This window comes from Gossypium hirsutum, chromosome D10 (genome assembly GCF_007990345.1).
Source record: "Gossypium hirsutum isolate 1008001.06 chromosome D10, Gossypium_hirsutum_v2.1, whole genome shotgun sequence".
Lineage (NCBI taxonomy): Eukaryota > Viridiplantae > Streptophyta > Magnoliopsida > Malvales > Malvaceae > Gossypium > Gossypium hirsutum.
Genome location: NC_053446.1, coordinates 6996877 through 7068965, shown reverse-complemented (window position 1 = coordinate 7068965; position 72089 = coordinate 6996877). Strand labels below are relative to the sequence as shown.

At 32.2% G+C, this 72089-nt stretch overlaps 3 protein-coding genes and 1 long non-coding RNA gene across 4 annotated transcripts; 3 read left to right on the top strand and 1 right to left on the bottom strand.

The window, feature by feature from the left end:
- The first annotated feature begins 20101 nt into the window (after positions 1-20101).
- Positions 20102-26110, top strand: LOC107913882 (NADP-dependent malic enzyme). Its single transcript, XM_016842551.2, has 20 exons — positions 20102-20411; positions 20806-21089; positions 21573-21693; positions 21810-21884; positions 22271-22422; positions 22527-22632; positions 22719-22784; positions 22982-23077; positions 23174-23245; positions 23352-23435; positions 23518-23616; positions 24196-24243; positions 24348-24401; positions 24490-24588; positions 24692-24781; positions 24865-24942; positions 25092-25166; positions 25255-25345; positions 25492-25620; positions 25714-26110. Exons 1-20 carry the CDS (start codon positions 20382-20384, stop codon positions 25800-25802), a joined length of 1938 nt encoding a protein of 645 aa, XP_016698040.2. The 5' UTR covers positions 20102-20381; the 3' UTR covers positions 25803-26110.
- Positions 26111-41345: 15235 nt separating this feature from the next.
- On the top strand, positions 41346-56782 carry LOC107914973 (probable protein phosphatase 2C 6). Its single transcript, XM_016844050.2, has 5 exons — positions 41346-41905; positions 55081-55365; positions 55507-55612; positions 56180-56501; positions 56605-56782. The coding sequence occupies exons 1-4, from the start codon at positions 41423-41425 to the stop codon at positions 56497-56499; spliced, it is 1194 nt and encodes a 397-aa protein (XP_016699539.2). The 5' UTR covers positions 41346-41422; the 3' UTR covers positions 56500-56501; positions 56605-56782.
- Positions 56783-58908: 2126 nt separating this feature from the next.
- On the bottom strand, positions 58909-60031 carry LOC121222361 (uncharacterized). Its single transcript, XM_041102984.1, has one exon. The coding sequence runs from the start codon at positions 59743-59745 to the stop codon at positions 59011-59013; it is 735 nt and encodes a 244-aa protein (XP_040958918.1). The 5' UTR covers positions 59746-60031; the 3' UTR covers positions 58909-59010.
- A 1794-nt stretch (positions 60032-61825) lies between these two features.
- LOC121222360 (uncharacterized) lies at positions 61826-62943 on the top strand. Its single transcript, XR_005919595.1, has 2 exons — positions 61826-62380; positions 62667-62943. It is a non-coding gene; the product is annotated as an uncharacterized lncRNA (long non-coding RNA).
- The last annotated feature ends 9146 nt before the right edge of the window (positions 62944-72089 follow it).

Sequence of the window (72089 nt, the reverse complement as noted above, 5' to 3'; positions counted from 1 at the left end):
AAGAAAATACATCAGTATATTTTTATATTGAATAAATATAACTATTTATGTATGCAATATGAATAAAATTTTATTTTAATTATATCAATAATTATGTTACTATTTTACAAGATTATCTGGATCACACAAAAAAAAGTTAATGTATAAAATAGTTGAACAATAAAACATTGTTCGTGTCTGCTTTTGGGATTTAACCCATTTTGATATATTTTTTAAAATATTAATTTATATTTACATTATTTTCATTTATATTAATCTAGAATATCCAAGATTAAACACAAAAGCCCCAATCTGAAACCCTAAAATCATCAACCATGTTATTTATATGTAAACATCAAACCCCAAACTATAAACCACTATACTGTAAGCCTTGATTAATTAATCATAAACCCTAAACCCCAAACTATATAAACCCTTACATTAAACCCCAAACCCCAAATTGTAAAACTTAAACCCTAAACTCGTCAATTAATCATAAACCACCAAACCACAAAATCCAATCCACAATATATCGTACACATTAACCGTAAATCTTAAACCCTAAATTAACCATAAAAATTAAACCCGTAAACCATAAACAACAACCACCAAATTATAAACTCTAAACCCTAAAATTGGCCACCCCTAAAGTCTAAACTGTAAGTCATAAACCATAATCCTAAACCATATCTTTGAAAATTCGGGTGCCCAATGTGTTAGTTTAGTACAGAACATATATTTTATATTATTTAATTATTTAATATAGGTGTGCTACAACGTGGCATGGATCCCAGTAAAATTAAAATGTTATTCTTTAATTAGTTTTCAAATAGTAGTATATATATCTTTAAACCTTGAACATCAAACCTTCAATCCCTAGCCCAAAATAGAAAATAGTATATATACCAAAAACCCTAAAACTCTGTAGCAAAAATAATGGAAAAATAAATCCTAAAATAATGGAAAAATAAATTAAGTTTCTTGCGGCGTTTTTAATCTAAAGCGCCACTAAAAATTACTCTATCGCGGCGTTTCCAAATAAGCGCCACTAATTAATCTATACGTGAAGCCGTAACGATGCATTTTGGTCAAATTTTTTGCGGCGCTTAAGCAAAAGCGCCACTAAAAGCTGATATCTAGCGGCGTTTATGAGTAAGCGCCACTAAAAGCGCTATAGCTCAAGACGAAACGTTGCGTTTCGCTTTCAAACTTTCTGGCGTTTTTCGGCTACACGCCGCTAATATCAGGCTATAGTGGCGTTTATCGCAAGCGCCACAATTGGCTCTATGCCTCATTGCCAGACGCTGCGTTTTGGTTCAAATATTTTGTGGCGCTTGTTCTATAGTGCCGCTAATGATGTGCTTCAGCGGAGTTTATACAGAAGCGCCACTAATTTTACCATACCTCAATATTGTACGCTGCGTTTTGTTTAACATTTTTTGCGGCGCATACAAAAAAACGCTGCTAATTGTACTCTATAATGGCGTTTTCATAATGCGCCGCTACTGCCACTATTCCTGAATATTGAACGATGCGTTTTGTCAACTTTCTTACGGCGTTTTTGTTTAAAAACGCCACTAATGGTGCTCTTTTTGCGGCGATTTGATAGAATCGCCGCTATTGCTGGATCTTTACCGACGTTTTATGATTAACGCCGCGAATGCCTGATTTTTAGTGGCGTTTAATTTACAAGCGCCACAAAAAATGCCGCTAAATCTCGCTTTTGGTGTAGTGTAATTTTGAATTTGGTTGTCTTCATTATGTGTGGACTATGTTATGCTATGAATATTTGGTAAATTGAAATGGTTAATTTGAGTAAATTTGTAATGGCATGAGTACACTGGTGAAATGGATTGAAAATGGAAATTGATATATTATTATATATATTTGGTTGATGAAATGTAAACAAATGTATATATGTCTTTGATAAGTTATTTGATAATTCGGTATGTAAAGGACTAATGGTTTTAATGTTTGAATTAAAAAAAAGTGCTATATATATACATAGTGGTATGATCAATTATGGTAATTGACTTATTATTGTAAGTATAAAATATTTACATTGTATGTGTTCTTTTAAGTTTATGAAATGTTTATGTCATTATTATGATTTGACTATTTAGGCTTAATATAGGATGGCAAAGGTTGTATGTGATTTAAATGTTATATAGAAGTTATTTTGCATGACCAGATATATATATAATAAATTGATTTGGGTGTATATATGAAATTTTGACATGATTTATATTGTATGGAATTGGCACGTTTTGAATCGGCTAAAGCACTTGGAAAATGGCTAATGTTAGTCAAGTGAGTAAAGTATAAATTGGTTTTATATGTATTTTAGGCTTAATAATTAATATGCGAATTGGGTGTAAATTGTATGGTTAGTTTGCTAGCCGAATAGAAGATAAGATGAATGGCAAAGCATACACATGTTTTGTACTAAGATGAATGGCAAAGCATACACATGTTTTGTACTTAAATGGGAAGTTATGCATGTATGTCTTATTAGTTGAGTTTAAAAAAAAAGGTGCTTATTTGATAAGGTTAAATGCATTTATGGCTAAGATGTTTATATGCTAAACTTGACTATTTGGTGAAATTGATTATGCTGCATTTTCTAATGTACAATAAGCCGAGCAATATAGATTGTTTGGTTTTATGCACATGAATAGAAGTATGAATTAATATGTTTGATATTTAGCTTAAGAAGTAAAAAAAAATGCTTGGATGTCTTAATGTATGCGCATGGAATTTGTAATGTGATGAGTCATCTTATAATTTGATTTTTGAATTATAGGAGTAAGAAGTATATATGTTTCGAATGGTGGAATTTTAAAGCATGTGTAATATGACTATTTTGAGCCGTGTTTTATATGGTAATGCCTTGTAACCCTATTCCGGCAACAGATACGGATTATGGGTGTTACAATTATATTTGTCGATTGACAGATCCAAGAAGGGACTTATATAACTGATTAATAGATCTAAAAAAAGAAGAAAAAAGAGATGATCACACATCCAAAAACGAGATCTGCTCATGAAAAACACATACACTTCTTACTTATAGATCGAAAATGGAAAAGTCGGTAGAGATTTGAGCAACAGAAATGATTTTGCAATAAGCAAGTAGAGAATATGATGATAGAATAGAAGAAAATAAATGGATGAGGCAGTAGAAAGTAAAGAAAATGCGGTAAATAGAGAAGATGGGAACACAGAGGGGCGGCAACAATGGAGAAGCAATAGAAAAAGAAAGAAAATGAGAATGAGAGGAGAAAGGAGAAAGGAGAAGTGAGGGACAGCACAACAGAAAAGAAAATGAGAGAAAGTTGGGGTTTAAGGGCAAGGGGCGGCAACTATGGATATTGGTAGAACTGTCGTCTGCACAATTCATCAACCTAGCATCAATATTTTTGAAGCTTTTGATGAATTGTTATTGATGAAACATAGGGGACAAGTAATCTACTTTGGACCATTGGGTCGAAATTCTCAAAAGATTATGAAATAATATAAGGTAATTTATCATCCTAATATTTTTCTATGAAAAGGCACAACTAACATATAGCTGGAGAATCTTAATTCACCCAAAACTATTGCAGGCAATTCTTGGAATTCCCAAAATTTTGGAGAAACAAAATCCAATTGCCTGGATGCTAAAAGTAAGCTCAATAGTTGTTGAAGCATAGCTTGGAATTGACTTTGCCGAGCATTATAACTCATCATCTTGTTAGTACAAAACTCCGGTAAGGAAAAATCTCGAACACACGATCAGAACTCGAAAAGAAAAGAAGAAATAGGACAAGGCTCCAAGGCGTGTATCAAGGCACTATCTTTAAGGTTATATTCGCCCCAACTTATCTTCAGTGTGCAAATGAGTTCCAAGCAAATTAACCTCAAGGATACAATGAAGCCAATGATTATTTGCATTTTTCACTGATGAGAATAGTCCACTATGCACTGAGTAATGTATAACAAAAACTCAATTTCTACAAAGGATTTCTGCAGTAATACTTTATAAAATAATCTAATAATATTAGAAAATGAAGGAAGAGAAGAAATAATATTAGAATTTGTTGATATATTTCCAAATGAAAACCCATTCCTATTTATAGGAATTTTCTTGTCTCTTCATAGAGACATCTTTCAATAGGTGTCTTTATGAATAAATAGATAATAATAATTATTCATTTAATTTTGTAACTATTCAAATAATATTTTTTGAATAATTATAATTCTTTTTAAAAAAATCAAATGATATAACTTTTGACCAATGACCAAAAGATTTATCTTTTGATTAATTACACCCATTCATTTATAGTTATTGGGATACTATAAATATTTGAAAATGTTCCAACAATCTCCCCCCATTTTCAAAATATTTAGATTTTGATATTCTTGGAAATCAATTTGCATAAATAAAGGTGTCTTACGATTGAACCTTCACTTAGTGAAAAACATGTTAAAGTTAATCGAAATTGCATGGTAGACTAAGCTTTGAACCAACTATTCCATTTGATTAACTGAACACATCTCACACAATGATTTCAGCATCAGTCAATGCATAGTATCTAGGGACACTATTATGGCCATGTGTCTATGTCCTCTTTTCATGAGTGTTGTCAGAGCCAAGCCCTTAAGCTCCTAGAAGCGACCACACTTCCACTCACATAGGTAGATCCCATCAAAAGTGTTCCCGTAATTATAACACTCTAACATATTTATGTTATGGGTCCATTAAGAGTATATTACTCATCCTTCCCTTATCATTACGGGTACCTAGCACTTTAATCTTAGGATGAATTTATTTATAGTGCTAACAGTCACATACTAATGATGTACTTTATCTCATTGAACTCAAGACTTGACGTTATACCAAGCGTTGAGTCGAGTTTCCATCATGGGTGACTCTAATTAATAGGCTTGAGTCACATCTCTTTTGAGGTCCTTTTTACTGCATCTCTAACAAGACTTTTTGTCAAAGGATCTGCCAAATTTTCACTTGACCTCACATAATTAATAGTGATCACTCCATCAGAGATTAATTGTCAGACATAACTATGTCTTAATCCAATGTGTTTAGACTTTCCATTATATACTTGGCTATATGCCTTTGCTAGAGTAGCCTCACTATCACAACGAATAGAAATAGGTGAAATTGGCTTAGGCCATAAAGGTACATCATAAAGCAAATTTCTTAACCATTCTGCTTCTTTAGATGCAACGGCTAATGCAATAAATTCTGCTGCCATGGTGGAATCAGTAATACATGTTTGTTTCTTGGAACCCCAAGAAATGACTCATCCACAAAGAATAAAGATCCATCCACTAGTAGATGCATGATCTTCCAAACTTGCAATCCAACTAGCATCCGAATACCCTTATAAAACTGGAGGATATCCATTATAACACAATCCATAGTTAATAGTTTTCTTTAAGTACCTAAGTACTCTATTCAAAGCTTGCCAATGCAAACTACTTGGATTACTTGTGTACCTACTCAATTTTCCAACAGCATATGCAATATCTGGTCTTGTACAAGTCATTATATACATAAGACAACCAATTAGACTTGCATATTTCAATTGATCAATTTTCCTACCAGCATTAGATACTAATTTTAATTGCGGATCCATGGGTGTAGATGCTGGTATACAGTTGAAAAGATCAAACTTTTTAAGCACATTTTCAATGTAATATGATTGTGATAAAGCTATAGTGCTTTCATCTCGGGCTATTTTAATCCCAAGAATAACATCTGCTACACCCATATCCTTCATAGCAAAGTTGTTTGACAAGAATTTCTTTGTGTTTTCTATTTGTTCCAAATCCGTGCCAAAAATGAGCATGTCATATACATATAAGCAAATTATGACACCCTTTCCATTATCAAATTTGCTATATATGCACTTATCAGATTCATTTATTTTATAGCCATTAGCTAAAACAACCTTTTCAAACTTTTGGTGCCATTGTTTTGGTGCTTGTTTAAGCCCATATAAAGATTTAATAAGCTTACATACCTTATGCTGTTGTCCTGGAACAACAAATCCTTCCGGTTGCTCCATGTACACTTCCTCTTCCAATTCACCATTTAAAAATGCAGTTTTAACATCCATTTGGTGAACAACCAAATTATATATAGAGGTAAGTGATATTAATAATCTAATTGGAGCAATTCTTGCTACTGGTGCATAGCTATCAAAGTAATCAATACCTTGTCTTTGTGTAAAACCTTTTGCTACCAACCTTGCTTTAAATTTATCAATGGTTCCATCGACCTTCATTTTCTTTTTGAAGATCCATTTACAACCTATTGGTTTGGAACCTGGTGGAAGATCAACTAAGATCCAAGTTTGATTTCCCATTATTGAATCCATCTCATCATTTATTGCTTCTTTCCAAAAAGCAGAGTCTTGAGATTTCACTGCCTCTTCAAATGTAATAGTATCAGATTCGGTATTATAACAATAAGGTATCTTATTGCATATACTTTCACCTTTTCCTTCTACAAGAAACATGATGAAATCTGGTCCAAAATCTTTGACCTTTTTAATCCTCTTACTTCTTCTTAATTCTTGACAAGATTCATCATTATTATCAATTTGTTTCAATGGAATCTCATTCTCATTTGAAGAATGAATCAATTGTTGTGGTTGTAATTGCCTTGATATAGAATTAAATCTATTTTCATCAAAAATAGCATCTCTTGATTCAATAACAGTATTAATTGAAATTGAATCATTTGGTTCAATTACCATGAACCTATATGCCTTGCTATTATGTGCATAACCTATAAATATGCATTCAATTCCTCTTTCACCTAACTTTTTACGTTTAGGTGTTGGAACTTTTACAATAGCTCTACAACCCCAAACCTTCAAATAATTAAGGTTTGGTTTCCTTGTCTTTCATTGTTCATAGGGGGTTATTTTAGTTTCCTTATTAAGAACTCTATTCAATATATGACAAGCTGTTAGAACAACTTCTCCCCAAAAACCTTGTCCAAGACCTGAATATGATAACATTGAATTTACCATTTCAGTCAAGACTCTATTTTTTCTTTCAGCTACACCATTTTGTTGTGGTGTGTAAGGGGCTGAAACTTGATGGACAATTCCAGTGAGTTCAAAATAACTTGGATTATAGTATTCTCCACCTCTATCCGATCTTAAGCACTTGATAAATGATTCACACTGAAGTTCAACTTCAGATTTATAAACTTTAAATTTATCAAGCGCTTCATCTTTTGAATGCAATAAATATACATAACAATATCTAGAACAATCATTAATTAAAGTAACAAAATATTTCTTTCCACCTAATGTAGGAGTATTATGCAAGTCACATAAATCACTATGTATCAAATCAAGCAAGTTTGTTTTCCTTTTAACCTTAAGGAAAGGATTTCTTGTAATTTTAGTCAACATACAAGTATTGCATTTTTCAATATTATTATTAAAAACAGGAATTAAATCTAATTTATACATGTCATTCAATTTTCTATAATTCAAATAACCTAATCTATAATGCCACAAACAAAAAGATTCAACCATATAAGCAGAAATAGTATTTTTATTCTTATTAATAATATTGAGTTTAAACATGCTCCCATACATATACCCTTTCCCCACAAAAATTCCTCCATTAGACAAAATAAACTTATCTGCCTCAAAAACAAGTTTGAAACCAAACTTATTCAACAGACTTCCAGACACTAAATTCTTCCTAACTTCTGGTACATAATATACATCATTTAAGGTTAAAACCTTTCCAAAAGTGAATTGTATTTCAACAGACCCTTTGCCTTTAATTGCTGCGGTGGAAGAATTTCCCATGTACAAGACATTGTCATTTTCACATCGTGTAAACTTTGTGAACATGATTTTGTCTTTGCACACATGTTTGGTTGCTCCTGTATCAATCCACCATGTATTATCATCTTGTGCCATATTAATTTCAGATATCATTGCTACGAACTTTTCGTTATTATCAGCCTTAGAAGATGATTTCTTCTTTAAAAATCGACATTCATTCTTGAAATGTCCCGGCTTTCCACAGTGATAGCATGAGCCCTTTTGTTTCTTTTTGAACTTAGGTGCTCTATCAGTCTGTTTGAACTTTCTCTTGAATGGTTTAGTAGTTTGTACTTCCTCCGTAACATGTACTTTGGCATTTTCAGAATTTAGGTTCTGATCTTGTTTTCTATACTCTTCTTCAATACGAAGATGATTTGCCAAAGCCTCAAGAGATATTTCTTCTTTCTTATGTTTTAGACTTCTTTTAAAGTCTTTCCAAGATGGAGGAAGTTTGTCTATTATGGAGGATACCACAATCATTTCATCCATTTTCATATCATATTGCTTAAATTGATTCAGCATCTTTTCAATATCACGAAATTGTTCCATAACAGAATGACCATCAACCATTTGATAATTATTAAAATGACTGACAAGAAATTTCTTACTTGTAACATCTTCGATCATGTATCTTGCCTCTAATTTGTCCCATAATTCTTTAGCAGTGACCTCGTTTTGGTAGGTGTCGAACAAACCATCAGATAAACCATTCAATATATGGCCCATGCACATGTAGTCAGCATTGTCCCATTTTTGTCTTTCTCGGGTTGCAGCAACAGATTCGTTTTCATTCTCTTCAGGTCTTGGAGTATCCAAAACATAAGCAATCTTCAAAGTTGGTAATAGGAAGTGCATCTTTTTCTGCCATCGTCGAAAATTGCCACCTTCAAACCGATCAAGTTTAACAAAGTTGGAAGCCAACTCCCTTAGAGTTCCAATTTCATGTGTTGTGGTAGTCATCATGTAATATAACCTTAAAATTGTTAGTACAAAACTCCGGTAAGGAAAAATCTCGAACACATGATCAGAACTCGAAAAGAAAAGAAGAAATAGGACAAGGCTCCAAGGCGTGTATCAAGGCACTATCTTTAAAGTTATATTCGCCCCCACTTATCTTCAGTGTGCAAATGAGTTCCAAGCAAATTAACCTTGAGGATACAATGAAGCCAATGACTATTTGCGTTTTGCACTAACGAGAATAGTCCACTATGCACTGAGTAATGTATAACAAAAACTCAATTTCTACAAAGGATTTCTGCAGTAATACTTTATAGAATAATCTAATAATATTAGAAAATGAAGGAAGAGAAGAAATAATATTAGAATTTGTTGATATATTTCCAAATGAAAACTCATTCCTATTTATAGGAATTTTCTTGTCTCTTCATAGAGACATATTTCAATAGGTGTCTTTATGAATAAATAAATAATAATTATTCATTTAATTTTGTAACTACTCAAATAATATTTTTTGAATAATTATAATTCTTTTTTAAAAAAATCAAATGATATAACTTTTGACCAATGACCAAAAGATTTATCTTTTGATTAATTACACCCATTCATTTATAGTTATTGGGATACTATAAATATTTGAAAATGTTCACAATATATTTTTGTATGCTTTTGTTTATTCAAGCTAACATATATGAACTTCGAGCAGGCAAAACCAAACTTTAGTTAATGGGCTAAGCACACCACCACCTAGAACCAAGGGCATGTGTTTCATCATTCAATATTCTCAATCTACATGGAGGCAATTTAAATGTTGCCTTTGGGAGGAATTCAAAACTTACTGGAGAACTCTTGATTATAATATTGTCAGATTAGGTTTCACTTTGGTCGCATCTCTAATCATTGGATCCTTTTTTTAGGGAGTCAACACTAAAATGTTTGATCCAAAATTTTGAACTCTAATTGACTTACTTTGGTAAGAACAATCAGAAAATAAATTATTAAAAATAATAATAAGAGAGAAAAGAACAAAACCCCAATGTTTATTAAACTTCAAACCAAAACAATTTCAAAAGTTCAGAATCGAAGTCTAAAGAGAATATTTTGAAGATTAGGAACTCTTTCCAAAATCTCAAAAAAATCTTCGAAAAAATTGAAAATCTTGAGGAAATTTTGATGAACATCAAATTCACTAAACTCTTAAAGTAGAATCATTTATCGAAAATCAACTATCAAAGATCCTTGGATCCAAACTCATTTTTTTTCTAAATTGTTTTCAATTTTATTTTAAGATTAAGTCTTGATGACTCTTGAAGCAAACTTCATTGATTCAAGATTAAGTTGTAACGACCTTTAAATTCAAATCAAATCAATTTTTCATGCAAACATCCCTTCAAACTCATTTTCAAGTTTATCAAGATCAAGGCTTAATGACTCTTAAAGTGGATTGCATTCTTCCAAGATCAAATGTTCAACAAATCTTGGATCGAAGTTCAATCGAAAAGAAGAATCAAACTATTTCTTTGTATTTGAGAAACTTTTAGAGAGTATAACCCATAATTTCATAAATAAATTTCTTTAATTTATTTCAACTTTTCAAATCTTATTTTAACTCGAAATTTGTGTGTACAATATTTTAAAATTTGTTAGTAAACATAATTTCAATGTATATAATTCTTGTAAATCTATATTCATATTTATATAAATTTTGATATATATAAATATATCCACATACGAAAAGATCAAATTTTGTTATAACTTCTTATAGTATGTAAAAGTTACAGATTTAATCCATATACTTTAATTTGTTAATTTTTAATCCCTTTATTTTTATTTTCTGAAATTTCAGTTTTGACAAAAACAGAAACTATTAAATTCATTAAGTTCTATTTTTTTTCAAAATCTTATGCGACAAACATATTATTACATGCGTCATGTTATGCCAGCTTGTTGTTTTCACAAAATAATTATAAAAAAGCTTACATTATTTTTGTTAATGAATTTAATTGTTATTATTTGAGTCAGGGTTTGAAATTTAAAAATTCAAAAAGCATAAAACTAAAAATGATCGAATTAGAGAACATTGACTATGTCCACTATTTACTAGACCAATAGCAGAATTTGACCAAACAACTTTAACAACTACCATTTGGGTCATGACTGGAATGTTAAATTCTAAAAGTATATGAACTAAAATTGATCAAATCGTAGTACCTAAACTAAATTCAAAACTTAAACACAATATAGGTACTAATAGCATAGTTTGACATATACCAGAATGAAGCAAACATAAATGAGAATCGTCAAACTCCAACACCAACGTCCACCTTCAACTTCATTCTTCTAGGAACTATCGCAATGAATCAAGACAAAATTCATCATGAAATGAAAGGAATGATGCTGAAAACGATTCTTAACCTAATACTACAGTCCTTTGGGATTGAGAGGACGACGCTAGCTCTGGGCCTGCCGCATTGAAAATATGGTTAGAAATCTAAATAACACCACACTCCACATCAGCCACCAGTCATTAGCCCTAAAAAGGCAAAAAGGTTTGGCCACTAGCCGCTGTCTCAAGGCTGCATGGTCCACCACCCTTTCCCCTGCAATTGCCTACGCGTTTCATCTTGCACCGCTTTCTACCCATCACCCTATTTTGCTTGCTTTTATTGTTGTCAACGCCACAAACATTAAAAATAACAAAATCAGTGTTATATTACATCAATATATATTTTTAATTTATGAATATTTAAAGCGTGATATCAATAAAACTATAATTTTCAATTATATATTATAAACATTATGATATTTATTTTTTTATCTAATTTATAAGTTATATAAAATTATAAAATTTTTAATTATCACTTTTTATGTTATATATCATTTATTATTTTATGCATTATATTTTTCACTTGTATTATACATTATTTATTACTACTTTTATTTTTATTAATTGATTATAAAATGTTATTATGTAGTACTATGTTACATATAAGTTGGAAATTATGGTTTAATATATATTTTTTTAATATAGAACATTCAGTTTAATGAATTACCCTACTAAATATTATCTTACAAAACTTAAAGAGTATAATTCCACTTTGATATCATAAAATTTATGCTTCATAATTAATAATTTATTCCTATACTATCAATCATATAGTATTTTAACATTCTTTTTATAATTTTGTTAGGAGTTTTTTAATTACGAAAAATGACCTGATTTAAAATCATGTACATAAATAATTCGATTTTTACAGTATTTGTTGGGACCACCTAACACATCAGCGGCACCGACCTCTCAACATTGACCAATAATTGCATTTAAAAGAAACAATTTTTAGTGGTGCCGCTTGATAAATTGACGGTACTAGACTAAAGTGTGATTATATAAAACATTTAGGGACTTTATGAAGTAATTACCCTTTTTAGATTTATTGAAAAAGGGGCACCAAATTAAATTCTTTTCAACTTTTGATCTATTTACATGTTAGATTTGTCCCCTTTTAAAATTAAATTTAAGTAGCCCTTAAAAAATATAAGAATAACAAAAATAAACCCTTCTCATTTTTTTAAATAATAAGTTTAAATATATATAATTATTATTTAAATTACCCAAATATATTCCAAAAGAATTCCCTTGAGTTTATTTAAATTTAAACATTTTCAATTCATTCCCTAGCATATTTGAATTTAGATAAACTTGAAAAAAAATTGAGAGATATATTTGGGTAATTTAAACAATAATTTAATATAATTTTTTAAATAAAAAAATGAGAAGGGTTCATTGTTGTTATTCTTATACTTTTTAAGGACTGTTTAAATTTAATTTCAAATGGGAACAGAGTTAACATGCGAATAGACTAAAAGTTGAAAAGTATTTAATTTGGTGCAGCCATACAGTTAGACTACAAATCTTTTTTCAGTCAATCTAAAAAGCATAATTGCTTCACCAGGTCCCTGAATGTTTTTTATAATCATACTTCAATCTAATGTCGTCAATTTGTCATGCGGCACCACTAAAAGACTGTTTTTCTTTTAAATGCAATCATTGGCTGATGATGAGAGGCTGTCGACAAACACTATAGAAATAGGGTCATTTATGTATATGGTTTTTAAATTGGATCATTTTCGTATTTGTTAAAAGTTATTTGACCCAAATTCTTATTAAAATGAAATACAAGTGGCAAGATAGGGAAATTTACGATGGTGAAGGATGAGGGTCGAATAAGGTGTTGATTAGAATAAGATATTTTAATCTTAATGCATTACTTCTATTTGACTTTGATTAGAATATGGTTTTACAAACCTATAAATTGACGTAGTCTACACTCCTCTTATATCATTCAAATTTCGACATAGTGAATTTTCTTCTCTGCCTGTAATTCTTTCTCGAAAGGGTTTCCACATAAAATTATGTGATTTTTCCTCTCTTTATTCATGATTCATTGTCATTATTTTAAAAGTAATTAATCAAAAAATTTGGATTACTTAAAAAAAAAACCTCCTATTAACATTACTTCTATTTATAAATCACTAGAGTGAAAACCCAGCTTACGCTTGGCGATTTAATTAGTAAAAAAAAGTTTTACTAAATTAATGTATAAAATATAATAATGTTATTAATATATTATTAATTATATTTTATTGATTATAAAAATTAAACTTAAGATAAATTTTAAGAACGATACTAATATTGAGAATAACAATTACAATCTCTAAATATGAACCGTTAAACAAATATAAAAAAAATTAATCACAAATATTGTATCACTCACCGCATTTACTTTTACAAAAAAAAAAATCACCTCATTTCAAATGAAATGATATTGCAACAAAAACAAAATGTCAAAACTATGAAAAAATAAACCCTTATCTAATTTAATTTTAACCACAAAACCGTGAATGATATTGCAAATGCAATACGAAAAATAACATAAAGAAATAAAAATGTCAAAATATATACATTAAAATTTTATATAAATCTTAACGATTTGATATACATTTACTTTTAACAACAAAATTATCTAATTTAATTTTAAGGACCAAATCTAACATAAACATGTTAAAATATACATAAAAATGCACAATAAACACCTTTCTTTTTTCTCCCTTCTTCACTTATCCATCCCTCCCCATTAAAATTAAAGCCCACGTGTCACCTTTAAAGCAAGGTATTCTGTTTTTGTATATATGAGTATCCATTGGATTAATTATTAATTTTTTAATCATTTTATAGAGTCAATGTTTAAATATTAAAATATACTTCAAATTTTTCTACTTGAGATTTAACTTTTTTTTTTATTTTTTATTTTATAAATTTAATCTATTTATTTTTCGAACTTAAAAATTCAGATCAAACTATTAACACAACATTGATTTCTTTTGTTAAATTCGTTGGTGTGTCATTTTGAAATTAAAAAAAAACTTATTTAGTAGCCGTGTAACAAAAAAAAATTGAATTTAATAAATAATTTTAATAGTGTTAATAAGTCTTAAAAGTTATATCAACATTTTGATCAAAATAAAATATTTGAGTTAATTAATGACATTTTGAAAATTAAACTACCAAATTATATTAAAAAGTTAAAGTATTAAAATTGAATCTTAAATTCAAGTACATAAAAATCAATATTGAAATTTGGCTATTACTATATAATCTTAAATTTGATTGTAATAGAGTTACTAAAAATGAAAATGGACCATTTTTCTATATAATGCAAAAAAAAAAAAGATTAATACACATGTCAACCAAGGAAGGCTGGACCTTCTTTTTATATATAGTTATATAGATTAGTATCGTCACCCCGTTATATAGAGTATTTTAGCTTGATATGAAAGAAATATTAGATTAGTTTGAAAATTTATATGCATGGCAAGCATAATTATATTGTTAAATTCAATGATTAGATTGTTAAAATATTAATTATATAAATAATGACATGGAATTAAAATAAAAATTACAGTTTAATCACTCAACTTATCTATAAGTTTTGTTTTAATTACAAAACTTAAAAATTTCACAATTTGATTACTATAAATTTGACATTTGTGAGAACTTATTTTAATAATATTTGATCTTCATTATCCGTGGTTCATCATTCACATGGCTTTTATATCTGCTAATATTTTTTTTAATTTGATTTAATAAATTATTATTATCTATTTATATTAAAATGTGTTGAGAATATTTAAATAAGCATTAAAATTTTATAAACTTAAGAAATAACCTTTATGATATTTTATTTTATGAAATTATAATGATATGTTAGATTTATTTTAATTATACCCTTTGAATTCTAAATTTTGATGAATAAACTAAATTAGAAAAATTATTAAAATTCATTACTAAAATATTTGATATCCATTTCATTCAATAAATTCACGTACTTATTGCAGATGAAGAAATTTTAACCGGAATACAAAGATTTTGCGTTCTCAAACAAAACATTAATCATTTTAAAACGTGAATGATTAAATTATAAAATTTTCAAAATTAAAGGACCTAAATAAAAATTAAAAAAAAATTAAGTAACTAAACGTATAATTTGTTTATTAGAAAACTCTTTTTTTTTTAAAAAAAATCATTATACTATCGCTATAACAAATTTGATTATTTGTGGGGTCAATTCAAATGTCACAAAAAATATATTTGCGTCACTTAATGGTATAAATGACGAAAATTAATATATTATACCATACATTATCTTATTTGCGTCACTGAATGTCAAATGTGAGATAGTTTAAATGCGCTATTGATATGTTGGTATTCAAATCAATCAACTTAAATAATCGAGTGATCCTATTTGCAATTTTTCCATATATTATAAACAATATAATATTACTATTATTGTTTAGAATGCATTATTATTTTACAATTATTAATCTTTATATTATGAAATTTAGTATGAATAATCCATTTTTTTTCTATTAATTGCTATTCATCACAAAATTGAATTAATATATTTATTTTCAAAAAGTTTTTAATTTTAGAAACATGCAATTTAATGATCTATACTTGTGAGACAATTCGAAAAAAAAGAGGTTACGCTAAAAAGTTTTAAAAGCAACTGAATTTTTTCAAAAAAATAAAAAATAAAAACTACACTTAATTGAGCCCTAACATTGCAATCAATTAAGCTATTTGATCATTGAATTTAAAATAAGGGTAAACTGTAAAAATAGTCACTTTTGTTTACCTCAAATTACATTTTAGTCACTTATGTTTGAAATGTTACATTTTAGTCACTTACATTATCGTTTTGTTACGAGGTGATCCCTCTGTCGTTAAGCTCTGTTACTTCCTTAACGACAATCCTACATGACAATCCAAATGGGTTTTAAATGCCAACTTAGATATCCAATTGGGAAAAGAATATGTTTTTAATTAAATAAATGTAATTCATTGAAAATTTTAAATTAATTACACCTTGAACTGGAAAAGAAAAAACGTTCGTCTCTTTTTCTTTTCTATTTTGACTGAAAAACTATTTTCATCTCAGTTGGACATCCAAGTTGGCATTTAAAATCCATTTGGATTGCCACGTAGGATTGTTAGGGAGGTAATGGAGCTTAACGGCAGAGTGACTATTTCGTAACAAAACAATAACGTAAGTGACTAAAACATAACATTTCAAACATAAGTAACTAAAATGTAATATGAGGCAAACAAAAGTAGCTATTTTTATAATTTACCCTTAAAATAATTTAAAAATAAGAAAATTATAGAAATAATACTTTATATAAATTAACTACTAACAAAGTGCAAATTAGGAAGCTAAAATATACATTGCCCCTTGTATATAATATACATGCTAACATCTTCCGTCTAATATTCCACTATAACTCCACTGGGTCAAAAAAATAGTGTGTTAAAAGGTAGGACAACCAAATTTCACCTTTCCGTGGACTATTATCAAGGATTGGATAGCCTGCCTAGTCTTAACTGGATTCAAAGAAAACAGACGTGTTCCTATGAGTAACCAAAATTTATAATCGATACCATACTAAAATCTTTACCCATTAGATTTTCATTTAGGGCAAAACCTGTAGGTCGAAAAGCTATGGAATGTCCTTTGTTTTTGTTTTGTTTTTTTGTGTGTTACCTTGGAGAATATCAATTAATTAGAAAAAGCAGTTCCTACTGCCTACTGTTTTTTGTGTTACATCTTTTCAATGGATTTCATTCCCTTGACAGCAGGGTTTGCTTAAAACAATACAAATGGTTACAGGTATCGAGATTGATTTTCTGCGTAATCTGTTTCGGGGTGTGTTTTTCTATAGTAGATAATCACAGTTTGGTTGTAGCGTAAGTGCTTCTATATTCAAACCCTCTTGTGTTTTGATGGAAAATATCTACTTATACCAAATCTTTTGAAAAATATTCACTTTTTTTCTGGGTTTTCTTTTAATCTTTAGCAAAGTTGAGGAAGGTTTCTTCAGACACAGTGTAACATAGTTAAGGAGCCCATTGCTCTAAGATAGAGTGTTGTATTCTAAAGAACTAAAGCTGAGAGGGAGGGGGGAGAGGGGATTTTTATTTTATTTAGTATTAATAATGTTATTAACATTAATATAAAATTTAAATCTATTATCATATATTCCAAAAAAATATTTATGTTTTTTTATATATATTTTTTGAAATTTTTAGAATTAAATTAATATAATATGTAAATGATTATTTGAGGGGCGTAAAATGAGAATTTTTTATAACGGGGTTGAATATGGCTATGCAGGCGAATGTCATCTAACACCAAAACCTCAACTACCATTAAATGCAATTACCACATGGTATTGCTATGCCACCTACCCTCACACTTGTCTGTTAGTTTTTTCCCATCTTTTTATGTAACCAAGAAAGAAACAGGGAGTGAGGAAAACAAACTGATATATATAACTGGTTATGATCAAATTCACCACTTTATTACGTGTAATATAAATGGCCTTAGGAGTTAGGACTAATACAATCTCTGGTTTGGTTTCATTCTCAACTGCCCATGCTTCATTGGAATTTCAGATTGAATCTAAGAGATGATGATTGGTACGATAAAAAGAACGTGAGAAAAGCGATTAGGAAGCCAATCCAGCTTTATATTATATTACAGCGATAAAAAGAAAACTTAAATGTAATAAAATTTAAATTTTATAAACTATTTAGCTTTTTTTTTACAACATACTTAATTAAGTTCTAATTAGGGGTGTTCAAACGGTCGGCTCGGTTTTTAACCTAACCAATTACTTGAAATGTAAAAATCTTTAACCGCTGACCGAATCAAAATTTTTTCAAATGAATTAACCAAATTGAAATATTTCGATTAATTTGATCGTTTAACCATATAAACTAAAATTTATATGTTTTTATCTTTTGATTAAAATAAGTATAAACATATAAAAAAATACATTGCTAATGTTCATTTTCTTCTTTTTTTTAATAGTTCAAAAAATATATTATATATTATATTATATTATTTATTTTGATTAATATAAAAATAATAGTTAAAAATACATTACTAATATAAAAATATATTATATATTATTTCATTTAATTAATTACCTGATTTTAAATTAAATTAATCGATAACTGAAATTTTAAAAAATCATTAACTAACCTTTAACTGAATTAAATTCAGTCATCGACCGATTAAATTAATTTAATTTTAACCGCTCATAATTTTAATGCCTAAATTATCTTTATTGATTTTTTATACTACCTAAAATATATTTACTAATTCCTAAAATCTCTTTTTTTTATATATAATATATAGAATATTGTAAAGGTAAAATGCAGAGCACGTGGGATGATATTAAGAAATTCCCGAGTCATATTATTAATAAAAACAGCAAAGCACTTGGTTTTATTATGTGGGATCTACTTTTACATATCTCTCAATTACTTGGTTCTCATAACACCAAACTACTTGGTTTTATTGATTAAATAATTCACCATTTCGCAAAATTAGTAAATTACCAATTTATTATTATATTTAAGTTTTAAAAATATTTTATTGTTAATTTTATGAATAATTTATATTAATTACGTAAAAAAACATTTAAAATTTATATTTTATCTACCTTAAAAATATATTGTTAAAAGGAATAACCATGAATCCCAAAAATAAATTACAAAATGAGCATGAAAACTAAAAAACAACCATATTTGATAATAACATAAATTACTAAAAATTAACGAATCCCTTTTTTCATATTTTCTTTATCACACTTTTTAAAAATAATTTTCCTTAAAAAGCAAAATTGGAAAACACATTTCAAAATAATAATTAACTAGCTCTAGAAAAGCCACGTCAGACAAAAGTTATCAGCCACATGAAATAAAGAAACCGACAGACAAAAAGGCCCAGAACCAGAAACTAAAAATCAAATGGCTGTCATGTTACAGTGGTTCAGAAAGTTGGCTTCTTCTTCCTCCCAATGTCTTTATTTTTGTTTTACCAAAGGGAATGAAGGAGGAGGAGGAGCTCACTATGTCTGCTTTCCTAAATCTCCCCTACAATTTACTTTGTCCTCATGCCTGCTGCTGCTTTCCTAAATTTATATTTTATAAAATTAATATAACATTTTAAAAACATTAATGTAACAAAATATACATCATCTAGATATGTATGTTTAATCTGTTTCCTTTCAATAACATTGAAATACTGGTAAGAAGAAGGAAAAGAAATACGCATATAAACAGACGACAAGATTTCATGAAGACGACATTCCCGAAAATCTTGGAATTGACATGAAAAATTGCCGCACACAACTGCATGAAGAAGACGTTCTCAGACTCTTTCTTGGCCATAAAATTTGATGAAACGAATCCTGCGCTTTTTAAATATGTTTCAACCATCATAACATGACAAATCTCACTATAAATCTCGAAGAATTCTTAATCCAAGGGCTGCAAAACTAGATTAAAAATTGTTTTCAATGTACTAATGCAGAATATTTCGAAGCAGATCCTCATTAATTTTATCTCAAAATTTCTCCTCATAATTATATAGTTCTTTTTTTTAGTAAAATTTCCGACTCCCGAAACAAAAGAATACTTAAAAAAAAAAGAATTATTTTGTTATTATTATGATTTACAAGTTGACGACCAATCAAGCAACCAGTGTCTGGTTGTTCAGAAAACCAAACCCGAACTCATCAGCTCAACACACCTAAAACATACAGCAATTAAACAAGATTCGCAGGAAGTTGGCTTGGGTTGGGACCCACTCTTTTTGGACGTCCTACTTGAGGGGACGGTGGTGGCACTTTCGTAATAAAGGGACAAACTCAGCTACCCACTTGTCATTTGCAGTCACCAAAAGTCTGCTGAGGGTAGCAGAGAGGGATAAAAACCGGACACGTTTTTTAGGATTCCTCCTTCTCTCCCTCATAGATACAAAATCAGCGGGTAGAGAGAGAAAGCAGAGTAAGGGAAGGGAAAAGGAAGGGAAAGGGAAGCTTTATATAACCCATCTGCTTTCTCTCTAAACTCTCTTCCTTTCCATCTTTCCTTTCTTTGCTTTGCTTGTTTCTATTGAGAGATTTCCACTAACAAAAGCTCTAGACTCTTGTCTTCCCACATTTTCTCTCACCATGATTTCCTTGCACAGAAGCTGTTTTCTGGTAATTTCTTAATCAACCCATTCTTCATTTTCACTACCCATTTCCTATAATTTATTTCTAAACCTTAATCATTGTTATATCTCTTCCTCATGTTTCGTTTTTTTTTCTCTGGTATTTTTCTAGTTTGAAAATCACATGAGTTTACCTTTTTCAGGGTCTTTCCTTTGTAGCTCTTTTACAATAATAAAAATTTCCTTCTTTTTTATTCCTCCTATCTGGTTTTGCACATCTTTGAAAGATATTCAACATCTAAGGCTTTCTTTTATGACATTAAAGATCTCAGATTTACCACAAATACATATATATATATTTAAAAAGTCTGTTTTGCTTTTTATTTGATTTCGTTACTGACCTTTTCTTTTCTTTTTTTTTTATGGGATGGGGGGGGGGACAGAACAACACTGGCATTTCTGGGTCATCAAGCCCTTTCTCATACAAGCTGAAGAAGCTGCCACCAGCTTCTGTCAAAGTCACAGCTTTAGGCCCCAACAGGGATCGAAACAGCAGCGTTTTGATTGAAAACAACAACCCATTGAAAGAAATAAAAGAAGATGACACTTCTTCTGTTGCTGATGTGGACCCCAATCCTACTGTTACCGGCGAAGACCGCGACCTCTACTATGACGCCGCCGCCACCGACGATCAACTTGTCACCCCTTGGTCTCTCTCTGTTGCCAGGTAACATTCGATTACTTTCCTTTGCACTAATATCTTTCTCGTGTAATTTTTATTTATTTATTTGGCTTTTCCCACCTCTATTATGAGCTTTCTTTTTTCTGGGTATGACATGATGGTTTTTAAGATTTTTCATATATGTTTGACAGATCTCTTTTTTGTCTAACATTTAAATAAGAAGGTGATCTTCTAAGTGTTGGGTCTTATTTTATTTTCTGGTCTTCTTCTTTGTGTTTAAGTTCATGGTTTTCCTTTTGATGTACTTGTTGTGAACTCTTTGTTTTGTATTGAATGTTAGATCATGATGTTGTGGCCAACAATAATTTTACCAATTCAGATCTTTGATTTGTTGTTTTGTCTTTGTGTTGGTTGTTAGATATGATTGAAATTCCTAGGAAATAAATGTTACGTTTTTTGAACTACTCTAATTTCAAAAATCCAATTAATTATACTTTCAAAGACTAAGCTCTTCTTCATGCACTGCAGTGGGTATTCGTTGTTGCGAGATCCTCACCACAACAAAGGACTCGCCTTTAATGAGAAAGAAAGAGATTCTTATTACTTGCGTGGTCTTCTTCCCCCCACAGTTATTTCCCAAGAACTTCAGGTTATCTACCCTGCTCGTACATCTTTTTTGACTTCACTTGAATCATTCTGTTGAATTCTGTTCATTTTCCTTAACCCTTGCTATGTTTAATGAACTATTTTACCACTACTCACCAGGTGAAGAAAATGATGTATAGTATCCGCCAGTATCAAGTTCCTCTGCAGAAGTACATGGCCATGATGGATTTGCAGGTAACCGTTTGCTCTAAAGTCGTAGGTTTCTGGCTGGAATTATTGCAGCATGTTTCTTGAATGTCAAATATGTAGCTGCACCCGATGGCATGATTTTATTTCTCTTTAGTTCATCATATTATATGAACAATATGTTTGAATTTGTGTAGCTTTGTGCTATTATGTTTCCTCCTATTATTGTGAGATTATGATTTTTATTTTCTCTATTTAATTTCACAATCTTTCCTCCTTGCTGTTAGTTCCCATTCTTATTCTGTTTTAAGTGTTTCTAAAAATTTTTATTCGGACTATCGTACTCAGAAAGAAATAATACTTTATGCTTTTATCAATTGCTGTTAATGACTTTAACACTTCTGAATTGATTTCGGTTTCACTTTCATTTTCAGGAGTTAAATGAAAGGCTGTTCTACAAACTTCTGATCGACAATGTTGAGGAGTTACTGCCTGTTGTCTATACCCCAACTGTTGGTGAGGCTTGTCAGAAATATGGGAGCATCTTCAGGCGCCCTCAGGGTCTTTTTATCAGTTTGAAAGAAAAGTACGTTTCACATAGAGAATTGGTTCCTCGGATTATAGCTGGCATCGGATTCTTGAATTTGAGCTTCTTTCCCGTTGTATTACACTGACTTGTGTCCTTTGCAGGGGGAAGATTCATGAAGTTCTGAGAAATTGGCCTCAGAGGGATATTCAAGTCATCGTCGTCACTGATGGGGAAAGGATTTTGGGTCTAGGGGACCTTGGCTGTCAGGTATAAATACTCAGAGACATCTAATGATAACTGCCTCTGTCTCTCACATGTGTTATTGACTTGTTAATGGTAATTTATATTCTCAGGGAATGGGAATTCCTATAGGGAAGCTCTCTTTATATACTGCACTTGGAGGAGTTCGTCCTTCTGCTGTAAGTATATGTAATGATGAGTATTTACTACCCTTTGCTTTATTACTAAAGGACTGATGGAAGGCTTCTTTACATATTGCTTTTATTAAGAGGTTATGAATCCGGACAAGCCTCATAATGATCTGTATCTTACTGTTAACCATGTTTGGCAATATTTTCCCTTATGCTATGGCTGATACATTAGCTGCTGTTTGCAGTGCTTGCCTGTAACCATTGATGTGGGTACAAACAATGAGCAATTGTTGAATGATGAATTTTATATAGGGCTTAGGCGAAGGAGAGCTACTGGGCAGGCACGTAATCTTATTGTACACTTGTTTTGCTTTAGTTATGAAGGCAATCAGATTTTGTTTTTAATACTAAAGAGGTTCTGTTCTTCTTGACTCTAGGAATATGCCGAACTTATGCACGAATTCATGAGTGCAGTCAAGCAGAACTATGGGGAAAAAGTTCTCATTCAGGTAAGTTAACTCGAGCGAGATATGAATGGAATATTGGCTGGAATATATGATGTGTTTGTTTATATGTTAAGTTCAATGTTTTCTGAATCTTTAACGATTTTTGCAGTTTGAAGATTTTGCAAACCACAATGCCTTCGATTTGCTTGCTAAATATGGCACAACTCATCTGGTTTTCAATGATGATATTCAGGTTACCATTTAATCTTAATTTTCTTAAATCAATTAGGATTAAACATCTCATTTATGATATGGGAAAATTACCCCTTTTGCAGGGAACAGCATCTGTGGTCCTTGCAGGGCTTGTTGCTGCACTAAAAGTAGTCGGTGGAACCTTGGCTGATCATAGATTTTTATTCCTTGGTGCTGGAGAGGTGAGCTGTTATTATAACTTGTTGAAAGTCTTGGTTCATTCTAATGACAGGAGCAATCATGGTAATTTTCAATTAGTTAATAGGGAAAAAAGGAAAAGATGGACAAGTTTTCGTCCTGCAAGACATGCCCATCTGGTGACAATTAGCATAGCTAAGACAAGTGTGAACAACAGAAGTGAAATGGATAAACATTGTCCTGCTCGGAGTTGGATAATAAAGAGAAAAACATTGAGTTAAAGACATGGAGTCTTCTCTCCTATAATTTGACGTCGAAATTCTTATGTACTTAATATTAAGTTCCTTCAGTTTTGCTGTAATAGTTCGATTATATTCCCTCCCTCTTCTTTTATATTCAAAAAGTTGAAGGACAGGGGCATCTCTCAAACCCTTTCTGTTTAATACCATTACAACCTTAATTGTTGAAGGTGAAAATATTTCTGTCTCTATTTAAAGAGTATATTGCATCTAGTGGCATTGTAGTTTCCATTTAAGATTCTCTTATTGTCCTCTCTCTTTTTTTTATACTATTTGCATTGCCATTTTATTGCCGTATCTGACTTTGTATTTGGTGATCTACAGGCTGGTACTGGCATAGCAGAACTTATAGCTCTTGAAATTTCAAAACAGGTTTTACTTTTAGAATCAATCATCATAGTTTTTATGCTATGGTTTATAGTAGATGTACATCATGTCATGAAGCCATTGGAAATAATACTTGATTGTACATGCAGACAAACATGCCACTTGAAGAAGCTCGCAAGAAGATTTCGCTTGTGGACTCCAAGGTAGGAAAAATCTAATCTAGCTGTTTCATACAAAGCAGATAGTTCATTCTAGTGAATGAATGTTGTATACATTTTGTTCTTTTTCCAGGGATTGATTGTTAAATCTCGTATTGACTCACTTCAGCATTTCAAAAAGCCCTGGGCTCATGATCATGAACCAATCAAGAAACTTGTCGATGCTGTTAATGTGTGAAATCTCTCTTTTGTATTCCTTTGCTCACTCAACTCTCACCAAAAGAAAAAAAACAAGTGTTTCTTAGACTCTTTGTTCTTTTGTCTTATTTTAACAGGGAATCAAACCAACAGTGTTGATTGGAACATCAGGAGTAGGAAGGACATTTACTAAAGAAGTGGTTGAGGCTATGGCTGCTTTGAATGAAGTACTGTATCTCTATAAATTTTCTTTATAAATAAGTGAAACAATGAAACCAAACTCATCCCTTATATATTTGACTGCTTGCAGAAACCTATTATATTCTCCCTTTCTAATCCAACTTCACAATCTGAATGTACTGCTGAAGAAGCATATACATGGAGTGAGGTAATTGAGTCATGCAGCTTTTATATCTCATTTCTCAACAGTTAACCTAATTAGTTATTTCAGCGTTTCTGAAATATATTATTCAAAGCTTTGTATGACTATTAACAATGTAACACACAATGGTTCTTCTCTTTTCTGTTCACTCACAGGGCCAAGCCATTTTTGCCAGTGGAAGCCCATTTGATCCTGTAGAATACAAGGGAAGAGTTTTCGTACCTGGGCAGGTTGTACATAAAGTAGTTTGACCTCCATATTTGGTAAAATATCTTGCATTTGAGGGCTAACTTAAGTTGTTATACTTCTCTCCTACAGGCAAATAATGCATACATCTTCCCTGGCCTCGGTCTGGGTTTAATTATGTCTGGTGCAATCCGTGTTCATGATGATATGCTTCTGGCAGCCTGTAAGTTCACATTTAACTTATGCTTTGGATAACCGAGCTATAACCGTTAAAGGCATGCAGATTTTGTTTTGTATCTGGTGGTTTAAAGTAGTGCTGACTAGGTTCTTTTGCAAGTTGTTAAACCTTTTCTTCATTTGTGAGCGCAGCGGAGGCTTTGGCTGCACAGGTGACACAGGAGAACTTTGACAAGGGACTTATTTACCCACCATTTAGAAATATCAGAAAGATTTCAGCCCATATTGCAGCCAGTGTTGCAGCTAAAGCATATGAACTGGGTAAAATTCTATCTTATATCGTATCAATAACATGATACAACATGCAACTCCATCTTATCTAATCTTTGATATAATTATCCCATTGTACCCTAGGTTTGGCTACTCGGCAGCCTCAGCCCAAGGATCTTGTGAAGTATGCTGAGCACTGCATGTACAATCCTGCCTACCAAAGCTACCGGTGAAGGTAGTTAGAACACCTCTGCTTTTACCATATTATTTATTAAAAAAAAAAGGAAGCCCACTTTAACCATTCCTTGAAGTCTTGTATTTGGTCTTTTTTGTTTGATATCTTTGTCATTCTTGAAGTTTTGTTCCTCCCTGTTCATCTTTGCTGTCTTGTAAGGTACTTGGTGGGTAAGAAGGTGAATGGTGGGTGGTGTAGTTAGATCAAATGAAGTCAAAAATAGCATTTTTTTTTTCTGAAAAAAAATGTGGTTATGAACTGGAAAATGTTTCACATTACATGAAATAGAAACTTGAAAGGTGTCAATGAGTGTGACTTTGCTTGCCCTTTATTTCTCACCTACTCAAATATTTTCTTTAAGCTTTTAATGCAAAAACCAAGGGAAATATGCATACGTAAAATATTTGGCCTATTAAGTTGGTCATATTAGTTGAGCACCTTAAGAGGCCAAACATTTTTTTTTTGTATATGAAAAAGGTGTCTATTCCCATTTAAAACCAATGCACAAAGCTCACATTCTATCTCAAATGTTTTGTCAAAATTGGTAAGCACAAAATAGGTGCATTGCGAAGTGTTAAATGTTCCCATTTAAAACCAACTTATTTTATAGTCTTCATTAAAGTCGCAATGGAAGAAAAATTCTGTACTAGTACGTGGAAGAAAAGTTAATCTCAAATGTTTCCTCAATAATACTTCGATAGGCACAGAGTCAATTTGGTGCTGTATGCCTCTCAAGTTATTTGGCTGACATCACAATGATTCTCCTATTCTAAAGATTCTATCAAGTAGAAATGATTACAGATTGTCCAAGGTAAAACTAAATCCAAGACTCTCATGTAAACCAAGTTAGCCTCCATTATGATCTCGGTCATCTCCATTCATGGGGTTTGAAAGTTGCTAGTAGTGGATGGAAAAGAGGTGGTGTGGTGGCTTAAGGTGTTTGGTGAAAGATGGGCAGGATGGGTTGATTATGGTAGAAGATTAAGAGGGAAGGTTCAACGGAGATAACCCACGTGTGCAATAGGTGACACTTAATGTGCCACATAGTATTCACGTTACTTAAGTGAAAACAGAAAAAAAAAAGGTGGAATAACAACCTAAAAACGCTAGGGACGATATTGTAAGCTTTAAAAGGTTAATGACATAAATGAAAATTTAAATGAAGTTTAGGGATTTACCACTTGGCATTCCTTAGGTGGTCAAACAGTCTTGGGCTCCAATTATCCAAATACCAAATTGATTTGTAATGCCCGGTAGTCGAATTCATCATATCGTGGACTTTCGGATCAAGTTATTTAATTCTCAACAAAAATTAAAAATTAATTTATTAATATAAACATATAACATCACATGTAAAATTAATATTAGAACTAACATTTGCGTTTCCCTATTAAGCGAAAGGGACAAAAACCCTTCTTTTTTGCTAAGTACCAAACTGCCCATTTTATTTATTAGCTATGTGGTATTATGATTTTTTAGTAAAAATAATAATTTTTTTCTTACTGCCCATTTTATTTAGTAAAAATAATATTGTTTTACCTAATAAATTTAGGTATTTAATTTAATCTGGAAAAAACTTTAGGTATCAAATTAGAAAAAAAACGTATTAAATTAGGCTTAAAAAAGTTTAGATACTAAATTTTTTAAAAAAGAAGTGTCAAGTTGAGGTATTAAATTAAGCTAAGAAAATTCAACTACCGAATTAGAAAAAAATGTTAAGTTCAAGTATCAAATATTATATTAAATCTATTTTTTTTAACTTCACGAGCCCATTAATAAATTAACAAGTGTCTTTAATTAGTATTTTAAAAAATAAAAATATATAAATGAAACACATTGGCTACTTTTAAACCAGTTTTTAGAGTTAGAAAAATTTTCAAACTAAAACTCTTCTGTAGTATACCAAATAATAATTCATATATTTATTAGCTTTGTTATATTTTTTTTAGTAAAATTAAGATGATTAAGTCCATTTAATATAAAAAATAAATCACATTATTTAATTAAAAATAAATAAAAATTTTAAATTTTTATATAGAATTATTTTTTTCTCTAAAAATGCGTTTTGCATCCCTTCTTTTAAATCTAAAAATTCATTTTGCTTTGTTTTGAAATTTCTAAATTATGGTAAGAATGAACACAAAATTCATGTTATTTAATCAATTTTTCACTAATTGAAAGCTTAACAAATTCGATTGATAGGTTTTTTAGGCTTAATATGTAAATTTCGAGGATTATGAACAAAAGCACAGAAGGAGTGGAGATGGAAATACAATTTTGAAAACACACATGTATATTTTAATCCATTATATTTACAATAAATTATTTTGACATTTTTTTATATGCTTTAAAAAAATTTCTATGTTTTTACCATTTTTATTTTTTAATAAATAATTAATGTTTTTTATAGAAAATTTAAAATTTTTTTATAATTTTTATAATATTCTGAACTACATTCAGAATGAATTTGGACAAATGAATGTTTAAGTCTAAGATGAACTTAGACATCGATTTGTCCAAATTTACTCGGGATGTACTTTTTTAGTAACTTTTATTAATTTTTTAGATTTTTGACCACATCAACAATGTTAATTGTCGAAATTATTAATGTCAATTTTTGTTAACAAAATGTGCCACTTCAATTCTTTTTGAGTGATCAATAAAGGATTAATTGGTTGAAATTTTTTTTGTCCTTAAACCTAGAATAATTAATACCAAGAAAAAATAAAAATATATTATTGCATTTGGCATATACTTAATAAAATTATACGTAGTTGTTTACCTATGTGTTTTTTTTCAAATAAACAAATGAAAAAAATCATAAAATAAAATATTTTTGTATAAAAAAATAGCTTCAATAGCAACGGTATAGTGACCATTCAAGTTTTCTATTATTATTATTTATGAATATCAATAAACATGCGAAATGTTTTTTGTGACTACTCCATTTAAATTTGTGGAAAATGTTTGTCACAACTTTGACTTTTCATACTATTACTCATTAAAATGATCTTTGCCTCCCTCGACGATGCCTTTTTTTTTTCATTTCAATATTACTTAATATTTCATCTTTAATCAACCGTAATTTTAATGATTTTTAATTTTTAAAAATAATTATTTTTAATTTTTAGAATGTCATAAAATGCTTTCGTTTCATCTACGTGGCAACTTATGTATATGTTAATTTTTTTTACTTATTTTGGAGTGATTTGACAAAAACACAAGTTTAAAAGATAAAAAAAATAGAAAATTAAATGGAGTTAATTTTTTTTTTGTAAAATTGGAGGGTCAAATAAGTCGTTATGACTTATTAAAAAAATAAAACACAAAAGTATCATCATAACAATATAATTTATTTTAATATGAAATAGCATTTTTATAATTTTTCGAATTGATTTAGTATCTGATTGATTTGTGATATCAACTCAATCAGAGCTTTAAATAATAATATAGATATACAAACAATCCAAGTGAAACAAATTGCGTAATAAAATTGAAATGTATAAAAATATTAAAATGAAACTTTGGTTGAAGTGGTAATAAAAATTCATAGATCTTGATGGCATGGGTAGTTCAAGTATCAATATTTGCAACTTTTTATGGGTTTTTTCAAATAAAAAAAAAACAAAAGAGACAAAAGTATCATAATAATAATATAATTTATTTTAAATATAAAAAAGATATTTTGATAATTTTTTTAATTGAATTGAATTAATTTTTTTCATGTGGTTAAAAATCTTCACCCTGATCAAAGATACACTTTTGAAAACTTCTTGTTACAATATGCCTAGAATTAGGCATACCTCCTCTCCAACCTTTAAATAGGAAGATAATGCACTTCAACGCATTCGAACGCACATGACAACAATACCAATTCCAATTGAGTTAAGACTCAATTGACGACCTTTAAAAACTTATCCACTTGTTTTCCTTATCAAAACTCACCTATTTTTACTAAACAACTATTCCATTCATTTATTCCAAAATACATTCTTTTATTTATATTTTCTTATATTCTCGACGTGTCAGTTTGGTGATGAATGGACCGTCACTCTTTATATCGACTTGTTAAATTAATTTTTCTGTTATTGGACTAATTAATTTAATTCCTATATTATTAAAAAGAATCAAATAATATCATATTAGAATAAAGTTAATATTTATTGTTTAAAAAATATCATTTATTGTTTATTAGACTTAATATCTTTAAAGTTTTTTATGGATATAAAATCTTTTATTTGGAATTAAACAACAATTGATAAAATAATTTTCAAGACATTTTTTATATGGTAAATGTTAACTCTGTTATAATTTATATTTATGTGATTCTTTTTAATAATAGAAAGACTAAATTAATCCATTTAATAGTATAAAAACTAATTTAATCTAATCCCTGTAATACAAAAAGCTCGAGTGTTTAACCATAAGATTAATTCAAAAAATATATCGATTTGTTTAAAAAAAAACTTACTTTATCAAAGCTTAAAGCATATGCCATTTATATTATTTAACTCTTTTTCAAATTAATTTTTGCATTTTCCATCATAATATTGTTTTTTTTAATTATTATTATTATAGATATAATATACTCACTGATATAAGTACAATGATATATTTGAACAACTACAACATATAATCAAAATAATATAAAGCATTATAAATAAAAAAATAAAATGAAAATAATGAAGAATCACACAAAATTCATACATATTGAAACTGAAAATTCACGCTTCATAACTATTATTGTTGGACTTGAACTTAAATACTTAAAGATGGAAGAGCTTAGCTTTAACTAATAATACTAAGGCTATATTGACTACCATCATTATATTTTTATTTTATGTATATGTATTTTTAACTAAAAAATTTATCTCTATTATTTTTTTTGGTAAAAAGAGACTACTATCTTTTTTTATCTCTAAGTTTGATTCAAATCTTGTATAAATGCATGAATAATTAATTAAAATTGAGTGATTAATTTGATGGTTAAAGATTGTTCATTTTAGAAGCTATGCGAGAGTAGTGATAGACCTTTATTTGGATAGTTATTTTGTAACTTAGTATATGTGCCAAATATATATACATAATCTCTTAGTTATTATTTTTGATCAAATTCTATCATTGACTCTATTGTAAAAAAACATACAAGTAACATAAAAATCTAGATTTTAAATCTTCATAGTTAACTTTCTAAACAAATTTAAGTTATGGATATCTAAATTTTGGGATCTATTTGTAATTTTGAACCTATAAATACAATCTTTATATGTCTCTCACATGTTTAGACATATATATCTACTAAAAAAGAGAGTATATTATGGTTTTTTTACCCTAATAATACAAAAAATACTTAAATACTAAAATGGTATCCCCATAGCATTATTTACTAAAATGGTATGAAATGAACAGTGTCGAGGGGTGATGCCTGAAGGAGTGGCAGCACCACCCAATTTTTTGCCCAATCATTTTGCCATCATTAGCCCATAATTCGTTTTAAAAATAATAATATTTAAATGGTGGATGGGCCATATACGACAGCACCGATATCAAGCACCTATACTAGGCAAATAAAGGTTTCTACGAGTAAAAAGGGGTGGAGGGGCAGTTACTAGCGGCACCAAGCTTGGAGGGCACGTGTCAGGCAGCACCAGTAGGAGGGATGCTGTTAGGCGGCACCAGACTTTTATATATTTGAGTTGAACAGTTGTAGCAATTTGTGTGTTTTATTGAAGTATTGTAGTAAATTTTTGTGTTTTGTTGAAGGCTTGTAGTAGTTTTGTTGAATGGTTGTAGCAACTAATGGATAAGAAGAAAGGAAAGGAAAATTTTTTGTAAAAGATGAGAAGACAAAGAAGAAAAGTTAGAAAGATTTGTAAGGTTTGTACAATGATTATTATATTTTTTTATAGTAGAATTTTGTTTTGTTTTTTAAATAATTATTGAGAAATTTAATTATGTTTAATTATTTTTACAGATTTAGTATTAAAGATGGATAATCAGTTTTTCGTATGCGTTTATTTCAATAGAGTAATTTTAACAACAATAGTTAGTTGTATATTTGAATGTCGTTAACAAATAGCAATAAGATTTAATAGAAACGTGTCGGTTGATGATATGAAAGAAATGATCAGTGCAAAAATTATTAGACGTTGTGGGAGAAGAATCTCGAAACTATTCTACAAATTCCCAGTTTCGACAAATCCCATCAAATTCATCGAGATGAAACTTGTAAACAATGAAAACATTGAGACAATGGTCACACTTTATTGTCGAAATCAAAATGACCACACTGAACTAATTCAGTTGTTTGATGAGTTAGCTGATGTGGAGTCAACTGAAGATTTCACTCCATTAAGTAAAGAACATGGAGTTCAAGATCCATGTACGGAGGTTTCGAGAGTGTCTATTGATAGGTGGTCATCTATACACGAGTTTGACATCAATCTTAATGTTCCACCTGTGTTTGAGAACCTTAATCTGGGCCCCCATTTACAAATACATCCGGTGGTGATTGAGACCGATGCGGATGGTGAAGATAGATATGATAATAATGGTCCTTCTGATCACGAGGTTTAAGATTATAGTGATCTCGATCTAGACAAAGTCCCGGATGATATCGACGATGAAGATGTGAATAACGACGAAAATATTTACGCATCTTTAGTTGAAAACCCGAGTCAAGGCATTGGCATACATAATGATCTTGGGGCCCACATGTCAGTCATAGATCCTGATACGACGCATGCATTTGAGTTTCCAGAGTACCTCGATATACTACCTGCTCACTGATTAGCCGTAGATCCCAAACATGAGGAGTTGTTCGAGGGCAAAAAATTCATGACCAAAGAAGATTACGTATTTGTCATCAAACGGTATAGCATGAATGTGTCGATTGACTAAAAAGTCTTCGTGTCTAAATCGACATTGTATATTAGGGAGTGTTGGAAGTCGGTAGAAAGGGTACAATTGGAGGGTACGAGCTGCATTTATCTAGAGGTTGCAGATGTGGAAGATCCAAAAATTTGTTGGGCCTCACACATGCACTTCTGCACGTATAACGTAAGATTACTGCAAACTTGATGCGAAAACTATCTACAACTGTATCATGCTAATGGTGAAGGACACACCAACCATTCCTGTATCGATATTGATTGTCAAAATGCAAGAACAATTTGGTTAGATAGACATGACTCCTTCCTCAAGTTACGAAGATGGAAAAGGGCATTCAACAACAGGCTAAGATGCTGGTGCAATTTGTTCTGTAAGTTACAAATTCAAGGTGGAGCGGCTGCCTGATTCACAAGTTTTTCCTTCATTCTAGTCTTGGACAAACTCCTATGATTCCTTTCCCAATGTTTAAATTCTCCTAATAGAATCAATTGGTTTATCTTTGTATTAATAAATGGTCAGAAATTACAGCTTATGTTTTTTTATCACTTTATCTTTAGCTCCAAGCTCAACTCTTAACTCATTGTTCTAAGATAATAGTGATTGGTATGGTCAATCTACTGCCTTTGAAGATGAAAGGTCTCAGGATACAATTCATGATTGGACTAAAAGTATGAAGAAGTAATGTCGATGGAAGTGGAAAGATTTGATGACGACTTCCTTTTTAGCGTGTTTGATTATCTTGTGGGTCGTGAATCCGAAGCCAAAGCTTTCTTAGCTAAAAGTATGAAGCATATGAAATTTTGACTTCAAAATTTTTCTCAAAGTTGAAGATATTGATGCTTTAATGTGGTGTAGTACTAATTATGTAGTGTAATACTAGTTATACACTTGGACTTTATTGTAGTTATCATGTGGTGTACTACTAATTATACACTTGGATAATATTATTAATTTGTAGTATTAATTGTGGTTTGGAAGCTAATTTATTATTATTCAATTTTTGTTTTTTTTTAATTTTTTCATAACACAATTAGGAATCATCTATTCGCTTTGGTTGTTTTCAATTTATGTCTGTTAATATTCTACCTTAATAATCTGATGTATTTATTTATAAATAAATCATTGCAATATATGTAAAAGACAATGTAAAATATAAACTTAATAGATATAAAATAAACTCAATTAAACAATGAAAAAAACAATAAATTCACAAATGTATGTTTGTTTCATTTAAAACAATTTTTATGAAATATATGTAGGAAATCTGCCAAATAACAGAAAATATTTTACACAGATTCATCCAAACACAAAAAAAATATTAACTTTTCCAGAAAAGAAAGTTATTATTTTTCAGAAACCATTTTCAATCAAACAAACGAATACCTTTCTCGGCCTAATTTTTTGACTACTTAAAAGCAATAATTTATTATTCTATAATTAATTTTAATTAAGTGATCAGCCCATTTATATATATTTTTGCGGGTAAACTCTTCAGTCTTTGTAGTATGTATGAGACCTAATATATCAACAAATACTACAGATTCAATGTTTCCATCATTTAAAGGGTGCTATAGCATCCCTATTAATTTCTACCCAAAACCTTAGCTTAAAACTTATCTTTTAATTTAATTCAGTTTTCCGTAGATAAATCATAAAGTTAATTTAATATATTAAATTTCTTTAAATTAATCCTCAAATATTGTGATAAAAGTGTCAAAATATGATGATCACATATAACTTTTTAATTGTGTTAACAAAGAAAACAGTAGTCACATTAATTAATTAGTATTAGTCGAAGAGAAACAAATCTCTAATAACATGATTAAAAAAGATGTTAACATCTATCGTATCAGCGTATTTGCAGCTTAGCTTTACCTTCTTAAACTCATTCAGAAATTGAGGCAATCAGGCCTTGAAGGAAGGCATAGCTGACTTGTAAGTAGTGCTGTTTAAATTGTTTCCATCAAGAGCTTAATTCAACTTTTAATCAGAACTCGATAAAACAATATAACCATTGGCTCTTAAAACAAACAAATAAACTGTAAAAAATAGAATGTCGATAATGACAATATATCACAAAGAAAAGAGAAATAAAAATAAAGAACACATAGATTTTACATGAAAACCCTTTTAGGAAAAAAACCACTGACAGAGGAGAAGAAAATTCACTATGTCGAATTCAAATAATTACAAGAGGAGTAGATTATGTCCATCTATAGGCTTGTAAAACCATATTCTAATAGGAGTGTAGTAAGATTGAAACACCTTATTCTAATCAATATCAAATAGATGGAGTTTAATAAGGTTTAAAAAACCTTATTCTAAAATAAAATAAAAGAAGTGTAGTTCTATATGAATTTTACTTTTATTTTATTTTATTTTACCACTGTATTTTATTTAAATAAGAATTCGGATCACTTAATTCTAACAATCTCCACCTTTACACGAATTCTCAACGAATAAGTTCTTCATTGCGAACTCTCAACGAACAAGTTCTCCACCTTTTCCATAAAACCCCTTAAGGGTTTAACTTCAACAATGAACACTAACCAAGTCTAAGCAATGCTCAAACTTGGTTATAGGAAGTGACTTAGTAATCATATCTGTAGGATTTTCATGAGTACTAATTTTGCTCACAACAATATCACCACGAGCAATAATATTACGAACAAAATGATACTGAACATCAATGTGTTTTGTTTTCTCAGGAAACATTTGATCTTTTGTAAAGAAGATGGCACTCTAACTGTCACAAAATACTATACTGATTTGAAGGTCTTCATTGAGTTCACTAAATAGTCCCTTCAACCAAATAGCTTATTTACAAGCCTCAGTAATCGCCACGTACTCAGCTTCAGTGGTAGACTAATCAACTGTAGTTTGCAAAATGACTTTCCAACTGATTTCACAACCTCCGATTGTAAATACATAACTTGTGAGAGATCTTCTTCTATCAAGGTCTCCAGCAAAATCAACACCAACATACTCAATGACTCCATCTCTAGTTCTTCCAAACTGTAAGCAAACATCAGTAGTACCTTGTAAATATCTTAAAATCTACTGAACTACTTTCCAATGTTCTTTACCAGGATTCACCATGTATCTGTTAACTGCACTAACTGCTTATGATAAGTCTAGACGTGAACAAACCATAGCAGCATACATGAGAGATCCCACAGCACTAGAGTATGGAACATGTGGCATGTACTCAATCTCATTATCTAATTATGGAGACAAAGCCGATGAAAGTCTGAAATGGGATGCTAAATGAGTACTAACAGGCTTAGCACTCTACGTATTGAACCTGCAAAGAACTTTCTCAATGTACCCCTTCTCACTTAGGTACAATTTACTTGCTTTTCTATTTTTGAGAATCTCCATACCAAGTATCTTTTTTGTTGGTCCCAAATATTTCATCTCAAATCTTTAATCTCAAATTCTTCACTTAGTTGGCCATTGACTTTTCTTATCTCTCCTTTATCTTTTACTGCTATCAACATGTCATCAACATAAAGGAGTAGATACACAAAATAACCATCACTATTTTTCTTAAAGTAAACACAACTATCAAAGCTACTTCTTTTGAAATCATGAGAAGTCATAAAGGAATCAAATCTCTTATACCACTGTCTTGGTAACTGTTTCAAACCGTAAATAGACTTTTTCAACAGGCAAGCATAGTCCTATTTTTCTGAGACTATAAAACCCTTTGGTTGTTGCATGTAAATGCTCCTCAAGTTCTCCATGCAAAAATGCAGTTTTTACATCTAACTGCACAAGCTCTAAATCATGCATGGCCACAATACCAAGCAAAGCTCAAATTGAACTATGCTTTACAATTGGGGAGAATACATCTGTGAAGTCCACTCTTGGAATTTGATTGTAACCCTTTACGACAAGCCTTGCTTTATATCTGGGTTCCTCAACTCTTGGAGTCCCCTCTTTCTTTTTAAACACCTATTTACAATGAACAACTTTTTTACCCTTAGAAGTTTCATAATATCTCATGTTTTGTTTTTGTGGAGTGATACCATCTCCTCTTGCGTAGCAAACATCCACTTTTCTGAGTTTTCACAGCTAGCCGCCTCAGAATAATTAGATGGCTTTTTGTTTGCATCTATATCATCAGCCACATTTAAAGCATAAGCAACTAGATCAGTCTTGACATACTTATTTGGAGGTTTAATTTCTCTTCTAGTTCTATTTTTGGTGATAGAGTATTATGGTGAAGAAGCAACTCTATTCTGAATTTTTGTATTGGCTTGAGGAGTTGACTTTTTATAGATTCTGGATTAATCAGATATTCCACTTGATTTTGATTTTCTTTATTGGAAGAGCATTTAAGAGATAAGTTAGGTAGCATAGCAGTTTCATCAAAAACAACATCTCTACTAATCACAACTTTTTTTTATTTTTAGGACACCATAACTTATACCTTTTACACCAGCTTTATAACCAAGAAAAACACATTTAATGGATCTCGGTTCTAATTTTCCATTATCAACATGAGCATACACATGACACCCAAAGATCTTTAAATTAGAATAGTCAGCAGGATTACCAGACCATACCTCTTGTGGAGTATTTTTCTCAATGGCAACGAATGAAGATCGATTGATAAAAAAACATGCAGTAGAGGCTGCTTTGGCCCAAAATGACTTTGGTAAGTTGGCATTTGACAACATACATCGAACCTTCTCTATGATTGTTCTGTACATTCGTATTGCAACGCCGTTTTGTTGTAGAGTTTGACGAACCGTCAAGTGTCTCATGATCCCTTCTGACTTGCACAGTTTATTAAACTCATCAGAACAGAACTCTAAGCCATTGTCTGTGCGGAGGTACTTTATTTGTTTTCCCGTCTGTTTTTCAATCATAGTTTTCCAAGACTTAAATGCAGAAAACACATCACTTTTCTGCTTCAGGAAAAACTCCCAAACTTTTCTGGAAAAATCATCAATAAAAGTTAACATGTAATTAGCTCCACATCTCGAAGGCACTCTGAATGACCCTCATAGATCATAATGAATATACTCCAACGTTCCCTTCGTGTTATGGATTCCTCTAGTGAATCGAACTCTCTTTTACTTTCCAAAAACGCAGTGCTCACAAAACTTCAGTTTGTAAATTCTTTGCCCATCAAGAAGTCCTCTTTTACTCAATTCTGTCACGCTATTCTCGCTCATATGACCTAGGTGCATATGCCAAAGTTTAGTAATATCATCATCTAACAAGGAAAAGGAAACAACAGCTGCAGTACCACTAATAGTAGAACCCTGCAGAACATATAACTTGGCAGTCTTTCTATCCCCTTTCATCAGAACAAGGGAACCTTTTAAAATATTCAAAACCCCACTTTCAGCTGTGTATTTCTACCCTTTTAAATCAAGAGTACTCAATGAAATTAAATTTCTCTTCAATTCTGGAACATGTCGTACGTTACTAAGTGTTCTGATAACTCCATCAAACATCTTAACCTTAATTGTTCCAACACCTGTAATTTTACAAGAATCATTATTTCCCATCAAAACAACCCATCCAAACACTGTTTAGTAAGTTGTAAACCAATCCCGATTAGGACTCATGTGGAAGGTGCAACCTGAATCAAGGATTCACTCCTCGCTCACTTTAGAATTGTTAACAGAAGCGGCTAGAAGTTCACCATCGCTGTAGTCTTCTACAACATCAGCTTCACCAAAATTTTCTAGTTGTTTTCCTTTTTGATTCGCAGCTTCCCTTTTGATCTTATTCTGTAGCTAATAGCATTCAAATTTAATATGCCCTTTCTTCTTGCAGAAGTTACAAGTTTTACCTCTGTTTGAAGACTTCGATCTACCCTTTGATTTACCACGAGGATTTCATTCCTATATCTTTCCACGATCATCATCAGCATTCTGGTATTGTCTCCTACGAATAATGAGACCCTCTCCTTGAGAGTCGATTTTAACCACAAGATGCTTCATCTTATCATACGAGGTCAAAGAATTATAAACCTCATCAACTGTGAGAGACTCGCGACCATATAAAATCGTGTCTCTAAAGGTTGAATAAGACGGGGGCAACGAATAAAGTAGAATCAACCCTAGATCTTCCTTATCATATTGAACCTCCATAGCCTCCAAGTTTTAGAGAATTTCTTTAAACACTATTAAGTGTTTGTGCAGAGACGCACCTTCTTCTAAACGATGAGCATAAAGACGCTATTTCATATGCAGCTTGCTGGTTAGAGTTTTCGACATACATATTTGTTCCAACCTCTTCCATAATACAGTGGCGGTCTTTTCCTTCATCACATCCTGCAAAATTTCGTTAGACAAATGCAGATGTAACTGTGTTAACGCCTTTCGATCCTTGCGCTTCTTCTCTTCCTCCGTCAATGTCGAAGGCATCTTATCTACCCCTAGTAGGGCTTTCTCTAAGTCCATCTGTGCAAGAACTGCCTACATCTTTATCTGCCACAATGCGAATCTGGTGTTGCGATCTAATAGCGAAATTTCATACTTCAAAAACGTAATTACCGTGATTAAGATGTGATTAAATGCTAAAGTTACATAGTTTATGTAATTAAATTGGTTAATTTATGAGAATGCACCACTAATTTTTCCATGTTTTCGTTGAATTTTGTGCAGGGGTGCAATTTGGACTAAATAAAAGAAAAAGGAGACAATTGGGCTAGATTGAAGAAAGAAGCAAAGAATGAGGGCCAAAGCAGAATTTTTTCAAGATTAATTAGCTGAAATTTTTGTTAACTTAGTGGGAGATTATTTTGGGATTTATTTTTTTTATCATGGGATATTTTTCCTTGATTTTCTATACTAGTTGGCTCTTAATTTAGGAAAGCCACTAGTATAAATAGTGGCTTATTTTGTTCATTTTAATCAATCAATTCATGAATCAAAATATTAAGCTTTCATCTTTCAATACATTTTCTCTCTTCTTGTCACGAATTCATTTGCTTCCTTTGGTTTCTTTTCCTTCAATTTATTAATTTCTAGTAGCCACCAAATTCAGCCATTTGCAATTCCTTTTTCAAATTCCTTTTTTATTTCCAGTAGCGAACATTCACTTTAATTCATTACCAAATTTCCAACCCCATACTCAATCACGCCACCCATATTTTTCACCCCATTTTTTATCCAATTATGCCCAATACCATCATGTCCCAAACCTTAGCCAACTAAACCCATTTTCAGCTTTAGGCCGAAATTAGCCTCGTTAAAACCCGTGAGTTACGAACCCGAGCCATTTAACTCCCAAAATTCCAGTACTTGTTACTTCTCCGGATTAAGAGTATGATTTTGTCAACTCACAAAGTCAGATCAACACTAAGTCAAAAAAGGCGTCGCTTGATTTAGTGTGATTAGACGTTTAGTTGGAATTCCGAAAAGAACGTTTCTAATCGGTTTTCTGTGAACACATTGGCGTGCCAAGTGGAGATTGCTGTTTGGTTCCGTCAAGGGAAGTAGTAACCGGATTTAAATGTCCCACGCGGTTGAGGGCATTGGTTCGAGCTAGGCTCTTCTAGAACGCAAAGCTGCCGGAGTTCTAAATCACGAACGTTTCGTGGTTGTTCGATCGGTAAGGGTTAGTTATTGGACGTTCCATAACTAATTTACAAAAGGAAGAGTTGGTGTCCGAGGCGTTCTTGGTAGCTATAACTAGCTTATTGGAAAAGAGGAGTTCATCCAATTTCGAGGATCAGTTCAAAGACGAGGAAAATTCGTGCCTAAAGCTGAGCTTATTCTAATTAATTTTTCTTCATATTTATTTCATTGTTTTTATTATCCTGTTTTCAACTTTTACTTTTTATGTTATTTTTCTGTTTATTTCAGGTCATCAAATTTTATCCCCTCGAATTTCTTGGGCACGACAGCTGCCCGGACATAAATCTGGTCAAGAGAGCAACAATTTACAGTAAACCACTCTGAGGGATCGACCCTACTCCCTATACTGCATAATTTACAAATTAAGGCGTAGGTTTATATTGGTGGAATCGACACCCATCAAGATGAACAACCAGAAGCTTGGATACCAATTTATAAAAAATAGAATATCGGTAATGACAATATATTGCAAAGAAAAGAGAAATAAAAAATAAAGAACACACAGATTTTACGTGGAAACCCTTTTGGGAAAAAAACTACAGGTAGAAGAGAAGAAAATTCACTATGTCGAATTCAAATAATTACAAGAGGAGTAGACTATGTCTATTTATAGGCTTGTAAAACCATATTCTAATAGGAATGTAGTAAGATTGAAACACTTTATTCTAATTAATATCAAATATTTAGAGTTTAATAAAGTTTAAAAAACCTTATTCTAAAATAAAATAAAAGAAGTATAGTTCTATATAAACTTTATTTTTATTTTATTTTACCACTATATTTTATTTAAATAAATATTCAATTCACTAACACAAACAAAAGAGAGCACTACAGTCTGAGTCTGTGTGCTGGCCATCCAACTCCCCGAAATTGCTTACCCATATATTTGCTTGCCAACAAATAATTGGGCGTTGACTTGAGTTTTGCTTCTACCACTGTGGCATTAACCCTTTGCCATGCAACATATTACGTATCTTCGTAGCTCTTTCCACGCGTTGCTGCAAATCCTTTTTTACTTCATTTTTAAGTCTAACCCCCTCCCTTCTTCCTCCCTCATCCTCTCTCTCTCTTAACTTTTACTCTCTATTCTCTCTCTGTTAGCTTTTGTCTTTAAGCTCTTTCAATGGCAACAGAATCCACCGTCATGAATGAACAAACCCAAACCCTCCTCCAAAAAGATACCACCACCACTGCCGACGACTCATCCAGTCCTAAACCAATGGATTCCAGCTCCAGCTCAGCCACCACCCTCGTCCTCTCCCCTCACTTAAAGGGTGTTGAGGCGGGAAGTAGTGCCGTCGTGGTTATTACTGGGTCGGGTAGTTCTTCTTCTGACACAAAGGGGAGCGACATTGCTGGTGTGGAAGGCCAAAGGACAGCGCCAGCGAAGCACTGCATTGGGAAAAGCAACAAAGGAGTATCGTGGGGATTCAGCTTGGATCAAGGAAGGCGGTCAACAATGGAGGATAGGGCGGTGGTTCAGCCAGGGTTTATGAAGCTTTGTTGCAAGGATGTTGGTGGATGTAGAGAGCCCGAGTGTGAATACGCCATGGAGAAATCGCTGGTGCATTATTTCGGCATATTTGACGGACATGGAGGTGACCAGGTAATTAATTCATCAACCTCATCGTCACAGCTCACATTTCAATATCGCTTTTTTTTTGTTTTGTTTTGTTTATAAAATCAGTGGTGCTTGTTTTCATTTGATGCTTAAAGCTGAAAGTTCCGGTTTGTTACCTAATCATCTAAGCACATAAATGGATCATAATGCAGCTTTGGCTATCATATATAATGTCATACGTAGAACAATAATTTACCATTCCCCTTTTTTTTTATTAAAAAATCCTCAAAAGTATACATGCAATAAAAAAAATTTCTCTCTTTTTCCCTTACTTTCATCTTCTGCCATTTTCAAGCTACAAAAGTGATAGTACGTAGAGAGTCAAAGTAGTTTCACACCTGAGTCAATTAAGGTAACACGTGGCAATTTGGGGCACCAAGCTGTCAGCTAAACCCGGTGACAGAATAGCACCCTGTTAGACACGTGTGTTTCCAGAGGAGACAAAAGAAGGTAACGCCTTTTGTCTTTTGAAATGGAAAACGCGATTTTGGGGGGCTGGGTGTTGGGACCCACCGAGAATCACCGTCAAAAGTTGAAATGGCGACCAGTGTGGAATTCCCCTCTTTGTTTACGCCATCTGATTTGTCTGTGTTTGGAAGTTGAAACAGTTGCTTGCATCATTGCATGCAATCCCCACAGCCACGCCCGGCCCACTTGTCACTGGCCCCAAACCCAATTCGAAACCGCTTTTTCAATTTATATTTTATAATTATTTATTTTTTTTTTAAAATTCCGATGTCCATCATGTCTGCTTCAAAGTAGTTTCAATTTAGAGTAATACTATCACCTTCAAAAAAAAAAAAAAAAAAAGGCTTCATTTCCAGAGAAACAAAAACGAATTAATGATTTAAATTATAATTTTATTTTATTAATTAACGGTAATACTATCATCTTCAAATAAAAGTCAGTTTACAATATCTTATTTTCAGAGAAACAAAAAAGAATTAATAATTTAAATTATAATTTTATTTTGTTAATTAACAGTGATACTATCACGTTCAAATTAAAGAAAGCTTACAATATCTCCTTTTCAAAGAAACAAAAAAGAATTAGTAATTTAAATTATAATTTTATTTTGTTAATTAACGGTAACACTATCACGAATTTTATTTTATTTCCAAACTCTAAATTTACATTAAAAAAATTAACTTTTAGATTTATGTATGGAGATTAGGACTTTAAAAATAATGTAAATTAAGTGATAAAATAAATACAAATATAATATTTACGAAGTTCATAAATTTATTGGATGCCTAGTTAATAGTGAAGTTGAAATTTTTAAGAAATTTATGGATTTGACAAATTCACAAATATCTAATCTATTGAAACCCAATTATATTATGCTATATCTCTAAATACAAAATCTAAATTCTTAAATTTACGTTCCTAAATGTAGTATAATGCTATAAACATTTTGGACTTAAGTGAAAGAAAATAAAAATTGAATGTAAAAAAGCTTACTTTTGCTAGGACTTAAGTGAAAAGAATAAAAAAAATTGAAAAAAAAAGAAATAAAAAATAAACAAAAGGTAAAAATTTATTAAAGCTGTAATTCTAAAAATTTAATTAAAGGCTTTGATTGAAGCTAAATTCTTATACATTTCATTATTTTTTTTAAAAAATTCTTTATTATTATTGTTATAAATTTAAATAAACTATTTTTATTAAATTAAATAAATAATAGTAACTCTTTGTTTAAAACCACAAAAATGATATCAAATAAATAAAACAAGTTAAACTTTTTTACCCTGTTGACGCCGCACCTTTTTCGTTCAATCAATTTCTATTTATTTGAACTAGTTGTTAAACACAAGAAAGAGAAGAAGTGACATAGAAAGTGAGCATCTCTAATAACATTGTGTCAATCAACAAAAAAGTTGGGACAAGGAATTGTTTAACCACTTCGGTTTCCTTATGTCTATCGAGCCTAGCTTAGTGAGATAAATTCACCATCTTTGAACATAATACAACCAATGATCCTAGTTCTAATGTCACGGGGCTAGATCTTTCATCTCATGATCCGTGCGGCCTTAGGTGATCCGTTCGTCCAAACTCGCCTAAGTCAGCCTTTACTCAAGTGAGGATCCTTTTAGAAGACCTCCAAGGCACCAATTTGTATAGCGGAAGCGATTTATGCCAAAAGAAGCAACAAATGAATAAGAGAAAGAACACACACAAGGTGTTTGAGTAAATGCTCTCAATATTCTCTTATTCACAAAGAATAATGAAACAATGAATGGAGTGAGTACAAATGAGGGGGAGGCTCTCTATTTATAGTTGAGCTCCCCCAAAACCGACGGTCAAGATTACAATACATCGACGGACGAGATTCATCCTATCCCTTAAATCATGGGATTTACAAGATCTGCCATATCAAATCTAATCTAATCTTTACAAGATATGATTCTATCAATCTTCTAAGATTAGCTACCAAAATAGCCTAAGTTGGCATATCTTCATTATCGGGCCAACCAGGCTTAAATTTGACAGGCTTCTCCAACAGCTTACTGAATCGGGCCAATTCTTGTGGACCAAATGATCCCCATTTACACAATAAACCTCCATTAGATGCATTTGGTGTGATGGTCACGGGCTTTGAGCTGTGGCCTTTGACATTCTCCCCCACCCATTCTCTCAACACCCTTGTTGTGACTTCCGAATGGCACTGACTTGATTTGCCTTGGTCTCGTCTCGATGCCTTAGCTTTTCCCTTCCTTCGGGACTTTTGCCTCAGCTTACGCCACTTTTTAACTCGAACCGTCCTACTCGTTACATTTACTTTGGTCAACTGTTCAACTTGCATCACTTCTTTTTTTCTTGAAGTCCACTGCACCACCCACCTCTCCCATAGGTAGAAGCCTTGTAAATGGTTCGGCCAACTCTATCGCTTCACTCAAATTGAGCCTCATTGGTCCCAGCTTCATTATTTTTATCGTAACTTTTTCCCCTAAGTTCGATGACAAACTCACATCTTCCTTAGGTGGAAGCCTCTCCGACGACTCACCAAGCTTAGACGTTGCCTTTCCTTTGACTACGACTTGCTTTGGATAGTTCTGTAACTCATATAGACCACGACACAAGAAGTACTTTACTCGCTTATTTTCACTTCTTTTTGCTCCTCTTTGCCCACTTGGCTTCGACTTTTCCATTACTCAAACCAAGCTTCTTAGGCTCTTTGTCTACTCCATCGTCTCCTTCGATGACAGACTTATTCAGACACTTCCGCAACCTATGCGGACCATGACACAAGAAGCACTCTATTGGCTTCTTCTCACTTTCGGCCTTATTGACTTCGACACCCCTTGCGCTCGAACCAAGTACCAAGGCCATACCTACCGGTTTCTCCTTAAGCACGGATTTCTTCGGACATTTCTTTAACATGTGTGGATTGTCGTAGAGGAAGCATTTCAACTTGTCCCTTTTCTTGTTGGGTTTCTTCTTCTCAACTCGTGGTTTCTCATTACCACTATTGTCGTTGATGCCATTTCCATCATTATCTTCATTGTGATCCTTTTCACACCTTTCCTCGGACTTGGAAGACCCAAGCTTGACCACAGATTTCGCTACCATCATAGCTTCCGACAGCTTTTGGAAACCTCTTTGTTCCACATCTTATTTGACCCACGACTTCAATCCATTCTGAAAAGCAAGCAGTGCTTCTTTATCGGTCACATCTGAAACTTAAAGCATGAGTTTCTTGAACTCTCGAACATACTCCCCCACTGTGTCCTTTTGCGTTATCCTTTGCAACTTTGCCCGAACTTCTTCATCGGTAAATTTTGGGTAAAACTGTCCCTTCAACTCACATTGAAACTCTTGCCACATCCTAATCTCACATTGCCTTTAACTTGTGGTCTTGCCTTGCCACCATAAAAGCGCAATTTCAGTAAGAAAGAATGAAACAGTGTTTATCTTAACCGCATCACCGTGATGCCTTTGGCACGAAACTAGTTTTCCATTCTCCACAAGAAATTGTTCACATCGCATGCATACCTTGTCCCCACAAACTCTTTCGGCTTCGGGACATCCTCGTTACTAAGTGTTGCACTTGACACTCCTTTCCCCATGGTTGCTCGGTACAAGGATAGCTCTCTCTCGAGCTCCTCTATTCTTGTGCTCAAAGCCATCGTCATAGCTATTGTTTCCTCATTTAAATCCATCACCATGGCTTCGAGAGCATTGTTCCTCTCTGTCAGTTTCTTATTTTGGGAATCTAGCAACTCTTGCACGCTATCCCTATTGGAAGTGAGACACATGGTCACAAAGTCCTTGGACTGCTCCCTCAAGTCATTTATGTTTTCCCCAAGCACATTATCTGACTCTTTTGTGTCCTCCATGGACTCCTCAAGTTTACCCATACATTCATCAATAGCCGACAACATCTCCCTCAAAGACTTCCTGGCCCACTTTTGTTCGAACTCTTTTTTCGACATTCCAACAGTGCATTCGAACCAATAGCTCTGATACCACTTGTCACGGGCTAGATCTTTCATTTCGTGATCCGTGCGGTCTTAGGCGATCCGTTCATCCAAACTCGCCTACGTCAACCTTTACTCAAGTGAGGATTCCTTTAGAAGCCCTCCAAGACACCAATTTGTATAACGAGATTGATTTATGCTAAAAGAAGTAACAAAAGAACAAGAGAGAGAATACACATAAGGTGTTTGAGTAAATGCTCTCAATATTCTCTTATTCACAAAGAATAATGAAACAATGAATAGAGTGAGTACAAATAAGGGGAAGGCTTTCTATTTATAGTTGAGCTCCCCCAAAACTGACGATCAAGATTACAATACATCGACGAATGAGATTCATCCTATCCCTTAAATTATGAGATTTACAAGGTATATAATATCAAATCTAATCTAATCTTTATAAGATATGATTCTATCAATCTTCTAATATTAGCTACCAAAATAGCCTAAGTTACCATATCTTTATTATCGAGCCAACCAGGCTTCAATTTGACAAGCTTCTCCAACAGCTTACCGAATCCGGCCAGTTCTTATGGACCAAATGATCCCCATATACTCAATAGACCTTCATTGAATACATTTGGTACGATGGTCATAGGCTTTGAACTGCGGCTCGTGACACTAACACACCCCAGTAAAGAATCTTCACTTTCGTACTTCAAAGACTAGACTTTTCACCACTAAGTTCTCTCTCTAAGAACTTAGTTTGTAAAACCAATAACATAAGGTTTTATAGTCTCAAATGCACTCTTTCAAATAACGTTTCTCAATGAATTGATAAGTGCTCTTAATACACAATTCCTTAACCTATACAAGTCTCTCAAATATATAGAGATTTTCAAGACTTGTTAACATACTAAAGATAAATCACAATCCATTCAAAACAACTACTAAAATAGCTAAATATAATATAATAATGACTAAAGTAAAGTAGGTTGTTGGAAGATAAGTCTTTATATATACATTCATTCTAACCTTTTAGTAGGTATAATTGCCACAATCTAACATAAGGGATGGATGGTTGAAAATCATTCCATTACTTGCGAATAATAACACCATAAATCTCCACTAGTTATGTTAAGTGGGAAGCTCTTATACCAATTGTTGACTTGAACTAGTTATTAAACACAAGAAACAAAGTTTGAGTAGAAGTGACAATGGAGGTGGGCATTTATGATAATACTAAGACAACTAGCAGAAACATAGAAGGCAATGAATTGTTTACGTAGTTCTATTTCCCTAAAATTGTGAACCCTAGCTTAGTGAGATAAATCCACTATCTTTGAACTCTACAACTAGTGATCTTAGTTCAAACACACCCTAGTAAAGAATCATCACTTTTGTATTTTAAAGACTAGACCTTTCATCCCTAAATTCTCCGCTTAAGAACTTAGTTTGTAAAACCAAAAAAAAAGGTTTTACAGACTCAAATAAAGTTGCTTAATGAATCAATAAGTGTTCTCAATACGCAGTTCCTCAACCTATATAAATCTCTTAAAATATATAGAGATTTGTGAGGCTTGCTAACCTACTAAAAATCAATCCCAATTCCTTATAAACAATAGTTGAAATAGCTAAATATAATCTAATAATGACCAAAGTAAAGTGGACTATTGGAAGATACGTCTTCAAGTTTTGTCTTAATCAAACTTCCTTGAATCAAGGGATTTGGTACAATCTATTCGATCCTCAAGATATGTTTTTTCAAGTGAATTGATCTTCATTGATGGGCTTGAAAAATCTTATGACATCAACATAGCCCAAAGATTTTGTTTCAATAAATTGTCAATCCTCCAAATATGAAAAATTGCATTCTATCGCAATTGTGATGGAAGTGGGCACTTCAGTTGGCACATTGCAACTACTTCAAATATTTGCCTCAATAGTTTCAAATCAAACCAAATCATTTAAAAGCTTTATGTTTGTTCCTCAAGAAAAAAAATTAAGAGAAATAAAGAGAAAAGATAATTAAAGTTGCATCGATAAGGTAATTATTTCATACATATTCATATATACTATTTAACTCTTGAATTTGTTAAATTTGATCATATTTTCTTGGTTTAAATGCTTGCCAAAATAAGGTCAACTAAAATTGGCATTAATTAATTATGTTTTGAAAATATATTATTATTTGGTTTACTGATTGCATTTTATTGTTTTCATTTATTGAAAATATATTATTATATTTTTTCTTGTCCATGAGAAAGGCAGATGATCCGTTGCAGTGGATTCAGATAAAAGGTTTTGGTTTGTTAGTAGATGATCATCCACCAAAGAAGATTGTAATCCATAAGATATGTAGATGATCCATTGTGATGAGCTATTGTGATGGACTAGGATAAAGGTTTTGGTTGGTTAGGAAAGGACCATCCACTGGAGCATTTTAGAAGATTGTATTTACCTCATAAGAAAGGCTGAAGTATGGAGATTTGATGTGTCTTCTATGAAGGAAAAGGCATGTTAATTTGTTGGCATATATGAATAAATAAAATTTTTAACAAAATGATTCTAGTTTCCTCTTTTGAGTGAATTCAATGGCTTGTTAAGATGAATAAGGTAGCCTTGAGTTGTTAGGCACTTTATATCCCGCCAAAAATATACAAAAAAATAGGAAGGAAATCATTGATACAATTATTCTATGTTGATCATTGATTCTTTCTTATAAGGTAACAAAATCTCTAATATTTTTAAGTCTGAATTGCGAGACTAAAGATCTAGCCTTGTGATAATTAGTATCCGAGCTAAGGTTGCAAAGGCACCATTCGAGATGTCGAATTAAGTCCCTGATCAGACTAAGCCAGTGGAGACCCGTGAGATGACCAGAAAAGCAAGTCGATCGAGGGACATGTTGTTGGGTTTGGAGGAACGAGTGGTCAATCTTAAGGATTCCTTGGGGGACGTGAAGAAGACACTTGAGGAAGTCAATAGACGTATTGTGGAGTTGGACTTGAAAGAAGAGCAACTCAAGGAAGTGGTGTTGGAGTCTCTTAGTTCCAATATGAAAGAGATGTGAAGGATGCTCAATTCCACCGAGCAAAATTTAATAGTGAGGGATAACTTAATTGACCTTAATAACACAATCCTATATTGGTAGTTCTCATAAGTCTCTTTATTATTTCTTTCATACTTTATTTAAAAGTGAATGTCTCCTAAAAAGAATGAAAGGCAAGAAAAGATGCCTCAACATATATCAACTAACAAGGTGGGAAGGTTGAAAAAAATGAACTAGAGGTCAAACTAGTAAGACCTTAAGTTTTTTATCCAACCAATTGGATTAATTGATTAGCTTTAAAAAGATTTAAATATTTAAATAATGATTTTAATGTTAGATAAATATTAAATATAGTACATAATTTATTAAAAAGGATGTATTTTACTTAATGGTATAGTTTTTTTATTTAAACTTAATATGCCATCAAGGATTAAAATCTCATCAATAACAAAAGAAAAGGAAAAGGAAAAAAATCATGTCAATCTAGTTTTTAGTGGTTCTCTATCGGTACATTAAATAGGTTGTTTCATATAGTGTACCAATAGATAAATTGCCTATGTTTTTTTGCTCAACCAAAATTTAAAGTTAGAGTCAGCAAAGCCTAAAATGTTCAAACATATTGCTAAACAAAATCATCTCAAAATCATACAAGGTACAATACATTTAAGGTGATAGTAGCTTAAAAGCAGCTAAGGTCCACTCTGTTCAAATAGCAGCACTGCAACATATCCGCACTGTTAATCCTTGAGATTGCTAGTGAAGCAACCCACCTGCTCAAATCCAAGCACAAATATTCAAAGAACACAACCCATTGAGGAAACAACAAAATTGATCTTCTTAAAAATCTCTAAGGACGACTCACTAGCCTACTTGGCAAGGATTAAGATACATTTTAAAGACATATTCCACCAATTATCCTCCCGAAGTTCAAAACCCAATAGCTCCCTAACCCAATAAAGAGCTCTAAGTAAGGAAGAAAATCTCTTTGACAGAATCACACTTTACATTAAAAATAAAATTGTTGCGCGCCAACCATGTTGACCATAATCTTGTCACACAACTAATTTGCCACCACTGCTTAATTTCACCTTTAAACATCCAACCATTGAATTGAACAAAATAATCATGGATAGAACGTGGTAGACAACCTTCAATCCCCCACCACACCCAGATACAATACTATAAATCACATATCAATGGACAACTAAATAATACATGGTATGTTGTTTCCAATTCAGTACTACACTAAGGGAAGCTACCTTGATCCTCTACCAATTTGAGTTTTTTTATAGGGATCGGTTGAATAAGAGCATCCAAAAGAAACATTAGACCTTTGGTGGGAGATTCATTTTTCATATAGTAGCCTAATGACTCTCTCGCTGACCATTTCCCACATGAAACAAAAGTTTTGACAATTTGTCAACTAAGAACATTCTTTTAAGGTCAAGCTATCATACAATTTTATCAAGTTTAGAAGACACCAAGATTATATTCTAATTTTCTAATCAATGTCATTTTGACTAATACAGTCTAGTCCTTTCTTATAGCCCAACTTGGACTTGGATTAGACCACGTGGTAATATATTATAGAAATTATTACTAGGAAATCAATTGTGAATTATAGAACTAAAAATACCAGTTGTTCTAGTTACACCATTAACGATGATTTTTAGGTATGATATGAAATTTACTTAGTGTGCATTTCCCTGTTGTGATTCAATGGATGGTTTTATTAGAAATTCCTTCAAATTCATATTATACTATTTTAAATGATCTTGTTATTATAATTTTTAAGTTGTAATTGCATTAAAATAACTAATTTTGTTCCTTTATTGGTGATGAAATATTGTGAAGTAATGGAAATATAGTAGGAAATATATTCTAGTTAAAACATATCCTTAATAAACATATATTTACCATTTTCAGAATGAATATGTAGTACTGGGTAAGCATCAATTGCATGTAGTAGCTTATGAACCTTGGGATCAACAAGATGCTTGTTGTATAGAACATGAGACAATTAATAAATTTTATAAGTGTACAAATAAAGGAATCTAGCTTGAGCTTAGTTATATTATATTGGACCTTTAATGAGTTAAAACCTTGTCAAACATGAAAGAAATTCAAACTTCTTATTCCAAAACTCAACCCAACTTCTTTAAAGATAGTTAGGCCCAAACCAAACCTGTTCACCAAATGAGTTGAGCTCATAATCATAGTTTGTTTGACAATTTAACTAGACAAAGCTTAAAAATAAAATAAAGCATAGACCCTTTTGTTGTCAAACACTACTACTCTAACTTGAAGGTAATAAATAAAAAGAGCAAAGTCTCTCTTTAAATAGGCTCCATCTTTTACCTTTATTTTGCAATAGTGTTGGCATTATAGGATATTTTTCTATTATCCATCCAAGTTACATTAATGATTTTTGAAGCAAAACACTAATGGAGAAAGAAAAATTATATTTGATTCCTCTTACAAACAACCTATTTATAAACGTTAAAGTGATTTAAAAAATGTATAGAAATTAAATATAACCTATCAATTTCGTAAGAATCAACTAACGATTAATTGCTAAAATTAGGTGTGATTGATTCTTAAGATTATGTTGTATAGTCGAAACTATTTTCCTAAAATAGCTTCTAGCATAGTGTTTTCCCTTGCTCCCCCTTAAGATTTTGAATTCATATTTTTCCATTCCTAACTTACATACAAACTTTCCAATAATGGAGCTACACAATCACTTTGTAAGAATCTCATTAACCTATCCTTAGGTAGACATATAAGGGTACAAATCAAACCACTTTCCAACTTCTCATTGATGAAATGCCTACCAATCTCAATGTATTTTATTTGGTGAGCTATATTGATTACAGATTTGTTACCACTGTAGAGTTTCATAAGACCATTCCCTTAATCCCCAAATAATTAAATATGGTTCTTAGCCAAACTAGCTTAGAGACACCATGAATCATTGCTTGGAATTTGGCCTTTTCACTTGATCTAACCACCAAATTTTATTTCTTACTTCTCGATGTTATGAGATATCTATTGAGAAAGATACAAAACCTTGAAGTTGATCTTATCAACCACCAATCCATCATAATTTGTATTAGTGTAAGCCTTAAGTATCAAATCCCCATTCCTCTTGAACAAATTGCCTTTCCCTAGTGTTCCCTTGAGATATTATAAGACTCTATAGGTTTTCTATAAATGAACCTTATTTAGACTATGCATAAATTGAATAACTAAAGTAATTACATATGTTATATCTGGTTAAATATGAGACACATAAACAAGTCTTCCTACTAGACATTGGTATATCTCTTGGTCCACTATAACATCTTTTTTTAGTTTCCTTAATATTAGAATCAATAATGGTGCTTGTTGCTTTGTATGTTGTATTTGTTAATATCCTGAAGTAGATCTAAGATTTTTTTTTAAATGAAAATTCCCTTATCAGAGTGAGCAACCTCAATACTAAAGAAATATTTCAGTCCCCCTAATACTTTAATCTCAAACTCCTTATCCAACCTTTTAATTAGAACATATTGTTCCTTGATTTCACTTCCAATTACAATTGTAATCAACATACATTAAGTATTGTAACTCTCCTTGAAGAAGAGTGTTCGATGAGCAATTATTGATCCACTTGACTTTGTTTGTAACCCATGGCTACAAAGACACATTTCATAACCTTTGGATGTAACTTACTCCTGTTTTGAGGATCAATATGAACATAAGCTACACACAAGTATCCTAGGAACAAGGTTTTCTAAAATATTTAGATCGAGATTAATGGTAGAAAATGTGTCAATAGGACTTCAAAAACTTAAGACTTATTTGAACAAATGAGTGATTGTAAGAACGGCTTCCTTCCTCCAGAAGAATTAAGGCACAAAATTTTCAAGCAATAAAGACTTAGTTTTTTTTAATAAGTAATTTATGTTCTCTTTGCTACCCCATTTGAAAGTATTAATGGCTTGTTTATACATAGTAGAGCGGTTTTCAAAGGAAAGGAATTAAATATGATAATCTATCAAAATCCTTAAGAATCATCTAAGGGTTAATTCTTAAAATTAGGTGTTATGGATTCCTAAGATCATGTTGTGCAACTGAATTTTTTTTCTTAATTAGGTTATAACATCCTGTTTTTCGGTAAAAGTTTCATGGATGTCCTTGTACTATGATTTGGATTGCATTTTCCATCTATACTCAAAAATTGAAATGAGCAAATTAATTCCTATATGTTAGATCAAAGAGCAAACTAGTCTTCTTAAAAAAATAATCTATTTTATTGTTAAAAATGAGTAAAATGTAATTTGACTCCTAATACAAGGATCCTCCGTAGTATTAGTGAAAGACCAAGTCTTACTTGTAAATTCTTTTGAAGAAATAGGTGAGCCAACAACCGCAAGTTCATCAGTGATCGTTTTGATCTCATACAAATATTGAACCACGCCCTTTGATCCTTTGGTGATGCGTGTGAGTCGATCACGAAGACTATAAACTCTTCTGTGACTCTTGTTGGCATAAAGTGTACGTAGAAGAGATCATGCTTTCTACGAATTGTCGGCAGTAGTAATAGTGGAAGCAACTGTGCTTTCAACATAGGCAAGCAACGCTTGGCGAAACCATTTGATGTAAGAAGGATTTTCGTGTTCAAATTATTTTTCGAGATTGTTGGAGGGGCTAATGTAGCACTAGTGAGTTGGCCAATTAAACCATGACCATCAAGTAACATCGTCATTTGAGATTTTTCCAGTTCGAGAAATTAGTACTTCCGCTGAGTTTTAGAGGAAATTGCGAGGCAGAATTGAATTGAATAATAGTGTTTACTATAATAGTAGCAGCTTTGGTGTTTGGAGGTGAGAAAGAAAGAGAGAAAGAGAGAAATGAAAACTCTTTCACTAATACATAGTACTTTTACCCCTGTTTTCCCACAATTTCCATATTTGGGTTATAGGAAAATAACTTTTTTGGCTTGATTTTGCTGAACTGAAAGTTTGCCTTTTGTGAGTATCTTGATTATATTCCCTTGTACAAACAAACACGATGATCTATTTCTACCCCATTATTGAAGGATTTGAAATTGAAAATATGCGACTTTATTTGAGATTGTTGAAGCATTGTCCATCCTTGACTGAATGGAAAGTAACTTCTTGGTCATGAATTTTATGGAACGATGAGTGTTATTTGTTGTAGGCCACACAAGTTCTAATATTGCATTTGAAGATCTTAATGTTTAGAGATGATAGTTTTGTGTAGAAATGTTTAAACTATCCACCTATTTTGTTGTAGTTGCAGTACATTTTATTTCTTTCTTAGAAGGTCTAATGGTCATAGTATTAGCAACATTGCATACAAATGCCATGTGATCAACTAGGTTTTCTTCAGGCGATGCTTTTGTGGGTTTCTTTGAAACCTTTTGCCGTAAAGATCAACCACCACATGGTGCATTTGTTACTATTTTAAATTGGATAGAGATTCACCCTTTAACCATATTACTATATGCTATTAACAGAAAATGTGCTAGTTTGTATAAACAAAAAAAGAGTACGAGACAAACTCCAATTTGGTGGTGTAGCATGGTTGTAAAACAAGTTTTGCATAGTCTTAACTGGCAAATTGCTTATGACCTGATAGTGATGGCCAATAAATGTAAAGTAAATCATATGGATGGTATTTTGCAGGTGAGCAACTATTGTGCAAATGAGCTTTGCGAAATTGTGGCAGAGGAGTGGGAAAGAGGAAGCAGTTTAGATGGATGGAATAAGAGGTGGGAGGTTGCGCTGTGCAAGGCTTATGGGAGGGCTGACAATGCCTTCAAAGACGAGGCATTAGCGCCCAAATCTGTTGGATCGACTGCTTTGGTACTTATTGTCTCACCCTGCCAGATAATTGCTGCTAATTGTGGTGACTCCAGGGCTGTACTTTGTCGTGGGGCACAAGCAATCCCTTTGACAGTTGACCAAAAGGTTCTCTCTAATTTCAGTTTCATTCATCCCTCCATTTACAATTATTAAGGTTGTATTTTCCAAAACTAAGCACTCTTTCCTGGTGCCTCCCCTGTTATCACTTTTCTGTATATATATATACGGTCTTTGTCCGTTCTGCAGCCTGACCGAGCAGATGAGTCGGAAAGGATCACTAGCAGCGGAGGTAGAATTCTCAACTGGGGCTGTTTAAGGGTGGAGGGAATTCTTTCCATGTCAAGAGCAATAGGTTTTTCTTGCTTCTATACAACTAATTATAATATCATTTTCATGGCATGAACAAGATAGTCGGATACACCTTAATTTATGTTAAGTGTTTTGTTTCTTCTTCAGCCAAAACCAAAAGCTTGTCATTCTGTGTTTACTGAAATTCATGCAAATTTTTATAGCTCCTCAGGCTCTGTTTTCATGTCAAAGATTAAAAACTAGAGACACAATAGAACCAACCTACAAGTGTGCCAAGAATACTATAGCAAATCCCATGTTGCTCCTATATCTATGTCAAGTACGTACCCAACATTTCAAATTGGGCATCAACATGAGACACTACCCTCCAAGTATAGGTCAAGCCACTTTCACGATTTTGATCTAATGTACTAGTCTTATGCTGTAAAAATGAAGACAATACCAGAGTCATCTCTAATATTTTGTAATTTACTAAGCAAGCCCTTCTTGAGAATTTAATTGAACCAACAAAACATGTTTAAGAAAAACTGCAAGTTATTTAGTTTATTCTACAATGAATAATAAAATTGATTATATGAACACTTATTAATTTGGACGATGTGACTTTCAGGTGATCATGATTTGAAACCATGGGTTATTTCAGTCCCTGAAGTTACTTTCAGGACTAGGACAAAAGAAGATGAGTGCTTGATTTTGGCAAGTGATGGCCTCTGGGATGTTTTATCTAATGACGACGTTGTGAAGTTAGCTCGCAAAGAACTAAGACAGCGACATAGGCTTGCTGGGGCTAATAAGAGTTCATTCCCACCTGCTTGGCATGTTTCTCAGCATGTTCTAAAACAAGCTCTGGATGCATACAGTCTTGATAATATCTCTGTCATTGTTGTTGACCTCAAGAATCCAAAGCTAAAACCCCAGGAAAAGCCTTAAAGGTTGTGCTTTCTGTAGATGAGGACCTTTGCTTTAATATCACCATAATGTTTAAACCAAATGAAACTTTAACAAAGTTTTTAAATTTATTTCTTGTCTTGACAGGGATGTACTGAAGGAAAAGGAAAGACAACTAACTGATGGTGAAGATATATATATATATATATAGACAGTGTTGTAATGTAAAGAATAAGGTGGTTTTTAACCTAGAAAACTTGAGACATATGTACCCGCCTTTGTTAAGTGACTTTCAATGACAATATAGGTTTCCTTGTTTGGACTATACTTTGGATCTTCTGACTGGAAGATTTAATGGCATGCTTTTAAAGTTTCTGTATTGAAATGATCTACTCATAGATGATGACTATCTGCTTAACCATTTTCGTAATTTACTGGGATGGTATTGTATGGGGTTTGTATTGCTTACTTTTCAACATTCTTCTAATCCAAGACAAAGGAAAAAAGAATGCAATGTATGCTTATAGTGACACATGCCAGTAAAAAAACCTCTTTGTTTCCTTTGTTATTGGTGGTGTTTAGAACTCGAACTTTGATGGTTGATCGAGAGATTTGAAGCAGAAAGAAGAGACGGGAAGTTTTAAGTAGAAAAATAATTGAAGACTGGAATATGTTAATTGATTTGCACCTCAACTATTTAAATACAAAAGTTCAAGCTAAAAATAGAAAAAAAAGTTCTAAAAATCTGCTAAAAATCTGGTAACAAAATAGCAAACAAATCAAAAATCTAATCTCTTAAGGAGAATTATTCAAACTTAGCAACAGAAAAAATTAAATGGCAACAATCTTAAACATATAATCTCAACACTCCTCCTTGTTTAGATGCTGCAAACTCCAATTATCTTTCTGTCTAAAGGTCGATCAACCAACTCTCAAGTTTTGTTTTTCTCGATCATCGCAAGCTCCCCCTTCATTGCAGTCATCCAATGTTGACTGTTTTTTTTTTGCATCATGATACCCTGCAGGCTCGCAAATAGCCATGTTACATCTTTGGTAAATGTCGGAGAGCAGCCTTGTAGCTCTGACAGGTGCATCATCAGCCAAGACATCTTGCCTTTCATCTTCAGGCTCTTCTAACGTGCTGCTAATGGTAAAATGATTTGGTGCACTAGAAGTTTGGTTCGTCTTGGTCGAGTCTTCCCAATTCCATTGCTCATTTTCAACGAAATAAACATCTCTGCTCATAATAACACGTCTAGTGTGTGGTTGAAAGACTCTATAAGCTTTAGATACATTGCTATACCCAACAAAAATGCCAGCTTCTGCCTTTTTGTCAAGCTTATCACGCTTGACCTGTGGAATGTAAGTGAAACACAGGCAGCCAAACACTCTAAGAAACTTTAAAGAAGGTTTGTAAGCATACCAAGGTTCAAATGGCGTCTGATCCTTCACAACTTTTGTTGAAATCTGATTTTGCAAAAACACAGCAGTGTTTGCAGCTTCTCCCCAAAAGCCTTTTGGAAGATTCTTCCCATGAAGCATACAACGAGTCATCTCCATTATGAATCTGTTCCTCCTTTCACTGACTCCATTTTGTTGTGGAGTGTATGGCGCTGTCAACTGATGCTCAATTCCAGCCTCTTCACAAATCCTATTAAAGGTTTCTGAAGTGTACTCCTTGCCATTATCAGATCTTAAAATCTGAATCATGCATCCACTTTCATTCTCAATTCTAGCTTTGAATTTCTAGAACACACTAGCAACTTCTGATTTTTGCTTCAACAAAAAAATCCAACACATTCTTGTTAGATCATCGATAAAGGCTATGTAATAGAGGTTACCATTTAATGAAGGCGTTCTCTGAGGGCCACAAAGATTAGTATGAACAAGCTGTAACTTCTTCGATGCTCTCTAGGCTTGTTTAGGAAAGGGTTGTCTATGTTGTTTCCCAAATTTGCAAGCTCGACAATGAGGTAGATTATCATCAATGTCTGTAAGTCCTTCCACCAGCTTCTTCGACTGCATTTGAAGCAATCCCCGATGGTGAAAGTGCCCAAGTCTCTTGTGCCAAGTCTCAGTAGCACTAACTCTGGATTTAAAAGCCACTTGCTCATTTTCCATTGGATTAAGAGCAAAAATTTTTCCCTTCATTTTGACATTGAACAAGTCTCTGCCATTAGCATCTCTGATTAAGCACTGCTTATTCTCAAATAGCACTTTATAGCCTTTATCCAGTAACTGACCAACACTTAAGAGATTTTGATCAATTTTAGGTACGAACAAAACATCTGAAATGAATTTTGTACCTTCATAGCTTGTAATAGCTATTGTGCCTTTTCCCCTGACTTCCAAGTACTCACCATTTCCAATCTTGACTCTTTTGACTTCAGTGTTTCTCAATTCCTTGAAGAGCTCCTTGTCATACGTCATGTGATTTGTGCACCCACTATCAATCAACCAACTCTCACTTGATTCTCTGCCTGAGAAACAAGTAACCACGAACAATTGATCTTCTTCTTCTTGATCAGCTACCTGTGCATCTACTTCTTGCACCTAGCCTTTGACCTTGCAAATCACCGCTTCATGTCCAAGTTGGTTGCATTTGGAGCATTTGGCGTCAGGTCTTTTCCAACATTTGAATGGTGGATGACCTTTCTTCTCACAATGGTGACAAGGTGGGTAGGATTTCTTGACACCTCCTCTTTTGCTCTTCTGATAATTGCCTGATGAATTTTCTCCACTCGTCGACTGGTTCTTAAAATTTTTCTTCTTTTTATACCTGTTGTTGTCTTGATGCTTGGCAGGTAAGGCCCCTTCTATCACTCCCTCTTGCCTCATGGATGTTCTTTGCTCTTGTGCTTGTAAAGCATTCAAGAGCTCAACAAGAGAGATCTTTGACAGGTCCTTGGTGTTCTCCAGAGTAGTAATGGTGGCTTCAAACTTCTCTGGAACAGTGACCAGCAGCTTTTCTACGATTATAGAGTCGTTCAACTCAGAACCAAGCAATCTCACCTTGTTGGCAATGCTGAGAAGTCTGTCAGAATATTCTTTCACTGACTCAGACTCCTTCATCTTCTGCAACTCGAAATCCCTGATTAGATTAAGAACTTTCATTCCACGAATCCTCTCATCTCCTTCATATTCAGCCTTGAGGTAATCCCAGATTTCCTTTGCTGATTTCAGAGACATTATTCGTGTGAAAATCATTTGAGACACAGCTGCAAATAAGCAAGCTTTTGCCTTTGATTTCCTTGTCTTCTTTTCCTTTTGTGCTTTAATCTGTGCCATAGTAGGATTTGTTGGAAGAGGTGGGACCTTGTAATCCTCTTCTACAGGTTCCTAAAGATCTAAAGCCTCTAGGTAAGTGTATGCATGCGAACTGCCCACATCTGGTAATTGTCTCCATCGAAGACTGGTGGTGCAGCAACTGAAAAACTGGACCCTCCTTCCATTTTAACACGCAAATAACCTCACAAATCCCTCAAGAAAATAGCTCTGATACCAATTTGTTGGTGTTTAGAACTCGAACTTTGATGGTTGATCGAGAGATTTGAAGCAGAAAGAAGAGACGGGAAGTTTTAAGTAGAAAAATAATTGAAGACTGGAATATGTTAATTGATTTGCACCTCAACTATTTAAATACAAAAGTTCAAGCTAAAAATAGAAAAAAAGTTCTAAAAATCTGCTAAAAATTTGGTAACAAAATAGCAAACAAATCAAAAATCTAATCTCCTAAAGTCAAGGAGAATTATTCAAACTTAGTAACAGAAAAAATTAAATGGCAGCAATCTTAAACATATAATCTCAACAATTATTTAATGCAATGATCTCAATTAGTGGCATTTCAAAACCCTGGTGAAGGCAGGCAACTACTGAAAGATATATAATTTCCGTGTTGTATGTATTGTTGTTTTAAAGTATAAACATTCCAGTAGGTACAAGAATGTAAAAAAAAAAGCTCTTACATGTACTGTGGCTGATTAGTCACATGGCACCACCATGTATGGTTCTTTTCTTTACCTTTTCAGTGGATGATGTGGTGCCATCAATCATATCAGTAAATGGATGGGTGGCTCCATTCATCATTAATTCGATTCCTCCATTTGATTGCTTTTCAGGTATGCTACGAGGATCATGTCTCCTTCAGTTTATTTGGATAAAATTTTGGCGGACGGGACGGGAGCTCCAAAAATGAAAAAGCACAGGCTTATAGTGGGCAGGGTTTGCCAAACAAAATCGGAAAAGATAGATTCTAAAGATGAGAAGATGAGCAGAATTGATGCTGCATGAATTGAAGAATAACTGTGGAAAGAAAGCAGCCTTAAAGTTAACTCCTGTATGATTGCATCAATGCCCACAAGTTTTTATTATTCCCTTTTAAAAGCACAAGTAAAAAATGGGATGCATCGGGCATTTCTCCTGAAGCAAGCAACAAAGCTAATTCCTTTCATGCATTGCCATGCCATGCAAACACGATGTTCCTTTCTTGTCATTGAATCTTCCACCTCTATTTTTTCAGCTAGAGCCATTTCTTGTTATTAAACCTCCTTTGATTGTGTGCGTGTGAATGAGTACATTTTATAAGAAGAAATTTTCCCTATGGATACAACAAAAAAACATGTTCTCTTACAGTTAATTAAGTTAGAAAAAAAAAGGGGGGTCCATTTTGGAAGCAAAGTGTGAGCAACATTAGGCAATGTTGTCTGAGCCACAAGTATAGCAAACCTTATTATCCATTTCAAGGTGGACGAACAAACATTCTTTTTCTTGCATCACTATGGAACTCACAGGATGCTGTTTTAATGGATGGTTTCAGACAAGGCACATCTAGAAAGCAACTTGAGTTTTTCCCTATACCTTCTTGCATGCTGAGCCATCTGGTATTTGGGTCAACATATGATAATTATAATAGAATTATTACCCAAAAATTTTCACATCTTTCGAGATCCCATATTGTAATAAATGTCAACATTTTCATCTTTCTTTCTGATAACATGTTAATTTACATAATTTTTTGTGTTTAATTTGGTTAATTTTTTAATTTATCCCTGCTGAATTAGTGATTTTATATTTTAATCTTGTCAGGGATGCAATTAGGATGCTAAGAGTAAAAAGAGAGCAAAAAAGGACCAAATTGAAACACAATCAATAAAGTGAGACCGAATCAAAAATGTGGAAAATGTCAAGGACTCATCAGATTCTTTTGACTTTGTAAAAGCCAAAAATAGAAAAAAAAATCTAATTTTAATTTTAATTTAATTTTAATTTTATGTTGAAGTGATTAAAGCTAAAATTAGTAAATATCATGTATATAAATAGGGCTTTAATGTGCTTAGGAAAGACACAATTTAATTTTATATCTTTGATTTTCATTTGGAATTTAAGAGAAATTACTCTTTTTCTTCCAATTTGGGCGTGAGCATTCTCTTGCTTCCATTTCCATTTCTTTGTTCTTTCAAAATTCGTTTAATTGTTTTTCAAGTCTTTCCCTTTCCCAATTCCCTCCATTATCATCAAATCACCTTCCATAACCTACAAGCATGATTAAATCCATGCTTCACTAAATTCTAACTTAGTTTTAGGCCGGTATTCTTTCCGGTCGGGAATCGTGAGACACGTATCCATACTAAAAATCCTTCCAATCGGTATTCACTTTTTCCTAAGTATCGGGATTGACAACTCATCCCTTAAAGTTAACTCGATTTCAAGCCAAAAAGTTCACGTTGGGTTGGAGCCTTGTTTGCTGACAGTTGGAGAAACGAGTCGGTCGTGCTGTATTCGGATCTCCGAGAACAAATCAAGGAAAAATGATCGGGTTTAAACGGTCCATACAGTTAAGGCCGTTAGTTCAAGTTGGGTTCTTCAGAGCGCAAGGCTGTCAGAATCTTGAATCGGGAACACGTGTATCTTGGTTAGATAATCGGTAAGGGTTGGTTTGCAGGTCGTACCGAGGCCAGCTACGAGAGGAAGAATTGGTGGTTAGGACGTTCTTAACTACTATAACCAGCTTATTGTTTGGAGGAGAAAATTAATTTTCAAGAATCGATTCAAAAATCCGGAATCCACCGAGTCTAGGGCTAAGGCTTATTATTTTTGATTACAAAACTCGAATTTATTTTCCAATTTATTTAATTATTTATTTACGCTATTTCAATTATTTAGTTTCTAAACATTTCAAAACTCCCCTGATTTATTTGTTTATTTTTTAGTAGGTCTGTTTGGAGTCATGGGCACGACTTTCGACACGACAAAAATTCTGATCACAAGTTAAACGCGGAAGTTGATTATAACATCCAATCCCTGTGGACTCGACCCTACTATTTAGAGTTATTTTGTAGGAATTATTTTTGATGGTTTCGACATCCATCACTTTTCTGCATGTTGGTAACAGAATAAATGAACATATTTGCTGTTCGCAATGCTTATTTTCTTGTTCAGAGACGGAGTTAGAATTTAAGATTGCAATTTTAGATATGGATTCGGATATCCGCAAGTATTGGACGATATTTATTTATTTATTTTTGCATATGGTAATAATCTTTGGATGTTAAAAGTATTATTTGTAGAGAATATAGATAAATATCCATTATTTTTGCTCCTTGTGAGAATCAATCCCCGATTTCCAAGAACATTTAATAAATAAGTGTTTTCCTTATGTTATTACACTAGTGATCAAATGAGGCATAAGATCAAAGAGGTAGATGATGCGTTGAATTGCATTACCAATTTGCTTTTATTCATTCCAATATTTTCTATTTTGTTCGTATTATTGCGTAAATACTTATGCTATAACATGTCCACATCGCATACCACAGCCTAACTAGAAATTCCTTCATTGTAAAAATAAAAGTTATTTTTATTTTTAATAACTTAAGTAATTTTTAAAATTATAATTATGAAATTGATTGTTATGCAATCAATCACTTAATATTATTTTGTATAACATTTTTTTTATCGATAATGTTATTATAATAAAAATTTTAAATATGTTATATAGACTGCATTTTGAATTATTCCTCTATGTAATCATAATTTAAAACGTAAATGTTTAATAATTAATTGTAGATTTAACATACTATGTTCTTAAAAGAATAGAATTTTCTTATAATTTATATTAATATGATTTATGTAAAATTTTAAATATATATAATTATCTTTTATGTATTCATTTACTATTATTTTGATATGCAAAATTTTCTTATAACAAATTTTATTTTAAAAAATAAAATCTAAAAGTGTAAAATGTAATCACTTAATTGTAAGTTAACTTATTATATTTAATTAAAAGCTAAATATACAACAGGTCACTCTAAAATAGTTTATTTATATTTTGGTTATTTATTTATTTTTTGTCAATTTTATCACTCTAATTAAGATTGTTGCTCAATTTGGTCATTGCTGTTAAAAATTCTGTTAATCTACTAACGGATTGCTAACGTGACATTTTCTTTTACTTTTGACTAAAGCTAGGAACCTTTCTATAATTAGTCCAAAACACTTTTTTTGGTTTATTTACAACATAAGACTAAAGCTTATAAATGTTAGTGGAAAGGGAGAGAAAATATATTTCTCTTTTCATCTTTAACAACTGAAAATTTAAGGAGAAGAAGAAAAACTTTTGGCCTCAGGATTTCACATTTAGAGTCTCAATTGGTTAGTACAATTTGGTTTTTTTTTTGTAATTTTTATGTTTTGAAGTCTCGGGAACTTAATTTAGTCGACTCGTGTGTTATTTTTGAAACTTTTAAAGTTTATAAATGTTGCCATTGATGAATGCTTAAAGTTTTGATGTTAAAATGTTAGCTTTTAAGCTTAGAAATGAAAAAGCACAGATTTGTAAAGTGAAAGTTGTTAATTTTGAAAAAAGGGACTAATGTGTAAATATTTCAAAATTGACATAAAATTTCTGAAATTATGATTGATAGAGGGACTTTGAAGGATGAACTTGAAATTGGATTGTAAATCGAAGCTCAAATTTGAAAGATATAGCCATTTCGATTTTAGGGATTACATTAAATAAAATGTAAAACTTTAGGAAACATTTGAAAAATGAAAATGAATTAATATATGATTACAATATGCTATTTTGTGATGTTGAAATTGATAAATTGAAATAAATTATTATATAGATCGAGATTTGAGCTAATTGGTGATGACCGAGGAAATCTTTTTTTTGAAATAATACTCAGATTGGGCTTTATTGAAACTATTAATAAACAAATAAGTCTTAGAAACATAAAATAGAGCAAGCCCAGTATCAAGACTAGGCCAAACGGAAACCAAACAGAAGCATAAATAAAAGGAAACCTAATCACCTAGGAAAAGAAAAAAGGAAACAAAAACTTCAAAACATTAATTCAGCCGCTCCACCTGCCCAATCAGATTCAAAAGCTATTAAACGTCCTGTCTCTTCACCTGTTTTCCTTCTTCAAGACGTTTTGAACCACCCAAGAGCTTTGAAAAGTCACTTTGATATATGCTCTTCACCATTTCCTTCCTTCCATTTCTCCCTTTCCCGTTTCAATCTGGTTCTCTCAGCCTTTCATTTTCTGCTTGAAATTTTGCACCATCAGGGACTCGTCCGACCAGGTAATCCCCTCTGTTTCGTTTATTCGCTTCTGTTGCTAAAATATGTGCTAGGCTATTTGTAGATCTAGGGATATGCTCAAACTTGCATTCTTTAAAATAAAACGAAAGCTGATGGATGTCATGGATAAACGCACTCACCACTGATTTATCTGGGCTTTTTGCTTTGCACTTTTTTATTATTGATAGAGAATCTCCTTCGATAATAACTCTTTCCCACTGTTTGTGAACGCCGATTTGGAGAGCTTTCCGGCACGCCATTGCTTCCGCTCCAAAAGCTGAAGAGACCCTTTGATGAACCTCCGAACAAGATAAGAGAACTAAACCCTCTTTGTCTCTGGATACAACTCTAATAACCGCTTTATTCTGTCCTTTTTCATATGCTGCATCAAAGTTAATTTTGACAAAGTTATCCTCTGGTTTTTTCCATGTTGTAACAATAGATGGAGTTTGTCTACTATTTTGTGCAACCGATTCTAACTCTGAAATGTATCTGTTAACAAATCTTCCTATGTCTTTTCCAGATTTACACCCTTTATTATGCAGTCTGTTATTCCTATCACCCCAGATGGCCCATACAGCAACACAGAAGGTCCGACACTGAAATACCGAGCTCTGTGTAAAAACCCAGATTAACCACTGAATAAATCCCAACTGATTTTCCTGCATATACTTATAAAATGATAACTCTTTCCACACTGAAATTGTAACAGGGCATTCACGAAAAAGGTGATCCATAGATTCAAGTCCAGATCCACACCGAGGACACATTGAAAAGTTTGTTAGTCTTCTAAGAAGCATATTAACACGAGTTGCTAGGAAATTCCAAGAGATCTTCCAAACTGTAATTTTTATTTTTGAAGGAAGATCAAGAAGCCATAGCTTCCTGTAAAAATCCTTATAGTCATCTTGTAAAGCATAAGCTCTAGGATTATTTTCAGTGTTTTGTAATAGTTGATAGGCGCTCCTGACTGTGAACTCACCCGACGCTTCAGCGCTCCATACTTGGAAATCATCGTGTGGTTTTTCAGCCAGCGGAATACTAAGAATCTTCTCGGCAACAACTTCCAGAAGGGTATACTCTATCAACTCTTGTTTCCATGTTCTACTGCTTGATTCAATTAAATCCGCAACTTTACTAACATTCAAATTTGAAGTTAAAACTGGTAATTCATCTCGCGATAAACCTGGAATCCAATAATCATGATTAATCGAGATATTTGTACCTTTACCCACCCTCCAGCATAATCCCTTAGCTAAGACACCCTTAGTAGCCCAAATACTCTTCCATGTATACGAGACATTATTCCCCAAATGGGAATCTAAAAAATCAACATTTGGAAAATACTTTGCTTTTAAAACTTTTGCAACTAAGGAATCTGGGTTATTCAAAATGCGCCACCCTTGTTTAGCAAGAAGGGAGATATTAAATTGAGCCATATTTCTGAAACCCAAACCACCCTCATCTTTAGGACGACATAAATATTTTCACTGACACCAATGGATACCTCTTCTTCTATATGCTTTCTGCCACCAAAACTTAGCAAATATATTTTCAAATTCTCCACAAAGAGTCTTCGGTAGTAAAAAACACGACATAACATAGGCTGGAATAGCCTGTAACACTGATTTGATAAAGACTTCTTTACCTCCTTGGGATAACAGTCTAGTACTCCACCCATCAATCCGAGTAACAATCTTCTCTTTTAACTGCTGAAAAGATTCCTTCTTGCTACGCCCCACCATACTCGGAAGCCCCAAATATCGTTCTAAATTTGTAGAGGTCCTAATCCCCAACTTTGCTGATACTTCTTTCTTCTTCTCATTAGATGTATTCGAACTAAAAAATATTGTAGATTTATTAAAGTTAACACATTGCCCAGAACACTTTCCATATATTTCCAAAATATCCTTTAGTACCCTAGCACCCATCTCTGATGCTTCGCCGAACAAAATACAATCATCGGCAAAAAGCAAGTGTGAAATTTCTAGTCCTCTTCTACTGGCTTTTGCACCTTTTAGTTTTCCGGCCACTGAAGCCATTCTCATCAAAGATGATAACCCCTCACTGCAAATCAGAAAAAGAAAAGGGCTCAAAGGGTCCCCTTGACGCAAACCTCTAGACGGTGAAAAGGTTCTTCCACTTCTTCCATTGATATTGACTGCATAAGATGTTGTAGAAACATAATTCATAACCAACCTAACCCATTCTGATGCAAAACCCATTCTTAACATTACTTTCTTCAGATATCCCCACTCAACCCTATCATAAGCTTTGCTCATATCAACCTTAACCGCCATATATCCCTTTTTCCCTCTGCGCTTCTGACGAAAAGTATGCAAGATCTCATAAGCTAGAAGCACATTATCAGTAATTAACCTTCCTGGAACAAACGCGCTTTGAGTCGTATCAATACATCTTCCAATAACTACTTGAAGTCGGTTGGCAATTGTTTTTGCGACCATTTTGTAGATCACCGAGCATAGACTAATGGGTCTAAAGTTAACAATGCTTGAGGGATTTGGAATTTTTGGGATCAACACAATATCCGTATGATTTAAATTACCGAAAGTAGCACCATTATTTAAGATATCCAAACAGAATTTAGATGTTTCCTTACCTATTAAATGCCAGAATTTCTGAAAGAAAATAGCTGGGAAACCGTCAGGTACTGGAGCTTTTGTAGGTCCCATTCCCTTGAGTGCCGAGTATAACTCGTCTGCTGTAAAAGCTGACAATAAATCCTTATTAATATCTGTTGAAATACTTTCCTCAACTCCTGATAAGAGATATGAGCAGTCCCCATCTTCTTTTGTCGTAAATAGCTCCTGAAAATAGGAGGAAGCTACTTCATTAACCTCACTCTCTTCATTAGCCACTCATCCCTCTTCTTTTTCCAACCTGGATATTGAATTAATACGTCTGCGGTATGTAGCAAACCTATGAAAAAAGGCTGAGTTCTTATCTCTGACTTTAAGCCAATTCGCCCTTGCCCTTTGTTCCCAATAAATTTCGTCTTTGTCAATTTCCATATTCAAATGGATCTTGGTGTCAGTAATTTCTGCCAGCGTATTATCATTCCTTTCTTCTCCCATTAACATATCAAGCTGCTTTGTTAACTTTTTCTTTAAGCCTTCTTTTCCTATTTTAATTGTTCTTGCCCAAACTAATAAATCTGCTTGTAGTTTTCCAAGTTTCTCTTCAAATGTACCTACTCCTGACTCCCAAGAGTTTCTGATGGTAATTTCACACGTCTCTTCCATCAACCACCACGCCTCAAATTTAAACTTTGAATCGCCTTTGTAAAAATTATCTCCATCTGTAGTAATAAGGATTGGACAATGATCCGACATTGTGTGAGAAAGATGGTTAACCCTACCTGCCGGAAAGAGGATCCTCCACTTATCATTTATCACCCCCCTATCAAGTCTTTCTCTAATATTTGTTTCTGGCAAATTTCCCCTTTCCCATGTAAACCATACTCCTGAAAACCCCAAATCCTCCAACTGACAATTTTCTAATGTCTCCCGAAATATTTGCATTCTGTTTTCTTCCCTTGGGGCGCCCCCACATTTCTCAAAAGAAAACATAATCTCATTAAAATCACCACTTACCAGCCAAGGATAGTTCTTATCTTGCCCCAACTTCATCAAAAGTTCCCATGAATTACTCTTATTATGAATATATGGAGATCCATAAAACCCTGTAAATCTCCACTCTTCTTTGACCTTCTCCTCTTTAACCAAAACATCAATATGAGATTTAGAGAAACTACGTAAGCTGACAATCAAGTCTCCTTTCCAAGCTAAACATAAACCTCCTTTTGGGCCTTCAGCCTCAACATCAATTCCATTCATAAAATCACAGCTTCGTCTAACTTTTTCCATCTTTTGCTTATCAACTTTAGTCTCCATTAAGAAGACCACTTGGGGATTGTGCTGCTTTAGAAAATAATGCAGTCTTCTTCCAGCTCGTGGACTCCCCAATCCACGAACATTCCAGCTTACGATTTTCATTGCGTCCGGTCGGCTTGCCCGTTGGCAGCCGCCGATCTCAATAATTCTTGCACCTCTGGAATATCTTGTTTCATTCTTTTAATTCCATCTCTGTCAACACTTTCTCTAAACAGCTTTTAAAAACTGCATCTAAGGACTTCCTCTTCCATGACCGAGGAAATTAATTACTTTTATAAAAAGATAATATTTTAAAATTTAAAAATTATATATTTAAATATTTAAATAATTTATCATAATTTAATATAAAAAAAAAGTTTATTTTAGATATTTATGAGTTAATTTTTTTAAAAAAACTAAAATAGGATTAATTTATTAATTTATTAATTTTAAAAACTTAACGGTAGGAATGCGGGTCTTTTACAAAAATATTACAAAAAATATCAAAATAATATAATTTTTTATATTTGCCAAAATAATACAAAAAAAACAGTTAAAAAAAACAAACTTGAAAGGAGGGCCTGCCACAGGCGGCACCAATGGTGCTTGTGGCATAGGCGGCACCAATTGTTCGTATTTTGGCCATTTGTTCATATTTTTTTAGATTTTATTACTTTTAAAAAATATACTATTTTCCAAATTTATTTTTTTACATTATTTTAGTACATTATGTTTGAAATGTATTCATTTAGTGTGTTTTTTATTTAAATTTTAAAAAAAAAAACTCTTATTTCGGCCCTTTGTACGTATTTTTTCCAGATTTTATTACTTTCAATAAAAATATATTATTTTCATATTTTATTATTTGACATTATTTTAGTACATTATATTTGAAATTTATTAATTTACTATGTTTTTTAAATAAATTTAAAAAAATCTTTATTCCGGCCCTTTGTTCGTATTTTTTCCCAGATTTTATTACTTTCAATAAAAATATATTATTTTCTAATTTTATTATTTTACATTACTTTAGTACATTATGTTTAAAATGTATTCATTTAGTCTATTTTTTAAATAAATTTTAAAAAAATCATTATTTCGACTCTTTGTTCGTATTTTTTCCCAGATTTTATTACTTTCAATAAAAATATATTATTTTCTAATTTTATTATTTTATTTTATTTTAGTACATTATGTTTGAAATGTATTCATTTTGTCTGTTTTTAAAATAAATTTTTAAAAAATCCTTATTTCGGCCCTTTATTTTTTTCTCAAATTTTATTACTTTCAATAAAAATATATTATTTTATAATTTTATTATTTTACATTATTTTAGTACTTTATGTTTGAAATGTATTCATTTAGTGTGTTTTTTAAATAAATTTTTAAAAAAATCCTTATTTCGGCCATTTATTTTTTCCCAAATTTTATTACTTTCAATAAAAATATATTATTTTCTAATTTTATTATTTTACATTATTTTAGTACATTATGTTTGAAATGTATTAATTTACTGTGTTTTTAAATAAATTTAAGAAAAACCATTATTTCGGCCTTTTGTTCGTATTTTCCCCCCGAATTTTATTACTTTTAAAAATATAATATTTTCTAATTTTATTATTTTACAATATTTTAGTAGATTATCTTTGAAATGTATTCATTTAGTGTGTTTTTTAAATAAATTTTTAAAAAAACCTTATTTCGGCCCTTTGTTCGTATTTTTATCAGATTTTATTACTTTCAATAAAAAACACACCAAATGAATACATTTCAAGCATAATGTACTAAAATAATATAAAATAATAAATTAAAAAATAATATATTTTTTTTTAAGTAATAAAATGCAGGAAAAAAATACGAACAAAGGGTTGAAGTACGAATATGTTGGTGCCGCCTCTACCACCGGCACCATTGGTGCCGCCTCTGGCAAGCCCTCTATTCAGCTGTTTTATTTTTTTTTTGTATTATTTTGGTAAATAAACTTTTTATACATTATTTTAGTATTTTTTTGTAATATTTTTTTAAAAGACGCTAGGAATGCATCTTAATCTTCCATGTGGTTAAAAAATAAAATAAGATTAATCCTTTGGATGGAAAAAAGTAAAACAAGAAGAATTAAACTGTAAATGCTGGTTTGCTGATGCAATATCTTTTAGTTTGAGGGTAAAAAGGAAAAAAAATGTCTCCGATGAATTAGCTGGTGCAGGAGGCTGAGATTCTTATCGACGTAGGAGAAAGTGATAGGAAAAAATAAATAAATGACAAAGAACAAAATTAAAATACTCACCCCACCAACACCTTCCTCACAGCTTTTCTAACAAAGGAGTGGATGTGACTACACATGAAAGACACAGATTCTCTTCCTCTAACACTTATTTCTTCTTTTTTGTAATTATAATGGTGCTGTTCCTTGATTTTGCTTGCACAGAAAAAGACGTGACAATGAGGATCCATCCGTTTCACCTCTCAACAGCGGTGGTGGTGAGATTAGATATTATAGTAATATTATAGCGTGAGATAACAAGTAGGCTAAATGCACCGCACCGCATTGCCCATCCAAACCCACCCTAAGCTGATTTTGTTTTTTAATTTATTAAATAGTTCTTTTTAAAAAAATTAAAGGAATAGATTATTTTTGAAGATACAATGTTGGGCATGTTTTTCTCTAACTGTTATTTTTTTAACGGCTTTTTAAACATGAGTAACAGTAAAAGATTTTAAAGGCCAATGGTAATTTTTTGCCCTATAAATATCAGATAATTTTTCATTTTTTTTTCACTTCAATCTAATAAAATGTTGTTTATTTATTATATATTTGAATTAACATGTTGCTTGAATAGATGGAATTATGGGTCGAGTTATGTGGAACTACCAGAGTAGCTCAAAGATATCTGGTTGTTGTTAGATCAACACTTGGAAGCCAAGATTAGTTATTGAATTTTTTCAAACCTATAATAATTACGCAATGATTTGAAATTTAAAATTTTGTACATAACAAAATTGATAATTGTGCACTACAGTTTGAATGGGTGTCATACATCGATCTAGATATTATAGAATGCATCCCGCTCGAATTTTTGGCCATTCGAAATATGTAGGACGCAAATCTGTCATTGATTGTTTACGTGACGGTGAAGATGCACAAATCGGAT

What these genes read in the sequence shown, in the direction of transcription:
- LOC107913882 (XM_016842551.2), top strand. Translation starts at nt 20,382, where the DNA reads ATGATTTCCTTGCACAGAAGCTGTTTTCTG. An exon ending in TTTCGCTTGTGGACTCCAAG is followed by an intron (nt 24,402 to 24,489) that starts GTAGGAAAAATC and finishes TTCTTTTTCCAG; the next exon opens with GGATTGATTGTTAAATCTCG. An exon ending in AACTTGTCGATGCTGTTAAT is followed by an intron (nt 24,589 to 24,691) that starts GTGTGAAATCTC and finishes TTATTTTAACAG; the next exon opens with GGAATCAAACCAACAGTGTT.
- LOC107914973 (XM_016844050.2), top strand. Translation starts at nt 41,423, where the DNA reads ATGGCAACAGAATCCACCGTCATGAATGAACAAACCCAAACCCTCCTC. An exon ending in ACGGACATGGAGGTGACCAG is followed by an intron (nt 41,906 to 55,080) that starts GTAATTAATTCA and finishes GGTATTTTGCAG; the next exon opens with GTGAGCAACTATTGTGCAAA. An exon ending in CTTTGACAGTTGACCAAAAG is followed by an intron (nt 55,366 to 55,506) that starts GTTCTCTCTAAT and finishes TCCGTTCTGCAG; the next exon opens with CCTGACCGAGCAGATGAGTC.
- LOC121222361 (XM_041102984.1), bottom strand. Translation starts at nt 59,745, where the DNA reads ATGGCACAGATTAAAGCACAAAAGGAAAAGAAGACAAGGAAATCAAAG.